Raw genomic sequence first — 65,254 nt, 5'->3', positions numbered from 1 at the left:
CCTACCTCCATCCTTTAAAAAAAAAAAAAAGAAAGAAAGAAAGGAAGAAAGAAAGAAGGGACATATATATATGTAAGTGTGTGTGTATATACATTCATCCAGTCACTTATATATATACACACACACATACACTTAGGCACACATAAAATCTTTTTTTAAAATATTTTTAAAGATTTATTTATTTATTATATGTAAGTACACTGTAGCTGTCTTCAAACAATCCAGAAGAGGGAGTCAGATTTTGTTACGGATGGTTGTGAGCCACCATGTGGTTGCTGGGATTTGAACTCCGATCCTTCGGAAGAGCAGTCGGGTGCTCTTACCCACTGAGCCATCTCACCAGCCCACATAAAAATCTTTTAAAGGTGAAATATTAACTATTTAAAAAATAATTGGTTCTTGATACCCTGTCTTTCTACTGGAGGTGGACTCTACAAGTTCCCTCTCCCCACTGTTGGGCATTTCATCTAAAGTCCCTCACTTTGAGTCCTGAGAGTTTCTCACCTTCCAAGTCTCTGGTACATTCTACAGTATCCCCCCACCTCCCACCTCCCAAGATTGCATATTTCCATTCATTCTGCAGGCCTTCAGGGCTTCACTCCTGTTTTCCGACCCCCTCTCCTCAATACCTGATCACGTTCTCCTTTCCCCCTCTCCTCTTTCCTACCCAGGTCCCTCCCTCCCTCTATCCCCCCATCCCTGTGATTGCTTTCTTCTCTCTCCCAAGTAGGATTGAAGTATCTTCACTTGGGCCTTTCTGCTTGCTAACCTTCTTGAGTTCTATGGATTGTATCCTGGGTATTCTGTAAATTTTTGGCTAATACCCACTTATTAGTGAGTACATACCATGCATGTCCTTTTGGGTCTGAGTTACCTACCTCACTCAGGATAATATTTTCTAGTTCCATCCATTTGCCTGCAAAACTCATTATGTCCTCTTCCCCCCCACCCCAAACAAAGGCAACATTTAATTGGGGCTGGCTTACAGGTTCAGAGGTTCAGTCCATTATCAAGGCAGGAGCCTGGTGCAGGAGGAGCTGAGAGTTCTACATCTCCATCTGAAGGCCTCTAGGAGAAGACTGGCTCCCACATTGTTAGGAGGAAGGTCTTAAAGCTCATACCTACAGTGACACATTTCCTCCAAAGCCATATCTCCAAATAGTGCCACTCCCTGGACCAAACCTACTCAAACTACCACATTCCACTCCCTGCCCCCCCTAGGCTTGTTTAGACACATGAGTCTATGGGGGCCACATCTAGCCATAGCATAATAAAAATATATTTAGTCCAACTTCCAAAGTCCCCATAGTCTATAGCAGTTTCAGCAATGTTGAAAGTCTTAAGTTCTGAGTCTCTTCTGACATTCATCCAGTCACTTAACTATAATCCCCAAAGCAAGACAGGAAACCAGCTGGGAAACTGCATCTCCATGTGTGATGTCAAAGCAGTCTTCAGATCTCCAAGTCCTTTTTATCTTGTTGACTGCAACAAACTTCTTTTCCTGGGCTTATTCTACTCCCTGTCAGCAGCTATCTGTAACATGTATGCCATTGCTCTGGCATCTCGCACATCTTGGGTCTCCAAGGCAACCTCAATGTTACAGCTTCTTGTTGCAGTGTCTGGGATCTACATATGATCTTCTGGAGCCCTCCAAAGTCTTGCATCATTTCTCTAGTTCTGCCCTCTGTAGAACTCTGGGCTCTGCTGGACTCTACCCTACTGTTGCTGCTGTTTATCCTATGGTACTGTCATCTCCAGTACACTGGGGTCTTCTGCTGCAACTAGGCTTCATCAAGAGCTTCTCATAGGCTCTCTTTATGCTGCCAAGCGAAACTTCTTTGCATGATCCCAGTCTTGGGCTGTCAACTGCAACTGAGGCTGCACCTTTACCAATGGCTTTCCCTAGCTTCTCACAGTGCCAAGCCCCAGCTGCTCTCTATGTCTCCTTCATACCTTCAACCACTAGGGTAACTCTTACACATTACTGAGTCCAGCTGGAGTACAAAGTACAACCTTGGCTATCTCTGGAACACAGCTTCTTTGTGCTCTCAGAAAATTTCACCTCAGTGGTACTGTTCTCTTCTTAATCATTGCTAATTTCTTAGATCCAGCTAACCAGTATGAATTGTCCAAATAGTCCCTTTTATTTTTGACTTTTAATGTCAGAGCCACATGGCTGAAGCTGCCGAGTTCTGCTCCTTGCTGGAGCTGGAGTATAGCCTCCTTTTTCTATTACCAGCTTTCTGTTTTCCAACTCCTTCAATGCCTAAGCATGACTGTCCTGGAACTTGCTCTGTAGATTGACCTTAAACTCAGATTTGCATGGCTGTTTCCTGAATTCTGAGATTAAAAGGTGTGCACCACCTCTCCTGGATTTAAGCTTTTCTTCACCTAGAATTTGCTCTGTCCCAGGCTGAACTTGAACTCAGAGATCTGCTTTTCTTTGTCTCCTGGGATTAAAGGTATGTGCCACCATGCCTGGGCCTAAGCTTCTCATGGCCACTGTTCCTCAAGATTCGGATCAACAGCCTAAGTCTTCCAGCCTTAAGCTCTGGATCACAAGTATGCCCTCCATTTCTGGATTGTATTTCATTCCAGATTAAAAGTCCAAACTATTTCTTATTCATCTACAAATATAAACAATAAGCTTCAGTGGGTGGGATCTTACCCTGAGATCACCACTACCTTTATCCCCTTGATCTCCCGTGAACACAGGATTCAGCTCCATTTCATTCCTGGTGCCCCTTTATTACTACTTGAACCATATAGTTCATATTTTTCCTTTCTCAGTTTGCTCCTTTTCATAAGAGTTAACTTTAGTAACCACACAACAGAATTTATACCAGGCTGTTTTGAGACGTTGTCAAAGTAATTACTCTAAATCTCTTCATTTTGTCTCAGGCAGACTCTTTGAACAATGGCAAAAAGCAGCCATGTTCTTTGTCCAGATATCACAAAAACAGTATGCAGATGACACTAACATTCTTTTCCATTGAAACTTTTGGGCCAGCAGGCCTACACAATTCAAATCACCCTCAGCACCACCATCTTCCATATTCCTACTAGGATGACCCATTAAGCCCCAATTAAACTATTCCATGGATTCGCAAACCCAAAGTCCCAAAATCCACATTCTTCTCAACAAAAATATGGTTAGGCCTATCAGCAATATCCCAGTCCCTGGTACCAACTTCTAAGTTAGGGTTTTACTGCTGTAAACAGACCCCATGACCAAGGCAACTCTTTAATTAGGGCCGACTTACAACTTCAGAGGTTCATTCCATTATCATCAAGGCAGGAGCATGGCAGTATCCAGGCAGAGATGATGTAGGAGGAGCTAAGATTTCTACATCTTGTTCCAAAGGCAAACAGGAAAAGACTCGGATGTCCTTGTTCTTAATAGCTGAGTAGTATTCTGTTGTGTAAATGAACCACATTTTCTGTATCCATTCTTCCATTGTAGGACATTTGGGTTGTTTTCAGCTTCTGGCTATCACAAATAAGGCTGCTATGAACTTAGTGGAGCTCATAGCCCTGTGGCATGGTGGGACATCTTTTGGGTATATTCCCAAGAGGGATATAGCTGGGTCTTCAGGTAGATGTATTTACAATTTTCTGAGGAACCCTCAGATTGATTTCCAGAGTGGTTGTACCAGTTTGCAATTCCACATCCCACAGTCAAACACCCTAACCCAGAATTGTTCTTGTCTAAAAGAACTGCAGGGACAAAAATGGAGAAGTGACCGAGGGAAAGAAGGTCCAGTGACTTGGGATCCATCTCAAGGGAACGCTCCAAGGCCTGACACTATTACTGATTCTATGGTGTGCTTACAGACAGGAGCCTAGCATTGCTGTCCTATGAGAGGGCCAACAAGCAGCTGACTGAGACAGATGCAGATACTTACACCCAACCAATGGACTGAAGTTGGGGGCCCCTGTGATTGAATTAGAGAAAGGCTGGAAAAAGTTGAAGAGGAGGGTGACCCCACAGGAAAACCAAAAGTCTCAACTAACCAATATGCCACAAACGAACCCCTTTTTGGGTCTCCTATCTGTGTGCAACAGGTTTCTGGTTGCAGGTGGGTGAAGGAGTTGGCAAAAGTGGGTGACAAATAGACGCGACATGAGAGAGTGTGTTGAATTTGAATGGAATTTATCAAATCGAGCATCAAACTTTTTATACAGAAGAAAATAGGGAAGTTAGGTGACACACCGGCAAGGTACAAATGAGGTTACTGGATGCTTAATGACTCTTACACAAAGCAGAGGAATGTAAACACAAAGATAGGCGGGAACTGGGCAATAAAACAACTGAGTCAAAGTCAGCTCTATCTAAGGTCAGCTATAGTCTTAGAAGCCAGGTCTTAGAGGTGTGAGGTCTTTGCACTCCCAGGGCAAGGGCTTTCACACCCAAGTCATGGTTCTAATTAGGGAGTTCTGCTCTAGCTAACCTTCTCATGAATAATGCAATACCCTAAAACCACAGCCTGATCTACTTCCTAAACCATTGTAAATTCCTGAATATGGGAGTCACTTGGCTTTTATTCTAAATGATTGTGTGGGGGGACTTTCTACCAATAAGTAATGTAGTCTGCCATATATAACTATAATGAAAATTCTAAACTTACGTTGCTAAGCTTACCCTGAGATTTCTAACTCTATGTAGTAGATAGTAAAGCCTGATTTCTTTCACTATCTCTCTTACAATACTAGAGGCAATTCTGAATGTCACTGAATAGACAACATTCTTACTGAATTCCAAGCCCATGGTCTGCTCAAGGACTACCTAGGGCATCGATGAAGGCCAGGAAGCAAAGATCGATTTTGCTTAGGTATTTGACAAGTCATTGCTTGGAGGCACCTAAAACAAAACAATACTGAAAGGAAGCACACAGATGCTATGGGATGCCACAGTCCCAGGAGACTAAGTTTCTGTGAAACTCTTAGCCTCGGGACAACTTCCAGGTTTCTAAACCTGTCAAAGCAAGTCACTACTGGAGTGGATGTAGCACCAATACCCCTGAGATCTCTCAGACACTGACCCACTAACCAGGCAGCATACACTAGCTGGTCTGAAGCTTCCAACACATATACAGCAGAGAACTGCCTGGCCTGGTCTCAGTGAGAGAAGATGCACCTAACCCTTGAGAGACTTGAGGCCCCAAGGAGTGGGGAGGCCTGGTGGGTTGGGGTGGGTGGGTGTGGGGACATCCATTTGGAGACTGGGGTGGGGTGAGGAACTCTGGGAACCAATCAGGAGGGGGGATAACGACTGGACTGTAAAAAATATTAAAGATAATAATTTTTTAAAAAGTCATTGGTTCAATCAAGTTGGATTTTGGTGAATCATCACTTTGGCCTGCCATAGATTTACTTTCTGAGGTGTGCAGATGTATGTGTCTTGTGTGTCCCCAGGAAACTTCTCACACATCACTTAGTGCCTGAGTAGGTACCTGCAGAACCATAGACGAGTTTGGGAGGAATGATTGCTTGGTCCTAGTTGTGGGAAGCAAGGCATACAGTTAAGGCCAAACTACCTGAAGGTGTTTCCTACATGGTGTGTATTTGCTCACTATGTCAGTGGTTATATGACTTTTGCTTTTGAGTAGGGAGATGTGTAACTCAGGCTGAGCCATGAGGGTTTGGAGTATCTATGGGGCAAATCCTTGGATGGTAGTCTTCTGAGTGGTACGTCATAGCACATCTGTCTGAGTGAGGTCCACCTTGCGACTATGAAGATGCCCTTAAAATGGTTGACAGGTTAGAACAAATTTTGAAATCTTTGGAGAGCAGCACATAAGACTGAGAGCACTGGGATATGGCAGCAGGCGTTGTCTGGCTGCTGCTGTGTGTAATAAGATGTACATTTAAGGCAAAGTTAGCTTCTCAGCAGAAAGTTGTTTCTGTAAAGGAGGAATTACAACAAGAAAAGATGTGGTTAGCATCTCCATAATTAGCCTGTGATTTGGAGATGTTCACTTACATTTCTAATGGTTCACTGCGGAAAGGAAAAGAATACAAGTTAGATATGTTCTATAAAGTCCTTGGGAATCAAAGAACTTGGAACCCAGGGGAAGACTTGGAGGGTGAGGAAGAGAGGATCATGGTAAAAATGATGAGGATACCTTTCAGGTCTGACCTTTAATCCAGAAGCAGGGAAAGGCTGAGTCAGCACACTGGCCTTAGCAATGGTCTGGTACAAGAAACTATGATAATGAGAGAATACTCAGCACTGAAACTGCTCAAATTGGTGAAAAATTTATGTGTATGAATGCTTTGCTTGCTCATGTGTGTGTATGTGCGTGTGCATGTGTGTGCACTATTATGATGTGACAGACATTTCTTGGGGAGATGCAACATATACACGCAGCTATTCATCCCAGTAAAGGAGCCAATGACTAAACAAAGTAATGATTGCACCAGTGTCCAATTTGGTAAACTAATGGCTTTTTTATTGGGGGGAGGGGGGTTACTAACAGGAGCAAGGGTTAGGGATTGCCTACAAGGAGCAGGAATAACTCAAAAGTAGCTGTGTCACCAGAAATGCCATCCCAGCATGGGTGACAACTCCTTGGGATTCTTGGCACTGCTTGCAGACAGCCCCGCAGTTTGTTTCTGCAGCTCAGCTGGTTGAGTCTCCACCCCACCACTGTTTGACCCCTCTTCTGCTGTTGGTAGGGGCTTTCAGGGCACTTTTATGCTTCTGTTCTTCCCAGGTACCTGAAATTGTGTTTGTTTCCTGTTTATTACCTGAGGCTCAAGAACATCCCCCTCCTTCCTGGGGCAAATGTTTTAACGTGGAGGGAGTATTACAATTCAGAGGATCATGCCTGCCTATTTCTGACCATAGAGGCCAGAAAAGAGCATCAGACCTCCTAGAACCAGAGTTATGAATAGTTGAGAGCCACCATGTGGATTCTGGGAGTCTGGGTCTGCTGTGAGCGTAGCAAGTCCTCTAAACCACTGAGCCATCTCTCCAGCCTCACTGGTGAAGACTTAAGCAAGGAAAAAGGCTGCCACAGACTAGTTCATGGAGTTCTGAGGCATTGGAGAAGATAGGATGCTTCTGACGGCTGTGAAGGCAGAAATGAGTAGCATAATTACCTTCCCTTGTTAAAATAATTTAAATTCACTTTTCCTTTCCTGGCCTTGGCTCCTGGAATGACAACTCTGAAACTAGTTATTTATTAATAAATTCCTAGACTGTAAGCTTGCCCATTTCCTGACTAGCTCTTAAGTTATGTAAACTATTCTATGTCTACCATTTGGTTAGTTACCTCTACTTCAGTCCTGGCCCGCTTCTTCCTTCACACCTCCTCTGCATCTGAGTTCAGCTACTTGCTGGTTTACATCCAACCTCTCTATACATCTCCTTGAATTGCTCGCTGTGTCTCCTTTTATTCTCACACTATTTCCCAGAACCCCCCTTCCTGCCAATGCTCCACCTCCTATTTCATGCATCAGCTCATTGGCCATCAACATTTTTATTGATAGATGGTGCTTATAAGAGTGACCAAGCCCGTTCAGTCAGTCAACAGGTTTTCCAGTGCGGGAGTGAGGATTTAAAAAGGAAAAAGACAGTTAGACAACACTGTAGCATGACCCCAGTCAAGTCTGAGACTGAAGACAAATTTTTACTTTCCAACCCACTTTTTATACCATTTTAATTACATGCAAGTATTTTGGGCAAGCAGTTCAATAATAATGAACATAGTGGAGCATGTGTACTTCTTAACGGTTGGGACATCTTCTGGATATATGCCCAGGAGAGGTATTGCTGGGTCTTCCGGTAGTACTATGTCCAATTTTCTGAGGAACTGCCAGACTTATTTCCAGAGTGGTTGTACCAGCTTGCAATACCACCAACACTGGAGGAGTGTACCTCTTTCTTCACATCCTAGCTAGTGAGTTTTTGATCTTGGCCATTCTGACTGGTGTGAGGTGGAATCTCAGGGTTGTTTTGATTTGCATTTCCCTGACAACTAAGGATGTTGAACATTTCTTTAGGTGCTTCTTAGCTATTTGGTATTCCTCAGTTGAGAATTCTTTGTTTAGCTCTGTACCCCATTTTTAATAGGGTTATTTGGTTCTCCAGAGTCTTAACTTCTTGAGTTCTTTGTGTATATTGGATATTAGCCCTCTATCCGATGTAGGATTGGTAAATATCTTTTACCAATCAGTTGGTTGCCATTTTGTCCTATTGACAGTGTCAATTGTCCATGTGCTCCAGGCTCTTTCCCACCTTCTTTTCTATTAGTTTCAGTGTATCTGGTTTTATGTGGAGGTCTTTGATCCATGTGGACTTTAGCTTTATACAAGGACATAAGAATGGATCAATTCGCATTCTTCTGCATGCTAACCTCCAGTTGAACCATCACCATTTGTTGAAAATGTTGTCTTTTTCCACTGGATGGTTTTAGCTCCTTTTTCAAAGATCAAATGACCATAGGTGTGTGAGTTCATTTCTGGGTCTTCAATTCTATTCCATTCATCTACCTGTCTGTCACTGTAACAATGCTATGCAGTTTGTTTTTTTTTTAATCACTATTGTTCTATAGTACAGCTTGAGGTCTGGGATAGTGCTTTCCCCAGAAGTTCTTTTATTGTTGAGAATAGTTTTCACCATTCTGGGCCTTTTGTTATTCCAGAGGAATAATAATAATTGCTTCCTTCCTTCCTTCCTTCCTTCCTTCCTTCCTTCCTTCCTTCCTTCCTTCCTTCCTTCCTTCCTTCCTTCCTTCCTTCCTTTCTTTCTATTAGATATTTTCTTCATTTACATTTCAAATGCTTTCCTGAAAGTCCTCTATACCCTTCCCCTGCCCTGCTCCCCAACCCTGGCATTCCCCTGTACCGGGGCATATAATCTTCACAAGAACAAGGGCCTCTCCTCCCAATGATAGCCAACTAGGCCACCTTCTGCTATATATGCAGCTAGAGACAGGAGCTCTGGGGGTACTGGTTAGTTCCTATTGTTGTTCCTCCTATAGGGTTGCAGACCCCTTTAGCTCTTTTGGGTACTTTCTCTAGCTCCTCCATTGGGGACCCTGTGTTCCATCCAATAGCTGACCATGAGCATCCACTTCTGTATTTGCCAGGCACTGGTATAGCCTCATAAGAGACAGCTATGTCAGGATTCTGTCAGCAAAATCTTTCTGGCATATTCAATAGTGTCTGGGTTTGATGACTGTTTATGGGATGGATCCCTGGGTGGAGCAGTCTCTAGATGGCCTTTCCTTCTGTCTCAGCTCCAAACTTTGTCTCTGTATCTTCCTCCATGGGTATTTTGTTCCCCATTCAAAGGAGGAACGAAGTAGCCACACTTTGGTCTTTCTTCTTCTTGAGTATTATGTGTTTTACAAATTGTATCTTGACTATGCTAAGTTTCTGGGCTAATATCCATTTATCAGTGAGTGCATATCATGTGAATTTTTTTTGTAATTGGGTTAACTACTCATTTTGTAGACCAGGCTGGCCTCGAACTCAGAAATCCGCCTGCCTCTGCCTTCTGAGTGCTGGGTTTAAAGGCGTGCGCCATGCCTAAGAATTTAATAAATTTATTGTTTTTAATAGCTGAGTAGTACTCCATTGTGTAAATGCACCACATTTTCTTTATCCATTCCTCTGTTGAGGGACATCTGGGTTCTTTCCAGCTTCTGGCTATTATAAATAAAGCTGCTACGAACATAGTATGAGCATGTGTCCTTATTACAAGTTGGAACATCTTCTGGGTATATGCTCAGGAGAGGTATTGCTGGGTCCTCCGGTAGTACTATGTCCAATTTTCTGAGGAGCTGCCAAATTTATTTCCAGAGTAGTTGTACCAGCTTGCAATCCCACCAACAATGGAGGAGTGTTCCTCTTTCTCCACATCCTCGCCAGCATCTGCTGTCACCTGAAATTTTGATCTTAACCATTCTGACTGGTGTGACGTGGAATCTCAGAGTTGTTTTGATTTGCATTTCCCTGATGATTAAGGATGTTGAACATTTCTTTAGGTGCTTCTCAGCCATTTAGTATTCCTCAGTTGAGAATTCTTTGTTTAGCTCTGTACCCCATTTTTAATGGGGTTATTTGATTTTCTGGAGTCCAGCTTCTTGAATTCTTTGTATATATTGGATATTAGTCTCCTATTGAATTTAGGATTGGTAAAGATCCTTTCCCAATCTGTTGGTGGCCTTTTTGTCTTATTGACAGTGTCTTTTGCCTTATAGAAGCTTTGTAATTTTATGAGGTCCCATTTGTCAATTCTCAATCTTACAGCACAATCCATTGCTGTTCTGTTCAGGAATTTTTCCCATGTGCCCATATCTTCGAGGCTTTCCCAATTTATCCTCTATAAGTTTTAGTGTCTCTGGTTTTATGTGGAGTTCCTTGATCTACTTAGACTTGAGCTTTGTACAAGGATATAAGAATGGATCAATTCACATTCTTCTACATGCTAACTGCCAGTTGAGCCAGCACCATTTGTTGAAAATGCTGTATTTCTTTCCACTGGATGGTTTTAGGTCCTTTATCAAAGATCAAGTGACCATAGGTGTGTGTGTGTGTGTGTGTGTGTGTGTGTGTGTGTGTGTGTGAGAGAGAGAGTTCATTTCTGGGTCTTAATTCTATTCCATTGATCTATTTGTCTGTCACTGGACCAGTATCATTTTTTTTTTTTTTTGTCACAATCGCTCTGTAGTACAGCTTGAAGTCAGCCATGGTGATTCCTCCAGAGGTGCTTTTATTGTTGAGAATAGTTTTTGCTATCCTAGGTTTTTTGTTATTCCAGATGAATTTGTAAATTGCCCTTTTTAACTCTGTGAAGAATTGAGTTGGAATTTTGATGGGGATTGCATTGAATTTGTAGATTGCTTTTGGCAAGATAGCCATTTTTACTATATTAATCTTGCTAATCTATGAGCATTGGAGATCTTTTCATCTTCTGAAATCTTTAATTTCTTTCTTCAGAGACTTGAAGTTTCTTATCATACACATCTTTCACTTCCTTAGAGTCATACCAAGGTATTTTATATTATTTGTGACTATTGTGAAGGGTGTTGTTTCCCTAATTTCTTTCTCAGCCTGTTTATCCTTTGTGTAGAGAATGGCCACTGATTTGTTTGAGTTAGTGTTATATCCAGCTATTGAACTGAAGCTGTTTATCATGTTTAGAGTTCTCTGATGGAATTTTTAGGGATATATATATATATATAATCATGTCATCTGCAAATAGTGATATTTTGACTTCTTCCTTTCCAATTTTTATCCCTTTGATCTTCTTTTGTTGTCTAATTGCTTTGGCTAGGAGTTCGAGTACTGTATTGAATAGGTAGGGAGAAAGTGAGCAGCCTTGTCTAGTCCCTGATTTTAGTGGGATTGCTTCAAGTTTCTCTCCATTTAGTTTGATGTTAGATACTTGTTTGCTTTATATTGCTTTTATTATGTTTAGTTATGGGCCTTGAAATTCTGATATTTCCAAGGCTTTTTATCATGAATGGGTGTTGGATTTTGTCAAATGCTTTCTCAGCATCTAAGGAGATGATCATGTGGTTTTTGTCTTTGAGTTTTTTATATAGTCTATTACGTTGATGGATTTCCATATATTAAACCATCCCTGCATTCCTGGGATGAAGGCAACTTGATCACGATCGATGATTGTTTTGATGTGTTCTTGGATTCAGTTAGTGAGAATTTTATTGAGTATTTTTGCATCAATATTCATAAGGGAAACTAAAAAGCTATTAAAAACAATAAATTGATGAAATTCTTAGGCAAATGGATGGATCTAGAGGCTATTCATCTGGTCCTGGCTTTTTTTTGGTTGGGAGAAGATTAATGACCGATTCTATTTCTGTAGAGGAAATGGGAGTGTTTAGATCGTTAATCTGATCCTGATTTAACTTTGGTACATGGTATCTGTATAGGAAATTGTCCATTTCATCCAGGTTTTCCAGTTTTGTTGAGTATAGTTTTTTGTAGTAGGATCTCATGTTTTGGATTTCCCCAGGTTCTGTTGTTATGTCTCCCTTTTCTTTTCTGATTTTGTTAATTAGGATACTGTCCCTGTGCCCTCTTGTGTCTGGCTAAGGGTTTATCTATCTTGTTGATTTGCTCAAAGAGCCAGCTCCTGGTTTGGTTGATTCTTTGTATAGTTCTTTTTGTTTCCACTTGGTTGATTTCAGCCTTGAGTTTGATTATTTCCTGCCATGTACTCCTCTTGGGAGAATTTGCTTCCTTTTGTTCTAGAGCTTTTAGGTGTGCTGTCAAGCTGCTAGTGTATGCTCCCTCCAGTTTCTTTTTGGTGGCACTCAGAGCTATGAGTTTTCCACTTAGGAATGCTTTCATTGTGTCCCATAAGTTTGGGTATGTTGTGGCTTCATTTTCATTAAACTCTAAACTCTAAAAAGTCTTTACTCTCTCTTTTTTTTTAATTTCTTCCTTGACCAAGTTATCATTGAGTAGAGTGTTGTTCAGCTTCCACATGAATGTTGGCTTTCTATTATTTATGTTTTTATTGAAGATCAGCCTTAGTCCGTGGTGATCTGATAGGATGCATGGGATAATTTCAATATTTTTGTATCTGTTGAGGCCTGTTTTGTGATACATTACATGGTCAATTTTGGAGAAGGTTCTATGAAGTGCTGAGAAGAAGGTATATCCTTTTGTTTTAGGGTAAAATATTTTGTAGATATCTGTTAAATCCATTTGTTCCATAACTTCTGTTAGTTTCCATGTGTCTCTGGTTTCTGTTTCCAGGATCTGTACATTGGTGAGAGTGGGGTGTAGAAATCTCCCACTATGATTGTGTGAGGTGCAATGTGTGCTTTGAGCTTTACTAGAGTTTCCTTAATGAATGTGGCTGCCCTTACATTTGGAGCATAGATATTCAGAATTGAGAGTTCATCTTGGAAGAATTTACCTTTGATGCGTATGAATTGCCCCTCATTGTCTTTTTTGATAACTTGGGTTAGAAGTCGATTTTATTCTACATTAGAATGGCTACTCGAGCTCCGTTCTTCGGCTTGTTTGCTTGGACAGTTGTTTTCCAGCCTTTTACCCTGAGGAAGTGTCTGTCTTTTCCCTGAGGTGGGTATCCTGTATGCAGCAAAATGTTGGGTCCTGTTTAATAGCCAGTCTGTTAGTCTATGTCTTTTTATTAGAGGAATTGAGTCCCCTGATATTTAGAGATATTAAGGCAAAGTAATTGTTACTTCCAGTCATTTTTGTTGTTAGAGTTGGGATTCTGTTCTTGCGGCTATCTTCTTTTATATTTGTTGAAGGATTACTTTCTTCCTTTTTCTAGGGTGTAATTTCCCTCCTTGTGTTGGAGTTTTCCCTTTATTATCCTTTGTAGGGCTGGATTTGTGGAAAGATACTGTGTGTATTTGGTTTTGTCATGGAATACTTTGGTTTCTCCATCTATGGCAATTGAGAGTTTTGTTGGATATATTAGCCTGGGCTGGCATTTGTGTTCTCTTAGGGTTAGTATGACATCTGCCCAGGATCTTCTAGCTTTCACAGTCTCTGGTGAGAGGTCTGGTGTAATTCTAATAGGTCTGCCTTTATATGTTACTTGACCTTTTTCCCTTACTGCTTTTAATATTCTATCTGTATTTAGTGCATTTGGTGTTTTGATTATTATTTTTTGGGAGGAATTTCTTTTCTGGTCCTGTCTATTTGGATTTCTGTAGGCTTCTTGTATGTTTATGGACACCTCTTTCTTTATGTTAGGGAAGTTTTCTTCTATAATTTTGTTGAAGATATTTACTGGTCCTTTAAGTTGAAAATCTTCAGACTCATTGATACCTATTATCCTTAGTTTTGTTCTTCTCATTGTGTCCTGGATTTCCTGGATGCTTTGAGTTAAGATATTTTTGCATTTTGCATTTTCTTTGATTGTTGTGTCCATGTTTTCTATGGAATCTTCTGCACCTGAGATTTTTCTCTTCCATCTTTTTTATTCTGTTACTGATGCTCACATCTATGGTTTCTGATTTCTTTCCTAGGGTTTTTATCTCTAGAGTTGTCTCCCATTGTGTTTTCTTTATTGTTTCTACTTCCATTTTTAGATCTTGGATGGTTTTGTTCAATTCCATCATCTGTTTGGTTGTGCTTTCCTGTAATTCTTTAAGGGATTTTTGTGCTTCTTCTTTAAGGGCTTCTCTACCTGTTTAGCAGTGTTCTCCTATATTTCTTTAAGTGAGTTATTAATGCCCTTCTTAAAATCCTCTACCAGCATCATGAGATATGATTTTACATCTGAATCTTGCTTTTCGGGTGTGTCGGGGTATCCAGTACTCACTGTGGTGGGCGTACTAGGTTCTGATGATCCCGAATGGTCTTGGTTTCTGTTAGTAAGATTCTTATCTTTGCCTTTTGCTATCTGATAGTCTCTGGTGTTAGATGATCCAGCTGTCTCTGGCTGGGGCTTGTTCCTTCTGTGAGTCTGTTAGCCTCTGTCAGCACTCCTGGGATTCCAACTCTCTCCTGAGTCCCAGTGTTCAGAGCACTCTCTGCAGGCAAGCTCTCCTCTCCCAGGGAAGGTGCCCAGAGGTCTGGCGCTCAGATCCACCTCTTGGCTGAAGATGAAGGCCCCAAGGGACCCTGTCCAAGAAGCTCTTTTGCTTCTGTGGCCCACAAGCTCTTCTGGGCTGACTAGTCTCCGAGAGACTCGGGATACAGGATGGCCCTCTCACCTGAATCCCAGGGTCAGAGACCTCCCTGGAGGCTGACTCTCCTCTGGCGGGGAAGGTGACCAGAAATCTGGGTCTCAGCTCTGCCTCCTGGCTGAGGATGAAGGTTCTAAGGGACCCTGTCCAAGAAGCTCTGTTGCTTCTGTGGCCCATCCGCTCTCCTGGGTAGACTGGTCTCTGAAAGATTCAGGATACAAGATGGCGCTCTTACCTGAGTCCCAGTGTCAGAAGCCTCTCTGGAGGCCAAGTCTCCTCAGTGATCCCAAGATCCTGGGTGTGCTAGGGGGCCTGCTGCATGGAGAGTCCTCTGGGGACCGTGGGACCGTCTGCCGAGTTCAGGCCCAAGGTGGGAACAAGCCCCAGCCGCAGGTCGGGCAGGTTTCCTGTGTCCCTGTTCTCCACTGAGTTCACACCCAACGTGAAAATTGCTCATTCAAGCTCTATGAAGAATTGAGTTGGAATTTTGATGGGGATTGCATTGAATCTGTAGATTGCTTTCGACAGGATAGCCATTTTTGACTATATTAGTCCTGCCAATCCATGAGCATGGGAGATCTTTTCATCTTCTGAAATCTTCTTCGATTTCTTTCTTCAGAGACTTGAAGTTCTTGTCATACAGATCTTTCACTTCTTTAGTTAGAGTCACACCAAGGTATTTTATATGTTTTGTGACTATTGTGAAGGGTGTTGTTTCCCTAATTTCTTTCTCATCCTGGTTATCCTTTGTGTAGAGAAAGGCCACTGATTTGTTTGAGTTAATTTTTATATCCAGCTACTTCACCGAAGCTGTTTATCAGGTTTAGGAGTCCTCTGGTGGAATTTTTAGGGTCACTTATGTATACTATCATGTCATCTGCAAATAGTGATATTTTTACTTCTTCCTTTCCAATTTGTAACCCCTTGATCTCCTTTTGTTGTCGAATTGCTCTGGCTAGGACTTCAAGTACTATATTGAATAGGTAGGGAGAAAGTGGGCAGCCTTGTCTAGTCCCTGATTATAGTGGGATTGCTTCTAGCTTCTCTCCAGTTACTTTGATGTTGGCTACTGGTTTGCTGTAGATTGCTTTTTATCATGTTTAGGTATGGGTCTTGAATTCCTGATCTTTCCATGACTTTTATCATGAAGAGGTGTTGGATTTTGTCAAATGCTTTCTCAGCATCTAAGGAGATGATCATGTGGTTTTTGTCTTTGAGTTTGTTTATATACTGGATTACGTTGATGGGTTTCTGTATATTAAACCATCCCTGCATCCCTGGGATGAAACCTACTTGGTCATGATGGATGATCGTTCTGATGTGTTCTTGGATTCGGTTTGCGAGGATTTTATTGAGTATTTTTGCATTGATATTCATAAGGAAATTGGTCTGAAGTTCTCTTCCTTTGTTGGATCCTTGTGTGGTTTAGGTATCAGAGTAATTGTGGCTTCATAGAATGAATTGGGTAGGGTACCTTCTGTTTCTATTTTGTGCAATAGTTTCAGAAGAGTTGGGATTAGGTTTTCTTTAAAGGTCTGATAGAACTCTGCACTAAACCCTTCTGGTCCTGGGCTTTTTTGTTTTTGGTTGGGAGACTATTAATGACTGCTTCTATTTCTTTAGGGGAAATGGGAGTGTTTAGATCGTTAATCTGATCCTGATTTAATTTTGGTACATGGTATCTGTCTAGGAAGTTGTCCATCTCATCCAGGTTTTCCAGTTTTGTTGAGTATAGCCTTTTGTAGTAGGATCTGATGATGTTTTGGATTTCCTCAGGTTCTGTTGTTATGTCTCCTTTTTCATTTCTGATTTTGTTAATTAGGATACTGTCCCTGTGCCCTCTAGTTAGTCTGGCTAAGGGTTTATCTATCTTGTTGATTTGCTCAAAGAGCCAGCTCCTGGTTTGGTTGATTCTTTGTATAGTTCTTTTTTTTCCCACTTGGTTGATTTCAGCCTTGAGTTTGATTATCTCCTGCTGTCTACTCCTCTTGGGAGAATTTGCTTCCTTTTGTTCTAGAGCTTTTAGGTGTGCTGTCAGGCTGCTAGTATATTCTCTTTCTAGTTTCCTTTTGGAGGCACTCAGAGCTATGAGTTTTCCTCTTAGGAATGTTTTCATTATGCCCCATATGTTTGGGTATGTTGTGGCTTCATTTTTATTAAACTCTAAAAAGTCCTTAATTATTTTCTTTATTTCTTCCTTGACCAAGTTATCATTGAGTAGAGTGTTGTTCAGCTTCCACATGAATGTTGGCTTTCTATTATTTATATTTTTATTGAAGATCAGACTTAGTCCGTGGTGATCTGATAGGATGCATGGGATAATTTCAATATTTTTGTATCTGTTGAGACCTGTTTTATGACCAATTATATGGTCAATTTTGGAGAAGGTGCTATGAGGTGCTGAGAGGAAGGTATATTCTTTTGTTTTAGGATAAAATGTTCTGTAGATATCTGTTAAATCCATTTGTTCCATAACTTCTGTTAGTTTCACTGTGTCCCTGTTTAGTTTCTGTTTCCATAATCTGTCTATTGATGAGAGTGGGGTGTTGAAGTCTCCCACTATTATTGTGTGAGGTGCAATGTGTGCTTTGAGCTTTACTATAATTTCCTTAATGAATGGGGATGCCCTTGCAGTAGGAACATAGATATTCAGAATTGAGAATTAATCTTGGAAGACTTTACTTTTGATGAGTATGAAGTGCCCCTCCTTGTCTTTTTTGATAACTTTGGGTTTGAAGTCAATTTTATTTGATATTAGAGTGGCTACTCCAGCTTTTTTCTTCAGACCATTTGCTTGGAAAATTGTTTTTCAGCCTTTTACATTGAGGTAGTGTCTGTTTTTTTCCTTGATGTGGATTTCCTTGCATTGAACCTTTATATACAGAATTACTGTCTGAAGGTGAATTTTTACTATCATGGGAATAACACATAGGGACTGGACAAAATGTTCCAAGGTGTACATGTCTCTTTAACACAAAAAGCGTTTTGTTCTTTAATTGTATTGTATATATTTAAATCACACACTCACACTATGGTGTGCTGATTGGTGTGGTAAATTACGTGGTGAAATGCTTTGATGCTGGCATTTGCTCATTTGTTTTAGGGTTAAAAGCACTGGTAACTCACCATAATTCATTAATGATCATTCTTGTTTGACCTCAGACTTCCTGTCCTACCTGCTTATCTGCACCTCTCCCATTCTGTGTTTGTCTTTACACATGTGTCTCATACTTAAGCAGGTCCAACATTTTCCTTATGTGCTTATTTTCCTTAACAAAATATCTTCCAGGTTCACCCTTTTGTGATAAATTGCAGAGCTCTCCCCTGGATTTTCTAATACAGGCTCTTGCAGTGAGATCTAGGCTGGCCTAGAGTTAGTGCTCTGTCTGCCTCAGGTTCCTGAGTTTTGGGCTTAGAAGGATACTTCCCCTCCATTTCTGTCTCAGTATTGACCTTCTTTGATAGATACTGTAGACTGTATTCTAAAGATTCAAATCCAGCTTGTTTGGGCTTTGAGTTGTTGAAAAGCTTTCCTGTGGCTACAGTTCCTCTGTTGTTTTTCCAAACTCAGTGTTCTCAAATGCTTATCATTGCTGATATTTTGAAGAGTCTCAGAAGGGGCCAGACTTCTGTCTCCTAGGCTCTGCCCCTGATGAATAGTCTTTTTTTAAATTTAAGTTTGTTATTTATTCATTTCACATCCTACTCACTAACCCCCTCCCAGTCACCCTCTTCACACAATCCTTTCCCCAACTCCCCTCCCCTTCTCCTTGGAGTGGGTGGGGCTCCCCTGGGTATTTCCCCCCACCCTGCCACTTCAAGTCTGCAAGGCTAGACACTTCCTCTCCTATTGAGGCCAGACAAGGCAGCCCAGATAAAATAACATATCCCATGTACAGCCAACAGCTTTTGGGATAGCCCCCATTCCAGCTGTTTGGGACCTACATGAAGACCAACCAATAACCAGCCCATCTTTAGACCTATCCCAAGGGCAAGTACCAATCCCTAACACTTTAATGATACTCTATTATGTTGGCAGACAGGAGCATGGTGTCCTCTGAGAGGCTCCACCCAGCATCTGACTCATACAGACAGATACAGGCACCCACAGCCAAACAGTTGATGGAGTTTAGGGACCTTGTTGTTGTTGTTGTTGTTTTACATTCCTAATGTTATCCCCCTTTCTGGACTCCCCTGCAAGAGTTCTTCAGCCCATCCCCTTCCTTTGCCTCTGAGAGGTGCCCCCCACTCTCTACCTCCCTCCCTCCCTCACCCACCCATCCCCACCTCATCCCCCCTTTGGACCCCCCTCCCTGGAGCACCAAATCTCTGCAGAATTAGGCACATCCTCTCTCACTGAGGACAGACAAGGCAGTCCCCTAGTACATACACATACATATATGAAACGAAAATACTCGCATACATAAAATTGTACCAGAGTCCAGGGACCAGCCCATGTACGCTCTTTGGTTGGTGAGTTAGTCCCTGGCAGCACTGATGGGTATAGTTAGTTGATACTATTGTTCTTCCTATGGGGTTGCAATCTCCTTCAGCTCCTTTAGTCCTTCCCCTAACTCTTCCATCAGGGTCTCTGAGCTCAAGCCAATGTTTGCCTGTAAGTATCTGCATCTGTCTCAGTCAGGTGCTGGTTGAGCCCCTCAGAGGATAGCCATGCCAGGCTCCTGTCTGCAAGCACAATATGGCATCAGCAATAGAGTTGGGGTTTGGTGTCAGGCCCTTTTCTATAGGTGACGCATTCTGTCATTATGGTGAACCTCTGGGTTGATATCTCCAAAGGCCCCAAATATTATCATTGCTTCAACATAAATTTGGAAGGACCCATGTTCCAACACCATGCCCCACAAACTAGAGCCGGTTACCATTAGATATGCTTTGCCTGAGAGAAGTCATATTAGGTCCACTGATGGACATCAGGCGGAATCTCAAAGACAAAGTAGAAAGTCCTTCCATAAGGTCTGAGGACATGCCAGTAAATAAAGTTGTCATTGTGAGATGAAGGAGCTCAAGGAGCACAATAAAATATTTCCATGCCAAGACTGATATGGAAGTTTTAATGACTGATAGGCACTTCAGGCAGACACACAGCAGGTGAATCCTGAAAGAGAATATTTTGCCTAAGAGTGAATGGGGTCAATTTTATAGTCATTAGGAAATATCTGTCCTTGTCTCCTGGGAAGTTTGTTTGGCCTCTTATTTGAGTAGTTAGGAGGACAGACAACTATGGTTTCTGACATGGTTGGCTTCCTTTTCTGAAACTGACCATTGGGTAATGTACCCAGAGCTATTTGGAGCGGTTTGGGAAGTGCACGGGGCGGAGATGGCGGCGGAGCAGCAGGAGGCGTTGAGGGAGTTCGTGGCGGTGACGGGCACTGAGGAGGAAAGGGCTCGTTTCTTCCTGGAGTCGGCTGGCTGGGACCTGCAGGTAGCTCCGCAAGGCGGGCCGCTTCGGGCGGGCTGGGGAATGCGGAGTGCGGCGTCCGCTCCGCGATTCCTACGCTGCTGAAGCGCACAGTTATCCGTGCGGGGCTGGGCCCTGCCTGGCCCAGGCCTCATGGTATCTGGGGTCGCTTGCCACGCGTCGCCGGCCTGGCTTGGAAGTTCATGGACGCGGGCGGGCCCGGCCTGCTTTTCAGGGCCTCCGTTTTCCGGCGGGCTCGCACTGTTAGCGAGACTTTGGGCGCTGCGGCAGTCTGCGTGGAGTCGCCGCCTGGGGACGTGGCTGCCGCGGCGAGTGCTTGCGGGTGGCCTGGTGGAGTGCCCTGCTTCCAGATGGAGCCCCACCAAGGTCGCGGTGGCCTTCCGATTCCGCTTCTGCAAGGATGCTGTGCTGGTGGGGGAAACCCTGCAGGGCATCAGCCCACGCCCCACTCTTGCCTAATCGCAGGGAGAAACTACTTGTGGGACTGTGGCGCACGTTTGGGATCTCTGCACATTTCGTAGTTAAGTGTAAAATGAGAATTTCTTAGGACTTACTGTCTTGTTCGCTGGCATGTAGTAAATATTCATTAAGGAATTAATTTAAAAGACAAAGCTCCACCAGGCTTGAAATGTTGCACACTTCTGATCCCTAGAGCAACGCCCATCTCTTAGTGCTCAGAAGCACAGTAATTAATGTTAGAAAGAACTGATTGCATGAATGTCCTTGGCCAGCCTACATCTTAGGTAGATGATGATGACTAATATTTCTAGAGTACCTACAACAAGCCAGGCACTGTTCAGCATTACAAAATGTCTCATTTACATGTCTCACATTGCAGCTGAGACTTTGGAGGATAAATAACTTGCTGAAGAACTTACTAACTACTAATTAAACAGGTAAAGACTAACCCTATCTTATGGATGAGGAATTGGACCCTCAAAGGAACACCGAATGTGCTCACTGTGTGAGCTTTCTGATGTAACCATGTCTACTGACTGTAATATTTAAATAGCTTCCCAAACATTAGGGATCTTTATTCCTGTAACTCTTTCAGCACTCTGGAGGCAGAAGATCTCTGAGTTCGAGACCAGCCTGATCTACATAGTTCCAGGAGTAAATAGTCCCTCTTTCAAAAACATAACAAACAAAAAGAGGTCAGATGCTCTTAAAGGCGCTGTGAAGCCTCTGTGCTGAGCGGAAATACATGAGAGAAAAGCTTCTATCCCAGCAGATCTTCTGAACTGAGGCTCTTACCTGTGTGGTAACTTGACTAACAGCGCCAGGACTTGAATGCAGGTTCTCTAAATGTCAGTTTAGTACACCTCCTACGATGGCATATGACTTCCCAGAAGCTGGTTATACTACATGAAGAATACCTTCAGACTGATTGTCCCATGACAGCTCATTTCCTCCTATACAGTTGGTTACCTTTTAGACAGGAGGTGCCTCCTCCATCTCTGTGGAACTTCATTGTTCTGTCTTCTCTCTTTGTGTGGAGAACGTGTGATAAATCAATGCCTTCTCGTTGAGTTGGCGACAGTCACAAATGACCAAAGGACTCATATGAAGGGCTTCCACATGTGTAAAGCTAAGGTGACTGCGTTAACTTTAGTGATTATCTCCTTCAGTTTTATAGGTTTGGTGGAACAGCATCCCCATTTCAAACAGGAACCGGGCTTCACAAAGAAAGGAAATGTAGCATCTGTCCCTATGCTCTTCTTCCTCTTAGAACATAAGCATGAGGGCCTGAGCATGCTGCCTGGGGTTGAACCTGACCCCACTTCTTACCTCCAGAAGCTGTCTTCATTTTGCAGTCCGTTTGTGCCTGCTATAAAGTGAGACAATAATAATACTAATTATGAAATTCTGAGTAGATTAAAGGAATTAACATATAGTGTACAGACAAATAATAGTTGGTGGTCTTCCTTTATGTTTTTCATATTAATTTTATTTAGTATCTTTGTTCCCCTTAGTGGGTGGATTTCCCCCTGAAGTAATATATCCCCATCTCCACTTCCAGGCTAACATGTCTATTGACTTTCCATCTCATCTTCTTTAATTGTGGTTTCCTGTTATTTTTGTTGTGAGAGTTAAGATTCTGTTCATGTGATTTTCTTCTTTTAGGTGTTTTGAAAGATTTCTTTCTTGCTTTTTCTAGGGTGTAGTTCCCTCCTTGTGTTGGAGTTCTCACTTTATCATCCTTTGAAGGGCTGGTTTTTGTGGAAAAATATTGTGTGAATTTGGTTTTGTCATGTTTTTCTGAGATTTCCTTTAGTGGGCACCCGAGATACGAAGCCCTTCATTTCACAGACATGAAGATGGGGTTGAGGACATGAAGCAGCAAGGTAGTCGTAGATATCAGGTGCCCGGTACAGCATCATTTGTATAACTTCATTCATCAACAAACATTACCTGCTTCAGAGGTTAGTTTTCACATCTAAGACAGTGAGTGACTACTAAAGCGTTTTACAGGGACTTTAATAACCTCTCAGAATAGCTGATCAAAGTGACTTAAATGGAACTAGTGCATTAAGACACTTGGGACTAAAGCGTAACTTGAAATAATTTTAAGAGCTATGGACAATGGGGTCCCCTTAGAACCTTAAAAATACTATATTCTGGGATTACTTTATCTCTGTTTGATTTAGGGTGTGGTAAGGAATTTTGTAAGTTTCCCACGTGATTCAGGTGTTCAGCCAGGGTAAGAGTAGATAGTCTAGGTATTCAATTTCATGAAGGTAAAATCAATTTGTTCTCATGGTCCTTTGTACACAATAGCAAGGACTATAATGAAGAGTTACCATCTAAAATTTTGGAGAATTAAATGTATCCTACATTATCTTCTGTTGAAATATCCTATTTGAATTTGTTAATCAACAATGTGATCCAAAGGAAAGGAAATTGGCATTTCTAACTGAGGAAAATGAAAGGGGAAACCTTTCTTTATTATGGCACTAATAAATTAAAAACAAGGTACATGATTTTTAATTTGTTTTGCCAGAAATGTGTGTGGAACAATAGATTATTCTTCTACATAAGTAAAAATCACATCAGTAATTCTCAGCAGGATTAACCTAGGATTATAGAAACTAATTAAATGAGTCCTCTCTCTGTGACCCAAAAAGGACACTTGACATTACCTTGGAAAGTTCCATCTGTCTAGGGTGGTAGGCTCATGCTTTAGTAATTACTAGGAGGCATGGGTGAGTTTGCTGTATCCAATTGCTTTTCTTTCATCATTACTTCAAAAATATCCCATTCTTTCTGATAAATGGCATTAATTTACTGAAGGAAAAAAAAGAGTGTTTTAATGGATGGATTTATTGAAACAACAGTGAGATAATTATGAAGCTTTCTAAAAATAAATGGGTAAGACATCCTTTGTAATATACACAGGCATATAAAAGAGGCATTTAAATATGTCCCATGGTTTATTTAGACTGCCCTGAGCCATATGGGGTGGTCCAGACAGAAGATTAAGAAAGAGACCTCTGAAATAGCCCACCCACACTCTGGAGAGAACCAGGCTTCTGGTAATTGGAAGCAGTTTGACTCTGCATTCCTCATTCCTCTGGTTGAGCTAAAGTGATGCTTGTGGATCTGGGAGGCTAACACCATGGATTATAATTCTCTGACAGAAGATCTGGTACTGGGTTCTGGTGACTTCAGGCACTCCCTTCCCTGGTTGTAGTGATCAGTTTGCAAGACTTCATCAAGCCTTTTTTTAGGGATGAAGCCCAACTTCAGACAAGACTTTCTCTCACTATCTATCAGAAAACAGACTGACAGTAGCTCTGTGAGAAACCTCAAGTACTAGGGAGAATATACAGAGCAGTATCTCTTATTTCTTCCACCTCTGACTCTTTAAAGAGCACTCTTAGATTGCTTAAGATATATTTCCCTTCATGAAATCTGAGGATTTTGTTTCCATAGATATGACGTGAATGGAAAACTATATTTAATGCAGGAGACAACAATCCTATGAAAATTATCTTCCACTTCCTGATATTTTCTTTCTCTCTCCAGAGAGTAGGGGGGTTTGAGGCTCACTTGATCTAGTTTTAAATGTTAGCCATCAGCTCCTATATTTGTTTCCCCTTTTCTAAAGAAATGAAAAAAAAAACCAAAAAACAAAACAAAACAAATCAAGACAAAAAAAACCCTTAATAGTTGAGCATCTTTACCTTGTCATCTAATTCTGGATTTCTGAAAATTTACAGTGTAACAAAATCTCCCAACCTGAAGCAGACATGGTTTCATTTCATCATGGTTTCATTCATTCATTCTACTAGGGGAAGAATTTTGGGACTTTCAGTGATTTCACACATTCAAAGTTTTTAAAACATAGATCTTGTTCCCAATCCAGCCCTTCTACTGAGGCTAAGAACATGAGCATCTTTCCCTCCATCTACCTTCCCAGTGTCTCCTTTAGGATCTGCTGATTTCAAAGGCCATCTGAATGTTTTCCCAAATAAATAGTTGTCTAACTAACTAACGACAGCAGTCTTAATTCACTAGTTCTTCACTCAGAGGATTGTTATCACCAGAAAGAAAGAAAGAGAGAGAGAGAGAGAGAGAGAGAGAGAGAGAGAGAGAGAGAGAGAGAGAGAGAGAGAGAGAGCAATTATGTAGATACTGAGGCAGAGGCATCTCTCTGTGTTTGGTCTTTCACCTTCTCTTAGAGATGCAGAATTAGCTAGAACTGGAGAGGGTAGAATCCAGGTCTGGGATCTGTTATCCCACAGGGTTCAATCCCATCTTTTTCCCTGGCATTCTCGAAAACTTTGGAAAAGTTACTTACCTCTGTGTGCTTTATTCCACTTGCATATGTAATGGACATGACAATACCATTTATGTTTGTGTGGTTTTTGTAACTTAAGTCATGGAAAGTCCACTTGAGGAGGTTTGGAGGATAATACTAAAAATACTAGCTATTCTTTTTTTTTAAATCACAGGTCTGTTATTGCTATCTAGCCAACTCCAGACAATGAACTAATATTCTTCAGTTTGATAGGTCTTAGGTAATATTTTTCATTTATTTATGTACTTTAAAAACAGACAAAGGGGGGCTGAAGAGATGGCTCAGCAGTTAAGGGCACTAACTGTTCTTCCAGAGGTCCCAAGTTCAATTCCCAGCATCCACATGGTGGCTTTTGACCATCTGTAATAAATAGGATCTGATTCCTTCTTTGGGTATGTGTGAAGACAGAACACTCATGTAAAATAAATAAATAAGTAAATATTTTAAAAATTAAACATTAAAAAAAAAGAAAAGGGAAAAGAAGGTTTTTGGTTTTGTTTTGTGATTTTCAAAATAGACAGCAGAGTTAGATAGTCTAGGCTCAAATCAATTTGGCTATCAACAGAACTTTATAGTGGCACAAATTGTATTTAATTTGTCTTGATCTCAATATTAATATCCTTTTAACAGAATATTCACAGTTCCCATTAATAGGGTTGGCATATTAATCAATAAATTACTTAATAATTATGAAGCTTTTAGAATGATGGCTAATAAACCCTAATTTTATCACGTTTATTTTACTCTAAAGAGAATAATTGACTTAAAATTCAAATTCTATAAAACAAGGGTTAATTATCAAGGTAGCTAATATATTGAATTATATTCAGTCATATAAGCATTTAAAAATCACAAGACCAATTAGTTAATTTTATGCATTTAGTTTTGCTATTGTTTTCAACAGAAATTTTATAATGTTATCTTTTTTATAAAACGAGTAAAGTTCATTGTTTATTGGTCACATTGGAACTCTTACTAATTAGTATGAAACTAGAGGGTTTTTTTTAATATGTTTATATAAAGTAGAAAAGTTGTCATGTAGTTTCAGCACTTTAGTGTCAGAAATAATTGTGCTTTACAGCAACATGGCAACAACAAAAAAAAGAGGCTTTAATTAAACCCTTTCTTTCAAATACACTTCACAGTTTATATGCAGGAATAATTTATCACCTTGTGAATGAACACTTAATACTTGGCATGATATAAAATGGGCAGGAACCCTACACCATATGGTCTCTCCTTTCTCTTCTAGAATTTCCAAAAGAGACAGAATTAAGTCTGAAGTTCAAGGGTGTGCTTGATCTCATACACTGAGTTGTTATGGATGGCCCCTTTGAACTCAGGTCCTAATCCATGTGTAGTAAATACAACTAATTAAGAAACTACCAGTCACAGCCCTAGCATCTGAAACAGAAAAGACACTCCCCACAATCATTCATCAAAACCCCAATCACATATAAGAAGATGGAAGCCACTGGTAGAAATTTTATTCAGGACTTTCCCCAATTAGGAGGCAGAGGGGGACTTCAGAGCTTCAGGTACAAATCAGCATTGGGGCCTGGTTTCCTCAGTTAAGCCAGACTTCTCTCTGTTGCTTCCTGTGGCCTCACTTTAAGATCTTCTCCTGCTGCAGACTTCACTGTGCTTTTTCCACATAGTGCTCTGGATTTGCCACAAGCAGCACTTTGTGCATCATTAAACTGATGCTTGTCTGGGCAGTAGAGATTACTCGGTGGTCAAGAACATTTGCTGATCTTGCAGAGGACCTGAGCTGGGTTCCCTTCACTCATATCCAGCCGCTCATAACCATATAGAGCTCCATCTTCAGTGGATCTGATGGCTTCTGGCCTTGTGAACATCTGAACTCATGTACACAACAACAGCAACAATGATAAGAACAACAACCTCCCCTCATGAGTCACACACAGACACACACACACCCTTACATACACAGACACATGCATACACCATTACACACTTACACAGAGAGAGAGAGACAGAGAGAGAGAGAGAGAGAGAGAGAGACGTCAGTGTGAATCTATAAATATATTTCATGTGAGGAATGAGGTTGGTGTGTGACAGCAAGGCATCTTTTGCCTTTATTCCTTCATACTGCATTTTACACATTCCAATGCATCTGTAAACAACAAATACTAAGGTCTTCAACTCCCTATTTCTTGAGAAGAGACAGGAGTAATCCTATGGAGAAGTTGTATTTGGATGATAGCAGACACCTTTGTATCTGCAGCATGTCCAAATATTATCTTGGTGTAAGACCAAAGACTTGAAAAAGCTAAGTCAGACTACCAAGAGAAAAGGGATTTGCTATGTGAATAAGAAGTCTACCAGAGCCGGGCGGTGGTGGCACACACCTTTAATCCTACAACTCAGGAGGCAGAGGCAGGCAGATTTCTGAGTTCGAGGACAGCCAGGGCTACACAGAGAAACCCTGTCTTGAAAAAAAAAAGTCTACCATCCCTCTTGTGCCCAAGACTACTAAAGCCAAATGGCTAAGTAACTCTACTTCCTTTTTCTCTGAGTGCTTCCCTGCCCGTTTTTTGTTTTGTTTTGGTTGGTTTGGTTTGGTTTTTGTCATCTCCAGTTGCAAGGCACGTGTGCACAATGTGGTTAGCAACAGTGACAGGCTTGCATTTTGCCTCCCTGGGAAAATGAGAGGACTCTAGGTTCTCACTCTGTGTTTATCCATGGGTAATGTGTTAATAGAGAATGCATGTGTTTTTGAGAACACCTGGACTCTGGATACCACCAAGAAGAAGCAGATATTTCTAAACAAGGAAAGATGAATTTTAAGTGGGAGGAGTAATCAAAGAATGTTATATAGGGGGAAATTCAAGAAGTCTGGGAGCTAGAGGGACTCTAGGTCAGAGAAATACAAGGAATCTGGGAAGGTAAACTATGCCAATGGCTCCATCTTACTGCTAATGAGTAGGAGTGTGCTGGTTGGGTTTGAAGAAGCAATAATATGCTGCCTGCAACAGGTTAACTGTTCAATTTTTCTTCTTGTGATTGGGGTGAGACTGGAAAGCATCCTATGAAAAGCTGTCCAGTAAGATAGGATGCTGAGCTGGTGAAGGAGACGTCAGACCATAAAAGAACAAATTGATGCTGTAGCTGTAATTAACTTCAGTAGCATTAATAGATCCTCCAGTGAGTCAATGGGAATTTGACCTATTAGTTGACACTGTAGTGTTAATTGATCAGCATAATTTAATTAATTGATTCACAAAGCTCAATGAAGACTTGCCTTTTTAAATTTTTTCTCTATAAATACAGTACCTTGCTAGGTTGGGCTGTGCTGGAATTCACTGTGAAAGTCAGATTAGATCAAACTAGCGTCTGACTTCTTAAAATTTCTGTGATCCTTCTGTGCCTGTCTACAGAGCTCTGGATTCCATACCTGTACCCCTCCCACACACACACCTTAGTCATTCATTTCTTCATTGATTATTTTCATTACCATCATCATTTCCTGAGGTCTGCCTTGTCTTTCCTTCCATCTCACAGACTATGACATAAGATTCCTCTTATTTTCCATTTGTGCTTAAGTCTTGGTTTATGCTGTGGTTGGCCAACTGTAATGGTTATGGAATTCTGGTGTTTTTTTTTTTTCCATGGTATCCTATCTTCTCCATTCTTAAAATAGAAGCTTTTGCTTTAGTATCAATTCAGGCACCATATCCTTTAAGCATCCTCTCTTTACTGTGCTGGCCTCTGGCATCCTTGCTGTGGATGCACACATATGATCAATGAATAATAGAGAGTTTCTGGGTTCTAGACATTGTATTAGTGGGTTTATATTCCCATTTCTCTTGATCATTGCAGCAACCTTTCAACGAATATTATTCTTATCTACGTTTCTGAAATGAGCAAGCTGGGTTCAGAGAAAGCTGTCAGCTTTCCCAAAGCTGACAAGTGGTAAACTGATACTCAAACCACATGTTTGCTAAATGAAAACGAAACAATAGGTGGATGGAGGCTGCAGCTAATCTCATCTCTTTCTCTGCTTGCAGAAGCTGACTGCAGAGGTGAACAACCCTGGTGTGATGTCCTCAGTGAGTGAAGATATTCCATTCCAGAGGAGGTCTACTTGACACATCTGGGAGGCCGCCATCCAAAAGAAAGCCTCTCTGTTGGTGTAGGAAGTGACAGCTGCATTCTCCTGTGCCTACTGCATAACCAAAAATGAAGGAGAACTACTATTTACAAGCTGCCCTGGTATGCCTGAGCATGCTTTACCACAGCCAGGCGTTTGCCCTGGAGCAACGAAGCCACCTGCATCCCTCTTTCCATGGACACCATGAGAAGGGCAAGGAGGGGCAGATGCTGCAACTCTCCAAGAGAGGTTGGGTCTGGAACCAGTTCTTTGTGATGGACGAGTACACTGGGCCCGACCCTGTGCTGGTGGGCAGGGTAAGGCTGCTTATATTTGATGTTGATGTGTCTATATGTGCTCATTATCAGTGCAGAAGGACATGACCAGGTCAAACCAAAACAAACAAACAAATGAACAAACAAACAAAAAAACAAGACAGAACAACAGTAGGTAAACTAATGAGTAGGCGAAAGCAAGATAAGTAAAACTAAAACAATGAAACAGAAAAAGAGAACAAGAATGATCTACTGTCATTAAAAAGAGAATCATATTATGTATATACGCATCCAGTCTTTTCCTCCTCATTCATAGACCAGACCACACTGAGAATGCTTCTAATGTTCACTTATTATAGATAAGGACTCCATTTTGACTTTGGATTGCTTTAGAGTCTATTAAAAGAAATACTGCCTTAATTTATTGAACCATTCTTCAACTGGAGGAATTTCTCAGACTATATTCTAACCCCAACTTGCCTGTTCCCACTTTTATATTCCCATGTCTCACCAATCCCTTTCATCCTACTTTGCTGTTTTACATGTCTGCCTCTGTCACTTCATTTCGTTTTACTTTGTATGAGGAATTAGATTAGCCTTGAATCCTTAGGTCTTGGCACTAATACCAACTCCAATGAAATGAGTGAATATGTGTCTTTAGGATAGGAATGGTATTATCCATTTTGTCTTTAGGTATGTTTTTGCTATATTTCCTCTTCTAAGGTTATGCACTGCTTATTCAACTCCATTGGAAATATAAATGTAGAGAGGGCAAAACACATTTGGCAAACTGACTTCTTACTACTTATTATGATAAAACAAGAGACAGTCTTTTAGGTAATATTGACACTAGTTCACAGGAGATAGTTATTTTAATATGTACAAATTGAAGCTCTATTATGTGGAAGTGGTAGACAGACAGTAAATCAGGTTGAAGCAATACCTGACTCCAAACAAGCAAGAAAAAGAGGCAGCCACTTATTCATTTAAGGAAGAAGATAAAATATAATGAGGAGGGTAATGAAATTCAGTTTATGTCCTTAACCCTTATGAAAAATAGAGGCAAGTATCTAATAACCCCTGACATTCAAGTTAAACAGAACTGATTCAATATAGAGAAATGCAAGGACAGATGATAGAGATTCCTAGTTTTGAACCCCAAGGATGCCAACAAGTTATCTCTGTCGTTGTTTTTATATGAAACAACAGTCCATTTTTAATATCGTTTATTTTTTATGCTCAAAAATGTTCATGATAATCTCAACATAACTTAGAATTGGAAATAAGTGTTTTTAGAAATAATGTTCTAAATAATTTCATTCATGTGAAAAAGATGTAGACGTAGTCTTGATAACATGGAAGTAGGGGAAAATAATTGACCAGCAAATCCTGTAACCAAAGAGCTGTGCTGTGTCCATAGAAAGGAAGAGGAAAAAGACAGCCACAGTAAAGCGGGGCAACTTAGCTCAAGCAATGTGTAGAGCTGGGTATCAAATTGCTCTGAGAAAATGACCCTCTGCTTTGTCACTGTCTCAGTGGGGGACAGAGTGTGTTTAGGCTTGGTGGTGGCAGGGGTAGAGGTCTTAGTGAGTCAGATGACTTTGTGTCTCTCTGGATATAACAGATGTCATATGATGCACTCGGGAGAAGACGAGGAATAAAGAGAGGAAGGGAAAATCTGGCATCATCCCATGTATGACCTTGAAAAGTAAGGTTTGTGAAAGGACTCTTAGTTGGATGGTGTGTGTGTGTGTGTGTGTGTGTGTGTGTGTGTGTGTGTGTGTGTGTGTCCATATGTACCTGCTCAGATCTGGCAAAATCTTCCTTTTGAAATGGAGCTAAGTAGGAGGAATAGTTGGCTTGTTCACTAACAGTCTGAATGGTGACATTCAAGGGTGAATGCTTGAAAATTCCCTGAAAAGGTAGAATTTGGCAAAGTACAGAAGACTTAGAGTTTGCATGTAGGACGTTCAGCCTGTGTCATGTTGTGCTGTGCAAAGCGAGAAGCAATCAGTCTTTGGAGTCAGGAACTGGCTCCTTGATAGCACTTGCTGTGTTCCCAAACTGCTTTCCTGTAGAACCTAATAAATAGTATTGTCAGTACAGTAGATCATCTTTGTGACAGAGGAAAACTAGGGAAGACATATCCAACTTTTAAATCTTGGAGGGAGGAGAAACAAAGTGGAAATGGGATAAGCCAGATGCTTGGTAAAAATTTCAGCTCCATGGCTAGTTATGAAATGCCTCTTTTTTGTTTTATTTGTTTTGTTTTTTGTTTGTTTGTTTGTTTGTTTGTTTTTTTGAGACAGGGTTTCTCTGTATAGCCCTGCCTGTCCTGGGTGAGTACTCTGTAGACCAGGCTTGCCAGGAACTCAGAAATCTGCCTGCCTCTATGAAATGCCTCTTTATGTTTTCATGTATAATGCATGAAGTTCCTTAGAAACTTTCAGTACCTTGACATTCATATTTATATCATTTCTTTTTTTATGAAAAATTAGCATTTATTTCTATTAAATATTTTCTCCATTTACATTTCAAATGCTGTCCCGAATGTCCCCTATACCCTCCCCATGCCCTGCTCCCCAACCCACCCACTCCTGCTTCCTGGCCGTGGCATCTTGTGAGGCTATGCCAGTGCCTGGCAAATACAGAAGTGGGTGCTCGCAGTCATCTATTGGATGGAACACAGGGCCCCAATGAAGGAGCTAGAGAAAGTACCCAAAGGAGCTAAAAGGGTCTGCAACCCTATAGGAGCAACAACAATATGAACTAACCAGTAACCCCCAGATCTTGTGTCTCTATTTGCATATGTAGCAGAGGATGTCCTAGTAGGCCATCAATGGGAGGAGAGGGAGGAGAGGCCCTTGGTCTTGCAAAGATTATGTGCCCCAGTACATTTCTTTTTTTTAATGATACATTTATTTATTATATGTAAGTACACTGTAGCTGTCTACAGACACACCAGAAGAGGGCGTCAAATCTCATTAGAGGTAGCAGTAAACCACCATGTGGTTGCTGGGAATTGAACTCAGGACGTTCAGAAGAGCAGTCAGTGCTCTTACCCGCTAAGCCATCTCGCCAGTCCCCGGGACTTAACCTCTAACATTTGATACCCATGAAGCACAGAGAAAGAACAAACACCACAATCCTAGGCTGGATAGGAGAGGGGAACACAGGCCACTAAGGAAACTGTGAACATTGTGGATATTCTATTAGTTCACTGAAAACCATCAAGTAACTTCACATTTCCCTCCACGAATGGCCAAACTCTTAAGAATTACATCAGTCATATTGCATTAAAACGGTGGATTATATTTTGTTACCTTTCAGAAGCAAATGTTTTCCTACTGTCCCTGCCCGAGAAGCCCTAGGATACACAACCAAAATGGTTGTAGATTATGCCTGTGTATCCATGTCGGAGCTGAACTTTTTGGTGTTTCACCAAAACTCTACAAATAATTAAACATATTTAGGAAATTTAAATGATGGAACCATTTTAAAAAGTAGTATATTCAGTTTTTCTTTGTGAACCTCGAGCAAACTGTGTAGGCCTTGGTTTTATAATAATGATAGAAACTTTACTGACAGTAATAAAATGATAATTATAAATTATTAGTCATTAATATTAAATAAAAATTAGTTACAATCTTTATTGTAGTAAATGCTTGAATATAACTTTTTGTTTACTTATTTATTTTATTTTTCTGAATTTCTATACACAACAGGTTTAATCGATTAGTGTTTTTAAATCTAGCTAATTTTCAATACTAGAAGGCAATGAAAATAACTCATATAATAGCATTCACATATTAAAATATGTAAATTAGTTCAAACCATGTAACAATTTCATATAACAATTAAAGTAACATTAATATAAAGGAGGTGAAGGACCTCCGAAATCATGAGGACAGAAAGTGAGTGCATAGGCTTTATTGCTGCAGGAAAATCAGTGAAGTCTTTGATGGGCGTGGGCTCTGAAACACAGAGCAGAATTCGGGCAGAGCTGCTGGTCGAATTGGCAGCTAAAAGACCATAGTAGATTCTTGACTCCATCAATACAGATTTAGGCAAAAATCATCTTGTCTAAAGGCTTTCTGGAAAACATGAAAATCCCAAGGATATTGGAAGTTCTTTCAAGGATCTGGGGACAACATGTCTATCACTTTGCCCCACTGTCCACTATGATCATAGGGTCATAGGAGATTCTTCTCCCAAGAAGATAATAGCTCCAGACATTACACTCTGGACACTAGACAGTGGATCTAGAAAAATCTGATTAGTTGAAGGATTTGTAATAACAAATGCCTGGACTTGTATTTGTAGTAACAAATATAAGTGTCCTTTGAAGAGGATATCACATGGTGAATAAGGAAGCCCTTTGTATCTAGATGTTGATGGAGCTGCAGAAGTCACAGTTACAGGAATCTACAATTTATAATATACAATTTATAGCCCGGATTATGTAAAATTAGCACAGAGCTTTTAAGAATCTGTGGAAATAAATTTGTATATGTATAGGCTTGAATTATTATCTCATAAAGGAGTCATAAGAAACTGGCAAAAAGGTGATTCATAGCTGAAGCAGTGATGAAATGGGAATAAACACTGAGAGAAATATGCTGCATAAAGTCATTCTTAAATCTTTTTGAAATATATATGTGCATTTCTTCCCGAATAACTACTGAAGCATATGTGCATGCATATATTTTGTATGTATGCATATATACAGTCAAAGAGAGAATAAGAGGGGGAGAACATGAACCTGAGAATTAACCATTTGCAAATCCATCAGCCTCATCATTACCTAGGGTCATAGCAGTTATCTAAGACTCCATTTCTCTATTCAGAAAATGGTGATGGAAATCACTTCGTCTCATGATATGTGTGTGACTGTATGTATGTGAACACATGTGTACATAGTGTAACTATCAGCCTATGTGTTTTTATTGTGTTCCTCATGAAATTACAAATCCTACATTCTTTCTTTCTTTTCTTTTTTGTTTTCTAGCTTCATTCTGACATTGACTCCGGTGATGGGAACATTAAATACATTCTCTCAGGAGAAGGAGCGGGAACCATTTTTGTGATTGATGACAAATCAGGGAACATTCATGCCACCAAGACACTGGACAGAGAGGAGAGAGCTCAGTACACACTGATGGCTCAGGCGGTGGACAGGGGCACCAACAAACCACTGGAGCCACCTTCAGAATTCATTGATAAGGTCCAGGACATTAATGACAACCCTCCAGAGTTTCTGCATGAAATCTATCATACCAGTGTGCCTGAGAGGTTCAATGTGGGTAGGTAAGTAATGGTCACCTATTCTCTTTCTATCTGGTATGTCTGCAGGTCGACAGGCTGGTGCCTGCCCTTCAACCCAGGAAGCAGAGCTTGTGTTGAATCATTATTGCACATTAATAAGGAAAAAAATGCTTTGTTAGATTCTTAAAAATTAAAATAGTTTTTTTTCCTCGCACAAAATGTCATGATTATGGCTTCTGCTCTTTCCACCCCTCCCAGTTACTCCACACATCCCCTGCCATCCAGATGCACCCTTTCTTTTCTGTCTCCATAGTAAACAATCAGACTCCTAAAAGATAGTGAGAAAAGAATATATAAGATTAAAAAAAAGAAAACCCTAACACATGGAACAAAAGAAACAAACAGAAAGGAAGGGCCTCCAAGGAAAAGTGCATAACAGATATAGAGACTCAGGTTTTCAAATGTTTATATTAGACTTGAGGTTGTAAAGTCGACTATTAACTTCGTATTAACTAGGAAGTCTGGAAGGGGGAAGAATGAGATTCAGTTTAGCAAATCCTGACTTATGTTCAGCTGTGTGAAGTGACACCATTTAATATTTGCTCTTCCTCTGCAGAAGAGCAATAACAATTTCTAGTCTTCAAAGAGTAATGATTATATTCATCCAATCACTAGGGCATTGATGTCGAATAAGTAACAGCAATGATAATGTTTGCTGCTTTGGGCTTCACATTAATTGATGGCGAACACACCCCAGTGTGTTTAACCTCCCCATGATTAAACTTTGCAAAGCAGTCATTCCAGTTGGTCTTGGATAAATGAGAAACCGAAGCAGAAACAGATGAACGAAATTTGTGTTACTAAATTCACCCACAATGCATATAAGGCTGCCATCAGCTGATTTCAAATATGCTTAAAGACATACTGCTTTGCTTGAAGATGGAACTCTAACACATGCCTCTTGGTATCATTTCTGCTTGAATTTCTAGAGTGTGGTCTTTTGAGTAAATCTGGTTCATTGGCCCCAAGTGAATCTAAAAGCCATCAGGGATAGATTGTTCATTTTACCAGTTAGAGAAAAACCAAGCACCGATTATAAAGATTAGCTGACTCAAGACTGTCAGCTGTGACTTTAGGGCTCTGAGAGACTCCAGTCTGTGTGTGGAGCCTCCTGTGACAGAGCTGCCGTTGCCTAAGATGTCTACTAAGATGATCTGTTTTTTTAGATTTATTTTTTATTAGATGTTTTCTTCTAGTTTCCTCTCCAAAAATCCTCTATACCCTCCTCCTTCTCTATCTCTATCTATTTATCTATATGCATATATGTATATATGCATACCCCCATATATATATATATGTATATACACATATATGTGTATATATGTGTATATGTATAATGTATATATATATATATATGCATATGTGGCTACAACTCTTCCTGCTCCCCAACTCTCCTACTCCCACTTCCTGGCCCTGGCATTCCCCTATACTGGGGCCTAGAATCTTTGCAAGATCAAGGACCTCTCCTACCTCTCCGATTAGGCCATCCTCTGCTACGTATGCCACTAGAGACACGAGCTCTGGGGGGTACTGGTTAGTTCATATTGTTGTTTCTCCTATAGGGCTGCAGACTCCTTCAGCTTCTTGGGTACTTTCTCTAGCTCCTTCATTGGGGACCCTGTGTTCCATCCAATAGATGACTGTGAGCATCCACTTCTGTATTTACCAGGCACTGACATAGCCTCACAGGAGACTGCTATATCAGGGTCCTGTCAGCAAAATCTTGTTGCAATAGTTTAGAATACCCAATATACAATTTTGCAGAAATCATGAAACTCAAGAAGAAGAAGTGTGGATACTTCGTTCCTTCTTAGAAGGGGGAACAAAATATCCATGGAAGGAGTTACAGAGACAGAGTTCAGAACTGAGACTGAAGGAAGGACCATTCAGAGACTGCCCCACCTGGGGATCCATCCCATAAGATCTTCTTTTACTGAGAAAAAGCCAGGCTGAGTCATTGTCTCCTTCCTTCCTTTTACTTATTCTTGTCTGGTCCCTTGACTACACTATCCTCAGATGTGAATTCTAATGAGAAGAAAGGATGGAAGAAGCAGAGGTAGCTAGTCATCCAAACTGATAACCCAGGTGGACTTTTGCTCCTTACAGGACACTTTGGAGACTATGGCAGTTCTCAGACTTTCTACTCTACATATGAAATTATTGTCTTTGTCATCAGAAAGCTGTGTGAACCAGTGCTCCTTTGTATCCCTTCCTAATTTATCATTTCGTCAACTATGAAATCAAGATAATAGTTACTAATGAGTTCTGGTTATATAGGTCAAATAGAAATATTTTATAACTCCTTCAATATTAGAATTTTTGTTTTAGAATTTTAAAAAATTCTTAAAAAATAAAATTCCATTAAATTATAAAGATTTATAACTTTCTTAGCATTCCATGAAGTCTTTCTCTGGCATAACACCCATTTTCTAGAATAATTCCTACTTTGTAGGAAGACATTCACAAAAGACAGTGGGTATAGAAAATTGATTTTGAAAAAGAGTGAACATTGTCTTGCGTTTCTCATAGAAGTCACAGAAACCCCTCGGAAGGAAAGGATAGCTACCTGTAAGTTGTGTAAACAGGTTCTGTACCCTGCAAGGAGGACCTCCCTCCCACATTCTGCTGAAATGTCAAAGGGGAAACTTGGGCTTTATTCTTGCTAGATGTCCCTGCAAGACAGATTCCCAACTGTGACAACAAACAACATGAAAAAGGGATTTTAAGATGTTATATTTCTCATCCCAAATCTTCCCAAAGTAAAACAGATGCCAAAATGTCCAGCAGAGAATGGAGGCACTTTACCTGGAATTTACCTCAGACAGTGCCTGACAGAGGCATCCTGGATAATTGCCTCTTCCCTCCTTCCCTCTCTGTTGAAGCTCAACATGGCATGTCTCAGATGCTTATTGTGACAGTAGAGCTTATAAAGGAAAAAAAGTCCTCCCATTCCTTTATCCCCTGATTTTCATGTCTTCTGACATAGGAATGTCTTAGATCGTATTGATCCCTCACTGATTGTTTCTGTGACGTGGATACAGACCCTACCTATAGAGAGGGAAACATGTAATTTTCATGACATTGGGGAACAGCATTCTATAGAATATTTATAGCCACAAATTAATTAAAATTTAGTATCAGAAGTAATTTTCTTGCGTGCAAAGCAACAGTGAAATGATTTGTTCATTGTCACAGATGGGAAAGTGCCCTCTCTCCTTTCATGAAAAGCCATTCTTCATTAATTACCATTTATTGCACTCTCAGGAGAGATTTTTATTTGATTATGTGATATACTAAACAGTGAATTCACATGGTTCTAGGAGTATTTGACAAGAATGTTCATATTATTTTAAATAGCAAACCAACCAGGAAGAACTGTGAAAGTAGAAAGTTTCGTTTTAAACCTTAGTTTGACCTTGCTGATAAAAAAGAAATAGAAGAAGGAAACTAGAGAGGGAAGAATGGCAGGGAGAGGAGTGGTCTGCACTTGAACTATAGGACAATAAGATCATGTAGAGTCATTGTGAGCTTCCTTACAGGTCTTCATTTTAAATGAAATTCTGTAAACAGCAATGAAATTTGCAAAGTTTATTGGATGTTGCTAATTGCTCCCCCTGACACCCCCCCCTTTATTCAGGACCATCAGTTATCCAAGTGACAGCCTCTGATGCAGATAATCCCACCTACGGAAAAAGTGCCAAGTTAGTGTATAGCATCCTTGAAGGACAACCCTACTTCTCGGTGGAGGCCCAAACAGGTATGGTCGATTACATCGTCTTTGTAAGTCACGACTTATTTTAAACAAGGAGTCTATGCCTCGTCATTTAACTGCTTTGGCTTTAAAATTCCTTAAATTAAAACAGAACTAAAGGGCCACTTGGCAGTTAGTACGAGATGGCCTATGTATGTTCTGTGCATATGGATGAATGGAATAATACACATTTATTAGTGTCTAAGATGATAATTACAAATATTTAAAATTAAATGTATGAATTGGAAATGCCTTGACTTGTGGATCCATATTAAAAGGGTCGAAGGTTGTTACAAAGTAGTGTTAGCCTTTAAAACATCCTTGGAAGACCACTGGGTAAACTAAGAAGTGTCAGGAGTAACTGTAAATGTTCACCCTACTAGAAGATCCAGCACATTCCCAATCTCCTGCTGTGAGCATAGGTTCCCAAAGGATGCTGTAAGATAAAGAGCAGACCAGTAAAGTGAGTCAGTATACGACAGAAACTAAAACAATGTTTCGCTTCATTTACACTAATTTGATTGTCAACAAGAGTGAACACTACAGTCCTATAACATTGTTCTTCTGCAGCAGTATTACACTTTTCCTTCCCACGTAATATGTTCTGTACTCTTGAAAGGTTTTCATACAATTTGCAACTTTTACATGAATTCCTAATTTATTATTTTTTATTTGCTTTCTTAACTCTTACCTACTTATATATTAATTCATTTTTCATTTCCTTACTTCAAACAACAGCTTGTGGAGTTATTGTCTATGGTTTCATGGAGATCTTTGCTTTTAGTCTTTGGGTAAACTAAGGATTAATGTGGGATTTCATCTAGACTACTTAAAATAGTAAAAACTCTAGTCTTCTTTCTCTCAGGGAACCAAGGCTAGTGACTAACAGTTGGAACCCATGAAACTAACCAATAAGGAACATGATGTCTCATAAGTCCTAGGATGTTGCAAAGAAACATCACAACACTGGGCTCAGTGATGCTGCGTAACATAGCCCAGCACTTCTTCCTTGCTCTTTGTATTTACACTATAAATACTGCCCTATTCACTGAGTGTAAAAGCTTCCATAAGATCCCTAGAGATGTAAGTAAGCATATTTTTATGAACATCATGTTTAAATATACAGAGGTCATGAATATTTCAATCCTGAATTTATCCTGTTTTTTCAGTAATTCAGGACGTGTGATTGTCCACTGAATCTTTGCACAAGTTTTGTTCATCTTTCTAACTCCTCTGTTCACTCACTCAAAAAATTAATAGTACCTATTTAATGTGTTCAAAAAAGTTTATGCCTCCTCTGTAAACCTAATATGAGCTGAAGAGATGTTTCTTTTCTTTTTTTTAAAAAAAAGATTTATTTAGTTTTTATTTTTATGAGTACATTGCAGCTGTCTTCAGACACACACTAGAAGAGTGCATCGGATCCCACTAGAGATGATTGTGAGCCACCATGTGGTTGCTGGGAATTGAACTCAGGACCTCTGGCAGAACAGTCAGTGCTCTTAACTGCTGAGCCATCTCTCCAACCCCATAGTGATGTTTCTACTAGTTTATGTAGGACTTGATTTCTGAATCATTTTGCTAGAAGTCCTGAAGTATAGATTCAGATATGACTTATCATACAATAGGCTCTTGTCATTCCAGTCTTCAGGATTCTTGTGTCTGAGAGGAAAGACATTGTTACTTGCATGCAGAGTGAAAAAAAACTAATATGTTGTAAGTAATTTTTATTATTTGCTTGATAATACACAGGTGTTATCTTCAACACTTTCTGTTATGTTTGCCATGTTAAAATGACTTGTCTTTGAGCAGGCTATATTTTATGTATCTTTAGCTTCCCAGGATGTAACATATTTTTTTTAATCTTGTCATAAATGAATATTTGTGATTTTTAAATTTTCGTTTGATAGGAATCATCAGGACAGCCCTTCCCAATATGTCCAGAGAAGCCAAGGAGGAGTACCATGTGGTGATCCAGGCTAAGGACATGGGTGGACACATGGGTGTACTCTCAGGGACAACCAGTGTGACGATCACTCTGACTGATGTCAACGACAACTCAGCAAAGTTTCCACAGAGTAAGGAGTCAGAGCTGGTCTTTGCTAATGACCACTGCTCAGCGAGAGCCTCATCTTTTCATTCACTCCTAATTTACCCAGCTTTCAAAAGGAAGAGTCTAGAAATCCAAGAATCATTTTCGTGATTCTTGCAAAAAACTAGAACAAGATAGCAAAGACTTAAAAACACACCGAGGAAAGTTAAACAGTATAGAGATCATGAGAAGTAAGGAAGTCATTAAAACTGTGTAACTCTAGACACCAGAATATCTGAGTCTTGAGATATTTTACTTATTAGGTATTAATCATAAAAGGCAGTCATCAATTAACGTTCTCCTGTCTCAGTGTTCTTCACTGATGCTAACAGAACCGTGATCTGATGCTTATCATTCCATAAAAAACTCCCCCACATCTTGATGATTGCAAGTAACAATCACTTATTTGTTTCTTGACTTTAATTTGTACAGAGCATAGGAGAAATAGCTACTCTGTTGTCACTCCAGCATCAGCAGGGCAGTTCTCCTGTGGCAGAAAAACCCACTTCTAAGATTCCTTATAAGCCTGGCAAATTGAGATTAGCTTGTGCTTCCTCTCCACATGGGCCTTTCTGTGGCTGAGTTCTGATCATGAGAACTCTGTGACCATTTTTTGAGCTGATACCAGAAGCCATGGGACTTCTTTCCCTGTAGCCTTAAGGCTGCCAGCATAGTAGTAAAGCTCAGCCAGACCTCACAGTTCTATGAGAGGACCATAAAGTAACATTGGAGGGGCCTGTGGGATACGAGCTATACTAGTATCCTTGTAGAAAATGATACCCTAGCATTTAACGTAAATACAATCTTTGTTCAGATTAATCCAGCTAGTGCTAATTTTTATATCAATTGAAAAAACGGCAATAATTGTTCAGCCATTGTTATTTTGAATACTGTACAATATTTATGAAGTTACTGAGGGAAAATATTATTTGGCAGTTGAGGGTATATAATTCTTTTGCAGAAATCCATGGTTAGGTTCTTAGCAACAATATTATTGGCTCTGAACAGCTGAAATTCGGGCCAGGAGGACCTGTAGCCTTCTTTTGGTCTCCGTTGTATCTGCATTCCTAGTCACAGAGCCACATAGACACAGGCATATGCATACCTAAAAGTAAGATACATCATTAAAATGTTTAGGTTTACTATTTTAATTATGTGTTTATGAGTGTGTCTATATGTGGATGTTTCCTATCTGTAGGGACCCACAGAGGCCAGGACTGTCAGATTTCCCTGCAGCTGTAATTATGTGTGACTGTGAGCTGACTTGGGTGGGAATAACCAAACTCTGGTCAGCAGGAAGAGAAACATACGGTCTTGGTTCTGAGCCATCACTCTAGCACCAAACAAAACAACTCTTTGGAGACAATGGTATTAAAATATTGAAATTAATGATAGCTGCTAATTTTAATATCTGGTCACTAATGTTATAAATATCTAAACAGAGCCTATGTTTTATAGATATAATTGGCTCCTAGGGAAAGGACATTGAGGGGACTAAAGAATTTCTGGAATCATATTTTAGTGTGTATGTGCAAAGGGGAGTCCAGAGTTATAACACAAAAATAATGACTCTGAGCTTTCCAGTAATGACAAAAACACCCATGGCTCCAGTTACAGAGAATCTGACATACTTTCTGGTCTCTGCAGACACCCACATACACATAGTGTACACTCAAAGACAGACAGACAGACAGACAGACACATAGCATACACTCAAAGACAGACAGACAGACACACACACACACAATATAAAAAATAATAAACCCAAAGGAAGTCAGTTAAGTATACCAATTAAGGAGGCACTATGGTTATTCAAAGTTACCCAAGATAACAATCTACCAAATGAAGATATCATGGTAGATGATCATGAGACACATACTAGCTCTTGAGGACTCCAAAAGAGATGGGTCAACCATGCTATTCCTTGTCAGATGGAAAGGTATGCATCTTTGATAATATTGAGGCACATACAACATAGTCAAAGCTGTCTATTCCATTTGCACAATGTACAATTGTTCCATATGCCAGAAAAGTAGGCAGACAGACTTATTCATGGATGTCCACTAATGCCCTTTTTTATATAGAGTGGTATAGAAATTTTATATTTCAGTTTTAGTATTTCACAGTCATGGGCTTGAATGAGATTTGGAGAAAATTACATTGCAACAGATCTTCTGAACATTGTTATACATTGTTCATTTCTACAGAAAGTCACACTCACTGTGCCTTGACTGTGAATACAATACAAGATTAGGTAGAAAATGGGTACAGTATAATCACGAAAAGAATGCAGCACTGCAGCATATAATAGCTGCAGTAGAGGAAAGGAAGAGTCTAGGGGAGTCCCCTAATGCCAGTGGGCTGAGCACTGCAGGAGAGGGTTCCTCCGCCCACGCATAGTGTGTCTTAGACAGGTTGCTTTTCAAATGTGTCAAATGATGGTGCTACAGCTCATTCCTTTACTGAAAACTGTCCAGTGCTTTCCCTAAATGGAACTCAACCTCTTGACTATTTTCAGCAATGCCGTTTACATGCCTCCTTCCTACTGTTATTCTCCCGTAACAGAAGTCCCACTGTACATTTTCAGAATCTTCAGAATTTGCAGCCTCACCTGAGGCTTTCTGACATTTGTTGTTCCTTGTTCTGTGACACTTATTGCCCACATATTCATACACTTGTCTTGCTCATTTCCTTCACTGGAGTTCAGATTTCTTCCAACGAAAGATTTCTGTCTCTACCTTGTCCAAAATAAATCCCGATTTCCTTCTCATCTACACATACTTAACCATGATAGGTGTCCACTCACATACATTGTCATAGAAAAGCATATCATACCCCATCTTCACACTGACTCGTATAGAGCATAATCACATGCATAACTACACACTCATTTGTGTAGCTTAAACGCTTACACACACACACCCTACTTCCCTTTACCCCTTACCATACAATACTACTTAGCCTATAACATCATAGTTTATCTAGATATGTTTTGTTTTCTCTTTTTTTTTAAATGTCATGTTGAGAATTATAACTCTTCCTTTACTTAGCTTCAGAGCTAAAAGAGTAATATATCATCATTTGCATTCATGAGAAATAAATACTGTAAACATAAATATAAATATGTACGTGTGGCACCATTCTTTATTTCTGAAAAATATAAACATAAAGGGAGTTGACTGTCTAAAAGCTTCCAGAGCATTCCATGCTATACCTAGTGCAAAGGATGAAGAGTAAGATGAGAGAAATATCTCTTTGCTCAAGAAAGATTCTTGAAAGATTTGTATTTGTCTCTAAAATAAATATGAAGTGATGAAACCTTTTTAAGCAGAGGGTAAATTTACTCTTCTGTGGCTGCTTTTCTTTGAGCCATTAGTTCAAGGAATCTTTGGCATTAGTTTGTGGGACACCCTGAAAAGGAAGCCTCAGGTGTTCCAGCATGTGGACTCTTTTTTTTCCCATTTTTTATTAGGTATTTAGCTCATTTACATTTCCAATGCTATACCAAAAGTCCCCCATACCCACCCACCCCCACTCCCCCTTTTTGGCCCTGGCGTTCCCCTGTACTGGGGCATACAAAGTTTGCATGTCCAATGGGCCTCTCTTTCTAGTGATGGCCGACTAGGCCATCTTTTGATACATATGCAGCTAGAGTCAAGAGCTCCGGGGTACTGGTTAGTTCATAATGTTGTTCCACCTATAGGGTTGCAGATCCCTTTAGCTCCTTGGCTACTTTCTCTAGCTCCTCCATTGGGAGCCCTGTGATCCATCCATTAGCTGACTGTGAGCATCCACTTCTGTGTTTGCTAGGCCCCGGCATAGTCTCACAAGAGACAGCTACATCTGGGTCCTTTCAATAAAATCTTGCTAGTATATGCAATGGTGTCAGTGTTTGGATGCTGATTATGGGGTGGATCCCTGGATATGGCAGTCTCTACATGGTCCATCCTTTCATCTGAGCTCCAAACTTTGTCTTTGTAACTCCTTCCATGGGTGTTTTGTTCCCAATTCTAAGGAGGGGCATAGTGTCCACACTTCAGTCTTCATTCTTCTTGAGTTTCATGTGTTTAGCAAATTGTATCTTATATCTTGGGTATCCTAGGTTTGGGGCTAATATCCACTTATCAGTGAGTACATATTGTGTGAGTTCCTTTGTGAATGTGTTACCTCACTCAGGATGATGCCCTCCAGGTCCATCCATTTGCCTAGGAATTTCATAAATTCATTCTTGTTAATAGCTGAGTAGTACTCCATTGTGTAGATGTACCACATTTTCTGTATCCATTCCTCTGTTGAGGGGCATCTGGGTTCTTTCCAGCTTCTGGCTATTATAAATAAGGCTGCTATGAACATAGTGGAGCATGTGTCCTTCTTACCAGTTGGGGCATCTTCTGAATATATGCCCAGGAGAGGTATTGCTGGATCCTCTGGTAGTACTATGTCCAATTTTCTGAGGAACCGCCAGACTGATTTCCAGAGTGGTTGTACAAGCCTGCAATTCCACCAACAATGGAGGAGTGTTCCTCTTTCTCCACATCCACGCCAGCATCTGCTGTCACCTGAATTTTTGATCTTAGCCATTCTGACTGGTGTAAGGTGGAATCTCAGGGTTGTTTTGATTTGCATTTCCCTGATGATTAAGGATGTTGAACATTTTTTTCAGGTGCTTCTCTGTCATTCGGTATTCCTCAGGTGAGAATTCTTTGTTCAGTTCTGAGCCCCATTTTTTAATGGGGTTATTTGATTTTCTGAAGTCCACCTTCTTGAGTTCTTTATATATGTTGGATATTAGTCCCCTATCTGATTTAGGATAGGTAAAGATCCTTTCCCAATCTGTTGGTGGTCTTTTTGTCTTATTGATAGTATCTTTTGCCTTGCAGAAACTTTGGAGTTTCATTAGGTCCCATTTGTCAATTCTCGATCTTATAGCACAAGCCATTGCTGTTCTGTTCAGGAATTTTTCCCCTGTGCCCATATCTTCAAGGCTTTTCCCCACTTTCTCTTCTATAAGTTTCAGTGTCTCTGGTTTTATGTGAAGTTCCTTGATCCACTTAGATTTGACCTTAGTACAAGGAGATAAGTATGGATCAATTCGCATTCTTCTACACGATAACAACCAGTTGTGCCAGCACCAATTGTTGAAAATGCTGTCTTTCTTCCACTGGATGGTTTTAGCTCCCTTGTCGAAGATCAAGTGACCATAGGTGTGTGGGTTCATTTCTGGGTCTTCAATTCTATTCCATTGGTCTACCTGTCTGTCTCTATACCAGTACCATGCAGTTTTTATCACAATTGCTCTGTAGTAAAGCTTTAGGTCTGGCATGGTGATTCCACCAGAAGTTCTTTTATCCTTGAGAAGACTTTTTGCTATCCTAGGTTTTTTGTTATTCCAGACGAATTTGCAAATTGCTCCTTCCAATTCGTTGAAGAATTGAGTTGGAATTTTGATGGGGATTGCATTGAATCTGTAGATTGCTTTTGGCAAGATAGCCATTTTTACAATGTTGATCCTGCCAATCCATGAGCATGGGAGATCTTTCCATCTTCTGAGATCTTCTTTAATTTCTTTCTTCAGAGACTTGAAGTTTTTATCATACAGATCTTTCACTTCCTTAGTTAGAGTCACGCCAAGATATTTTATATTATTTGTGACTATTGAGAAGGGTGTTGTTTCCCTAATTTCTTTCTCAGCCTGTTTATTCTTTGTATAGAGAAAGGCCATTGTCTTGTTTGAGTTTATTTTATATCCAGCTACTTCACTGAAGCTGTTTATCAGGTTTAGGAGTTCTCTGGTAGAATTTTTAGGGTCACTTATATATACTATCATATCATCTGCAAAAAGTGATATTTTGACTTCCTCTTTTCCAATTTGTATCCCCTTGATCTCCTTTTGTTGTCGAATTGCTCTGGCTAATACTTCAAGTACTATGTTGAAAAGGTAGGGAGAAAGTGGGCAGCCTTGTCTAGTCCCTGATTTTAGTGGGATTGCTTCCAGCTTCTCTCCATTTACTTTGATGTTGGCTACTGGTTTGCTGTAGATTGCTTTTATCATGTTTAGGTATGGGCCTTGAATTCCTGATCTTTCCAAAACTTTTATCATGAATGGGTGTTGGATCTTGTCAAATGCTTTTTCTGCATCTAACGAGATGATCATGTGGTTTTTGTCTTTGAGTTTGTTTATATAATGGATTACATTGATGGATTTTCGTATATTAAACCATCCCTGCATCCCTGGAATAAAACCTACTTGGTCAGGATGGATGATTGCTTTAATGTGTTCTTGGATTCGGTTAGCGAGAATTTTATTGAGGATTTTTGCATTGATATTCATAAGAGAAATTGGTCTGAAGTTCTCTATCTTTGTTGGGTCTTTCTGTCGTTTAGGTATCAGAGTAATAGTGGCTTCATAAAATGAGTTGGGTAGAGTACCTTCTACTTCTATTTTGTGAAATAGTTTGTGCAGAACTGGAATTAGATCTTCTTTGAAGGTCTGATAGAACTCTGCACTAAACCCATCTGGTCCTGGGCTTTTTTTGGCTGGGAGACTATTAATGACTGCTATTTCTTTAGGGGATATGGGAGTGTTTAGATCATTAACTTGATCCTGATTTAACTTTGGAACCTGGTATCTGTCGACAAATTTGTCCATTTCGTCCAGGTTTTCCAGTTTTGTTGAGTATAGCCTTTTGTAGAAGGATCTGATGGTGTTTTGGATTTCTTCAGGATCTGTTGTTATGTCTCCCTTTTCATTTCTGATTTTGTTAATTAGGATTTTGTCCCTGTGCCCTTTAGTGAGTCTAGCTAAGGGTTTATCTATCTTGTTGATTTTCTCAAAGAACCACCTCCTCGTTTGGTTAATTCTTTGAATAGTTCTTCTTGTTTCCACTTGGTTGATTTCACCCCTGAGTTTGATTATTTCCTGCCGTCTACTCCTCTTGGGTGAATTTGCTTCCTTTTTTTCTAGGGCTTTTAGATGTGTTGTCAAGCTGCTAGTATGTGCGTTCTCCCGTTTCTTCTTGGAGGCACTCAGAGCTATGAGTTTCCCTCTTAGAAATGCTTTCATTGTGTCCCATAGGTTTGGGTACGTTGTGTCTTCATTTTCATTAAACTCTAAAAAGTCTTTAATTTCTTTCTTTATTCCTTCCTTGACCAAGGTATCATTGAGAAGAGTGTTATTCAGTTTCCACGTGAATGTTGGCTTTCCATTATTTATGTTGTTATTGAAGATCAGTCTTAGGCCATGGTGGTCTGATAGGATACATGGGACAATTTCAATATTTTTGTATCTGTTGAGGCCTGTTTTGTGACCAATTATATGGTCAATTTTGGAGAAGGTCCCGTGAGGTGCTGAGAAGAAGGTATATCCTTTTGTTTTAGGATAAAATGTTCTGTAGATATTTGTCAGGTCCATTTGTTTCATAACTTCTGTTAGTTTCACTGTGTCCCTGTTTAGTTTCTGTTTCCACGATCTGTCCATTGATGAAAGTGGTGTGTTGAAGTCTCTCACTATTATTGTGTGAGGTGCAATGTGTGCTTTGAGCTTTACTAAAGTGTCTTTAATGAATGTGGCTGCCCTTGCATTTGGTGCGTAGATATTCAGAATTGAGAGTTCCTCTTGGAGGATTTTACCTTTGATGAGTATGAAGTGTCCCTCCTTTTCTTTTTTGATAACTTTGGGTTGGAAGTCGATTTTATCCGATATTAAAATGGCTACTCCAGCTTGTTTCTTCAGTCCATTTGCTTGGAAAATTGTTTTCCAGCCTTTCACTTTGAGGTAGTGTCTGTCTTTTTCTCTGAGATGGGTTTCCTGTAAGCAGCAGAATGTTGGGTCCTGTTTGTGTAGCTAGTCTGTTAGTCTATGTCTTTTTATTGGGGAATTGAGCCCATTGATATTAAGAGATATTAAGGAAAAGTAATTGTTGCTTCCTTTTATTTATGTTGTTAGAGTTGGCATTCTGTTCTTGTGGCTGTCTTCTTTTTAGTTTGTTGAGTGATTACTTTCTTGCTTGTTCTAGGGCATGATTTCCGTCCTTGTATTGCTTCTTTTCTGTTATTATCCTTTGAAGGGCTGGATTCGTGGAAAGATATTGTGTGAATTTGGTTTTGTCGTGGAATACTTTGGTTTCTCCATCTATGGTAATTGAGAGTTTGGCCGGGTATAGTAGCCTGGGCTGGCATTTGTGTTCTCTTAGTGTCTGTATAACATCTGTCCAGGCTCTTCTGGCTTTCATAGTCTTTGGTGAAAAGTCTGGTGTAATTCTGATAGGCCTTCCTTTATATGTTACTTGACCTTTCTCCCTTACTGCTTTTAATATTCTATCTTTATTTAGTGCATTTGTTGTTCTGATTATTATGTGTCGGGAGGAATTTCTTTCCTGGTGCAGTCTATTTGGAGTTCTGTAGGCTTCTTGTATGATCATGGGCATCTCTTTCTTTATGTTTGGGAAGTTTTCTTCTATTATTTTGTTGAAGATATTAGCTGGCCCTTTAAGTTGAAAATCTTCATTCTCATTAATTCCTATTATCCGTAGGTTTGGTCTTCTCATTGTGTCCTGGATTACCTGGATGCTTTGAGTTAGGATCCTTTTGCATTTTGTATTTTCTTTGACTGTTGTGTCGATGTTCTCTATGGAATCTTCTGCACCTGAGATTCTTTCTTCCATTTCTTGTATTCTGTTGCTGATGCTCGCATCTATGGTTCCAGATCTCTTTCCTAGGGTTTCTATCTCCAGCGTTGCCTCACTTTGGGTTTTCTTTATTGTGTCTACTTCCCTTTTTAGTTCTAGTATGGTTTTGTTCATTTCCATTACCTGTTTGGATGTGTTTTCCTGTTTTTCTTTAATGATTTCTACCTGTTTGGCTGTGTTTTCCTGCTTTTCTTTAAGGGCCTGTAACTCTTTAGCAGTGCTCTCCTGTAATTCGTTAAGTGACTTATGAAAGTCCTTCTTGATGTCCTCTATCATCAATCATCATGAGAAATGTTTTTAAATCTGTGTCTAGATTTTCGGTTGTGTTGGGGTGCCCAGGACTAGGTGGGGTGGGAGTGCTGCGTTCTGATGATGGTGAGTGGTCTTGATTTCTGTTAGTAGGATTCTTACGTTTGCCTTTCGCCATCTGGTAATCTCTGAAGCTAGCTGTTTTAGTTGTCACTGTTAAGAGCTTGTTCTTCAGGTGACTCTGTTAGCCTCTATATGCAGACCAGGAGGGTAGCACTCTCCTTAGTTTCAGTGGGCAGAGTATTCTCTGCAGGCAAGCTCTCTTCTTGCAGGGAAGGTACCCAGATATCTGGTGTTCAAACCAGACTCCTGGCAGAAGTTGTGTTCCACTCACCAGAGGTCTTAGGATCCCATGGGGAGTCCTGTGTGGGCCCTTGCGGGTGTTGGGCAAGACTCTGCTGGCAAGGTAGCCCGGGGCTCGAGTCGCATGTGGACTCTTGCATAGGACCTTGTCACTGTTTTCCTTTCTCTCGTGTGGCAGGTGACCTCATCATCTTACCAGGACCCCAATGTTGTTTTGTCATCCTGGAAGGAACATTGCTCCTGCATGCTGGCCATCTGGGATCCTCTTCCCATCCATCCACTTCACTTCTGCATCTACCAATAAAAAGTTCGATTTTAAACCCTTTGAGAAATTTACTGGGATTCAATGAAATCTGAAGTCTTACAGCTGCCAAATAAAAAGTGAAATAAAAGTAGATGTCTTTTTCTTTCAGGCATGTACCAGATGTCTGTTTCAGAAGCAGCTGTCCCTGGGGGAGGAAGTAGGAAGGGTGAAGGCTGAAGACCCAGACATTGGAGAAAATGGCTTAGTCACATACAATATCGTTGATGGAGCTGGCATAGAACTGTTTGAAATCACAACAGACTATGAAACACTATGTTGCTGCTGCTGCTGCTGCCGCCGCTGCTGAAACAGGCCTTCCTCACTCTCAGGGAAGCTTCTTACCTGCCAGGCTTTCCTGCCCTTCGGCCGTGTGTCAGTGGAACTCTTCCGGGTCACAGTAATTCTCTGTTAATAAAAGTTTCTCACCATGTGGGCATTCAACATTAGGGCAGGAAGGGGATGCCTTTGGTTTCATCAGTGGTGGTGTGAAAGACCCACAATGTGAGGATTCCCCCACGTTCTGACTCAGGAGAGGCGACACCCCAAAATCACCCACAATAAACGGTCTTGCTGCAAATTGCAAGAGGATTTTTATTCAAGAGCGCTCTCGGGCCCATGGTCATACACCACGCAGGGGTAGAGGACCGTGGCGCCCCAAGTAGCTGGATTAGGGGGTATTTAAAGGAAGAAACCACGACTTAAGGAGGTGGGAAGGGCGTTGTTGGAAAATACCAAAAATACTAGTTAAGAGTCACAAGGAAGTACAAAGTCACAGGTGTCACAAGGAATACCTGGTAATTGTTAACTCTCAAGACAGTTTCTAAGAGCCCCTAAGGATAGCACATTTGCATTGCAGGTTCCAGCAATGGTCAGGGTGGGTCAGGGTGACTTTCTTTGAATGAACACTCCTTGAACCCAGGAAGCGGGTGGGTGGAGGAATGTCGCTATCTGTTTTATGATTAGCATACCTTGGAGCACTGAGTTTACTACTCTTTCAGGTGCTGGGCATAAAGGCATGGGAGCTCCACCTTCTGGGGTCTGCCCGCGCTTTTCCAGTTCCTGCATTCAGATCTTAATCTTGTTTGCAGAGCTCCCTTGATCTTCTCTCTGACCCCGCCTCCTCTGTACCAGCTTTAGGATTCACTAGCTCACCCCCTGGCTCCTCTTTCTTCTCCTAGCCAGGTGTGTCTCACTGATGTGCTTGGCCTGGTTTGGAGCACAGGTGGAGTTCTCCCTCAGTGAGGTCTTGGAGTTGTGCAAGCGTGGGAATCAGGGGTGGAACACTGAGGGAGGATCTTCAGGGTCCCCAGGGACTGTATGCCCCACAGAGTCTCCAGGAATGAGTCCCACGCCCCACTCTGCCTACGTGCACTCAGGAGTGGGGCTCCCAGCATTCCTCCCAGCCCCTTCCAGCCCCTCCTAGCCCACTGCTGCCTTGCCTGGGAGCCAAGTGATCAGCTGTATCTTGTATGACCATCCTTACTACTAGCTTGTCTTCCCGCCTTGATCTCGTCTCCCTTCCCTTCCCCTCCCCTCCCCTCCCCTCCTCCCCTCCCCTCTTTCCATCCCTTCCTTCCATCTTCCTCCTCCTCCTCCTCCTCCTCCTCCTCCTCCTCCTCCTCCTCCTCCTCCTCCTCCTCCTCCTCCTCCTCCTCCTCCACTTTCTCCTCCTCCTTTCCCCCCAAATAGCCCAGCAGGCTGGGCACAAACTCATGATCTTACTGCCTCAGTCTCTCAGATACTGACTTCACAGGGTTTACACTAGTCATGCCTGGTTCTTGATGCCCTTTTGTTTTGTCTTGTTTTTGCCAGTGTGGGCTGACTACTTGGTACTCCTGCCTGAGCTTAGTGTCGCTGAAGAACAGGGAGCAGATCTCCTTCGGAGAAGTTGCCTGGTGGCAGCAAACCTCCCCATAGTCTCTCTGCAGTCAGATTTGGCTGCTCCAAAATTTTCCTTTTCTTCATATGATGCTTCTGATAACAGAAGCTATTCTGAAGCTCCTAGTACAAGTCCTACTGTGTGACTCTGTGTCCTAGGCTTTATAACTTCTCTCAGATAGGATGGCCTTGAGAGTGTGGTTTAGATCTAATCTATTACAGCACCAAGTATTGCTTCATGTACTTAAGCCTAGCTCCAACTAAGCTCCTTCCTGTATATGTCTGCCTGGCCTTGCTGAACACAGTAGATCAGCCCAGGATAGCCATACATGCTTCCTGCCTTTGAGCCTTTGCCCAAGCTGTCCTTTGCTTCTGGGATGATTTTCTTTCCTCACTGTGCCAGCCAAGGCCTCCCAACCCTTTAATGCTCAGCCCAAATGCAACACCTTTCACCTAGTCTATCTGATTCCCATTCCCATTGGAAAGTCCTCCCCTAGCCCCTTGCCCCCCCCCCCAACTCTAGTCCTCATCTGTCCAGTGGCAAAGCCTGCCCCCAGAGCTCTGTGATGGTTCCTCTTCACTGGCAACTTGACTAGATTTGGAGTCACCTAGAAGACAAACCTCTGGATGTGACTGTGAGAGGGTTTCCAGAGAGCTCTCACTAAGGAGAAAGGCTCATCTTATGTACGGGCAGCACCAGCTTATGGGCTGGCATCCCAGACTGAATAAAAACAAAAACAAAACCAAAACAAAACAAACAAGGAAGGAGAGAGCCTTTATTGGAGTTTCTGGAGTTCTCAGAGAGCTGTCACTCATCGAGTTGCCTGTGAGATCTGGAGTCAGTCACTCCAAAAGTAGATGGAGTAAGCCTGGGCCACTAGGGGGAATATCCTGCAGTTAAGGAAGCCCTGGGCCTGCTGCTCTCATCCACTGAGCTCTTCTGCCCTGGAGAAGCCCACTTGTTGGAGGTTGACATTGGGTGTCATATTTCTTTCCCCTTTTTGTTTCTTTTTGGCACGGGGTCTTGCACTAAGCCTGGAGCTCACTGATTGGGCTTGCTTATCTGAGCAGTGTGAGCCTCAAGGATCCATCTATGTCCACCTCCGAGTTGGGATTATGTGGGTGCTGGGATCTGAGCTTACATAGGTCCTTAGGCTTGCATAGCAAGCACCTTATTGATGGAGCCATCTCCCTGTCCCAGACTCCTTTACATTCAGCCTAATATGTTACCTTGTTAAAAACATAACAGCTTTGGGCTGAAGAGATGGCTCAGTGGTTAAGAGCAGTGACTGCTCTTGCAGAGGTCCTGAGTTCAATACCCAGCAAACCACATGGTGGCCACAACCATCTGCAATAAAATCTGATTGATGCCCTCTTCTGGTGTCTCTGAAGAGAGTGACAGACAGTATACTCTTATACATAAAATAAAGAAATAAATAAATGTTTAATATATATATATTAACAGCTTTATTGAACTGGAAGTCATATATGAAGCTCATCCTTTTATTATAGTATAGGATTGTGTGTGTGTGTGTGTGTGTGTGTGTGTGTGTACTCACTGATCCTCAGTACTTAAAGAGTACTGGCATCACCTCCTGAAGAATCCCAACCCCTCCCCCAGCCCCTGGTGGTAATCTTTCTTCTGTCACGTGGGTTTTCACACAAATGGACTCATGTTTATGACGTGGCCTTTTGTGACTGGTTTCTTTCACACTGCACAATGTTTTCAAGGGCTATGGTGATGTAGCATGCATCATAACCCTACAGAGCATGGTCACTGTATGGGTCTACCCTAGTTGGTTGGTCCATCCATCAGCTGATGGATATCTGGGTCCTGTCCTCCCTTTCACCATCATGAGTAAGGCTGCTCTGAACATGGCTGTGCAGTGTTTTTTGTGTGAACATTTTAAATTCTTCCAGCACTGCAGATCTAACAGTGGATTTACGGAATCACCGAAGTCTGTCATTAAATTCATTAAATATGTAATTATAAATGTTTTCAACTAAACCCCAAGCCTTTTAATTGTATTGGTAGTATCTCTTGAAATACAAATGCTTTTAGTTTTAAGGAAGTCCAAATTATTTATTTTTGCTGTATTTTGATATTAAGGGGGAAAAGAAGTATTTTTCTTCCCATTTTAGGTCCTATAACAGCCTATATAGGCTGAGATCCTATAACAGCGACAGGAAGATAAAGATGAATGCTCATTTGCCGTAAGTTTCACATTGTGACAAACACGAAGAACCAACGGCAGAGGGAAACCTCAGTATTTTAGGGTGACATTTGCCAGAGTGTGGATAGTTGTAGGAGCTGTGGTGGACAATGGAGATGTAAGCCAAGGGTCATTAACTGAGGGAGTCTTGCCAGGCCTGTGCGTTCAGATTCCTTTCTGAGTCTCTCCTGAAATAATGGCCCTCCTTTGCTCTTCATATAAGGAGAATACTTCTTTTTGCTTATTTTAAGATAGAATGTCCCTATGTAGCCCAAGTTGGCCTTAGCTCTTGATCCTTTTGCCTCTACCTCCCTAGTGTTGGGATTATAGCCTTGCACCAGCAGACTGCACTCAGGAGGGGAGGCCTTGCTGATGGTCTTATGACCTACTTCAGGGAGAGGCCTGGAGAGACCCTCTGCTTATCTCTCAATCGCCAAAGGTCCATGTTTTGAACTACAGCATCCGTTGGAAGGAGCCACAGTCTCAGGAAATGAAGGAAAGCTGTGATTGTGGTCTGTTCTCAGTGTGAATCGCCCAGGCTGCCATGAACCACTGGTTCAGAGCTGGAGCTGACCTTGTGGGACTGAACCTGTAACTTGCCCTAGATCCCTGGTTACCATCAGAACTTGCTTGAATTGTTGGGTGTGAAGTTGGTGCTGCAGTCTGAAAAAAGGTAGAAATAAAACCAGTCAGCCTCCTTCGGGGCAGCCCAGCACCTTGAATTCCAGAAATTTCTCCCTCTCTAAGGTGACTCTGAAAGCCTGGGTTGACTAGCAACATTGGCAAATCCTGAAGGCCTACCAGGCTTGGGCGCCAGGGTCCCAGGAAGTGAGTGACTCTTGCCTTGGGCTGCAGTAGAATTGTTGGGGGTGGGGTGAGGTTGGCTCTTTCCCCCAGCACTAGGAAGGGGGTGCATATCTAGAAATTCCGATCTACTTAGCATGGGATGGCTGGTCCTCACTGGTTTTAAAGGTCCCTGCTTGTGTGCTTGAGTGAGTGCGTCCTAGTGTGCACCCTGAACTAGATCCCTGCTGGGGAGAACTGGCCTCCAAGGTCAGTCCCCTGGTGGAGAAACATCTCTGAATGAAGGATGGCACCGAGGAGGAAGGAGGGGGCAATAGTCCTAAATGCTTACATTCCTTCCCCCATCTTACTATTCCTTTATTGAATACAAAACCCCGTGAGATTCCACAGGAGTTCATTTGGGAGAAGGAAAAGAATTTTGACGTCGCCATCTAGCGGCCAGTGGTGAGACAGACGTTTCTGAGAACTGAGTCTAATTTACAAAAGGCTTCCTTTGTGAAGGAGTTTAAAGACTGGTGATTGGGATGATAATCCCAGTTTGTAGGATGCTTGTTTAGCATGCAGAAAGCTGTAGGTTTGATCCCCAGCACTTCTTAAAACCTGGCCATGGTGGCGCTCGCTGGAAACTCCATCACTGGGGAGATAAGAGGCAGGGGATCTGATGTTCACGGCTGTCTTTGGTCACATAGTTCAACGTGTGAGCCACCCTGCCTCAGAACAACTAAACGGAACTGGAGATAAGGGTCCCAGGCTGCACAGAAAATGATGGACACTCACCAGGAAGGACAGCTCTTCCTACCCTCAGGGCTAACTGACATTCCTTTGACTAACAGCTGGAGGAAAGGGCTGGCTTTCAGATGTCTGCGGAGGTGTATGGATTATTCCAAGTGTTTAGTGCCTCAAGGAGCAGGCAAATGGGTTGTGACCAGAAAAGGTTTCCAGGGAGTTGCCTGGAGCAGGGTGGGGCGGGGCGGGGAAGCAGGAGGAGCAGTGGCCTGGCCATGGAAGGAAGCAGCTCCTAGACTTTGTGTTCAGGGTCTTGACATGGGCTCACAGTGATTATGGCTGATAGCTCCTGCTGGGGCCAGACAAGAGTTCAGAAAGGATTTCAGGACTGGGCTGCTCCAGGGTTGTGGGGAGCCGCCCTCACTTTCGCCGTTACAAGATGGCGCTGACATCCTGTGTTCTAAGTAGTAAACAAATAATCTGCACATGTGCCAGGGTAGTTCTTCACTCCATGTGGTCTGCCTTCCCCTTGAGGACAACTCGGCCAATGGGCTGCTGTCAATCAGGGAGTGACACGTCCTAGGTGGAGGATAATTCTCCTTAAAAGGGATGGGGTTTTGCCATTTTCTCTCTTGCTCCTGGAGAAGTAAGCAATAAAGCTTTTGCCACAGAAGATTCCGGTTGTCCTGAGCGTATTCTTTCCGGTGGGAACAAAAGCTCGGGCAATACAGGGTCTCACTCCATCAGGACATGGAAAAACCAAAACCCTTTCAGGAGGAGAAAGTGGGTGTTGTGAGCCTGGGTGTGTACAAAGGAAGAGGTGATTTTTTTTTCAATAAAAATAGTTCAGTGTGGACAGAACTGATTTAAGAACTTGTATGGCTGGAGGGAAGGCCTGGTATGGAAGTCTCCATGAGATATTTGCCCTTGTTTGCTAACATTATTATTATTTTTATTTTGTCTAGGATCTTCTAGCTTTAAACACACCCACCACTTGGAGGGAAGCAAAAATTCCAAAGAACACAGTTTGGGAAACACTGACCAGTAAGAAAGTCTCCAGTTTTGTGCCAGGAGCCTGTGAAGAGTCCCTCATCCTAGCTACCTGGAAGCCGGTATTCTGCTAGCATCCTTCAGATGAAGATGTAGAACACTCAGCTCCTCCTGCATCATGCCTGCCTGGATGCTGCCATGTTCCCGCCTTGATGATACTGGATTGAACCTCTGAACCTGTAAGTCAGCCCCAATTAAATGAGTGTTGCGTTGGTCATGGTGTCTGTTCACAGCAGTAAGACCCTAACTAAGACAGTATTCTTTATCCTGTCAGGCCCATTCAGTTCATGGCTTTCCACACAGTTCCAAAATGGACCCTCCAATTATGGACCAGCTCTGGTTTCTGGCATGTTCTCAGGTTTAGCTGCTTGGAACAGTTCTATCATTCAATGTCTTCCCCTTTCCACCCTTCAGACATCAGCTATTATTTATAAGAAACCTTCCTCTTAAGTATCTCATGACCGCAGTCCTCTCTCTAATCCCCACCTCCACCTTTCTCCTGGGGCTTTTTCACAACCCAGGCCAGTCTTGAGGTCAAACTTAGCTGTCCTCTCACTCTCAAGACTCCAGTCTGGTTGCCATAGTGATCTGTCCCTTATGCAAACCTGGGCACATCACTTGCAGATCTAATACCCCTCTACCTGTGGAAATATTTTCCCAGGACCCTCAGAACCAAGGGACCTCCCACCTCCATGGGAGCTCAGGAGGGATGGGGGGGATGTGTGTCAGACCTCGAGGGTCTTTTACTGCAGGTTCTACTTGTATGGTCTTACAGGGACAGAGGAGAGGTTTAAAATGACCAAGGGTGCACCCTGTCCTACCTGCCCCTTGCTCCTGCACCCCTGAAGCAGGGCTCTCTGGTGGCCTTGAGTCATGGATGGGGTATGGGATAAACATGAGACAGCTCCCTTCTTGTAGGAGCGAGGTTTGTTTGTCTTGGAACACTTCCTGCAAGATTGGAAACAGGGAAGGACACAACAACTGCGCCCTCTTCAGGCCAAGAACAGTAGGTTCACTTGCACAGTGAGGCCTCCTGCCCTTGGTTCAGTTAGCACTTGGCTCAGATAGTGAGCAGGCTCCCTCTCTTTTAAAACACATCGCTGGCCTGGAGGTGGTGGCGCACGCCTTTAATCCCAGCACTTGGGAGGCAGAGGCAGGCGAATTTCTGAGTTCGAGGCCAGCCTGGTCTACACAGTGAGTTCTAGGACAGCCAGAGCTACACAGAGAAATACTGCCTCGAAAAACGGAAAAACAACAACAACAACAAAAAGAATACAGTTGATAATGCAAAACAAACAAAACCAAAAAACACATCGCTGAAGAGTGACATGCACTCTGTGAGTTTATAGAACTTAAATATATGGTTCAGTGGGGGCGGGGGGAATACATTCCTAATCACCCGGAAGTTGCCTGATGTCCCTGCCAAGTCCACATCCACACTTTCCCAGCCAGAGGTGCCCATGAGACGGACCATGCCGATTCTTCTTGAGAGTTATGGAGCTGTGTATAAACAGGGTCTCCAGGCCCAGATCCGCTGTGTACAGGTTCTTTCTCAGCATCGTGCCTGTGCAACTTCTTTGTAGTGACTGTGTGGATTTTTAACTTGCTGGGAAATACTCCATTATGTGTTATATACAATGCAACCTGGTACCTTTTGTTTACCCAGCTTTCCGTTTGTACTTGGGCTTTTTTCTTCTTCTTCTCCTGTGTGGGGGCAATTACAGATAGGGCATTTCCTCCACTCAGGGCTTCTGTTCCATGCCTGGCATTGTCCTATTGTGTTCCGATCCTGGCCGTCTGTCCTGCTTTCCTCCCTCTCTGGGCACCTATTTGGCTGCTGGGACTTAGGGTGTTTGACCTGGACCTGTGATGGTCCTATGGGGTCTCACACTACCTTGGAAGGCCAAGCTGTGGCTCTTAATCCCTTAGAGCTGTGGCTCTAAGCTGTGACAGTCTTAGTCTGGGGAGACTAAGACCTGCTTCATGCGCTTGCTTCTCTATTCTTGCTGATGCTAACATCTGTGGGCCACCTTTTAGCACTGGTTGCTCTTGCCTAACTCTTGTCTGCATCCCTTGGCTGTCAGCCATTGGGAGGCTGCTTGTATGCCTCCAATGAGCCTTCAAGGATGCTTCTGGAACTGGGATATTTATCAGAGACAGATCAGGAAAGCCAGCACCATTAGACATGCAGCTCTGTGCTGCCTTGGGGACACATTCTTGGCTGTCTTCCCAAAACGTTCGTGGTGTGGTACTGTCTGTCGGTATTAACAAGCATGGGTGTCCCTAAATGTTTTTATCTTTGTGTGTGTGTGTGTGTGTGTGCTTGGGTGCACACATCTAGTAGTATATGCATTCCTGCATATAAGTATGCATTTATTTGACTTGTATGTTATCATAAAATATTTTCTCTTAGCTAGGCATGATGGTGTGTGTGTATAATCTCGGAGTCCAGGAGGCTGGGGCAGGTAGGTAAAAGGCCAGCCTGGGCTACAGAACAAGACCGAGTCTCAAGAAAACAGCACAAAACAATAAATATGAGATTTCTCCTAAACAGTGTGGTTTTGTTTTAAAGGTATCTTCTCCACTTCCTTCCTTGTCCCCTCAAAGATCTTGACTAACATCAAGGCAACACCTTCTTTGTAGATGGAAGAGGTAAGATCCATGTTTATTCTGCCCCTTCCCATGGCATAGCCACAGGCAACAGATACCTTAGCTCCTGCCATAGGCAGGGAACATGGGCTTGAGCTATGTTTGGAAGGGGCAGGATCTGGGGGACCCCCACTTAATGCTGTAGGTGATAAAGTGCTTGGAAGAGATGGTGAATGTCTGTTGACCATGCACGCAAATCTGAGTTGTAACATGTTACTTTTAGCTGTGTTGATCTTGAGAAAACTACTCTCTGTGCTTCCGTGTCTCAAAGAAGTCATCTCTGGTTGCAAGGGCCAATATGGCAGATGCCATTTACCTGTGGCCAGAGCGCTCAGAACATGAGACCAGATTTTAGTTTAATTTTAATTAACATTTAAATTCAAATTGCTGTGACTAATGGCTGTGATATAGAATCCACCACTAGAGGACAGCACTGGGTGGCTTCAACCCACATACATACACAACCTTCCCCCCCCCCAGTGTAATACAATTTAGTGAAAATAAATAAATGAATAAATAATTAAATAAACAAATAAAACAAGCTCTGCCTGGTCTTTCTTTGTTTCCCACATGTATTTTCTCTTTCCTTTTGAACTACTGATACCAAAGGCTAGGAGAGGCTGACCTTCTTAATGGGGACACTGGAGGGCAGCAATGGGTACTTTCAAAATGCTCAATCACAAGAGGTTTCCCGAGTCCCCTGGCAGTGCTTTGCTTGTGGCTGATGGCCAGCAGCCTCAGGGGAATGCCAGAAAGCTGTGTTTGCTGAGCTCTGTCCTCTCTTTCCTGTGCTGGGCAGCGGGGTGGGGAGGTCGTGGAAGTGGCGGGTTGGATGTTTTACAAACAAGTTCAAGTTCTCTTGTCTGTTGGTCCCCATAGCAGTTGGGCTGTCAGCTGCTCAAACCGTTTTGTTCTGTAACCGCGTTTGAAAACGATGTGAGGAAGAATAAACAACCGTGAATGTGGAGTCAAGGAGACCTGAGGGTGAAGCCCAGCTTGGCTGCCTGCCTGCTGTGGACCTTGGACAAATTGCATGGCAATTCTGGGTCCCTGGTCTCCTCTTCTGACACACCATGACCTGGTGTAATGTGGGACGCCCGACTTGCCTGCAAGTAAGACTCCACAACAGGATCCTTCTGCAACACGTTTATTGGGAGAGCATGGACTGCGTAGGCGAAAGACCCCGAGCCCCAGAAATGGCACTGCTTATATAGGCCTACGAGTGACGTGTCCATACCTGATTGCTTATGCTACCAGTACCTCATTAATATGCATCGGGCCACGCAGTGACTCGGCAAAAAACTCTTTTTTTTTTCTTTTTTTTTCCCATTTTTTATTAGGTATTTAGCTCATTTACATTTCCAATGCTATACCAAAAGTCCCCCATACCCACCCACCCCCACTCCCCTACCCACCCATTCCCCCTTTTTGGCCCTGGCGTTCCCCTGTACTGGGGCATGTAAAGTTTGCAAGTCCAATGGACCTCTCTTTCCAGTGATGGCCGACTAGGTCATCTTTTGATACATATGCAGCTAGAGTCAAGAGCTCCGGGGTACTGGTTAGTTCATAATGTTGTTCCACCTATAGGGTTGCAGATCCCTTTAGCTCCTTGGCAAAAAACTCTTATGCACATGCGTACATTGGTTGTTTATCCATAATCATGGGTGGTGGCCAGTGGTAGCCAGCGCCATCTTGTAATGGTATTTGCGGCTTCCCACAGTGTAAGGAGTTGCATCTGTATGAAATCATCTACATTTGATTATTCACTGGGGAGTCAGGGTCAGGTGGATCCCTGGGGCTTGCTGACTGGCCAGCCTAGCTCACTGATTAGGTACACCACTGGGGGATCCGCTCTTAAAATGAAGTGGGCGGTGCTTGAGGAGTGAAATCTGAGCTGTCCTCCAGCCTCCACACACATGTGAACCACACACAAGCACTGGTCATTTGGCCAGTGAGATACTTCACTCCCAAGATTTGGATACTAGCATATATTTCTAAAGTTGAACAAATATCCAGTAAATGGGACTTCTGATTGAGAATACTGGAGCCACACTGTCCAATTTATGATTACCAATACTGGATAATCCATTAGAATCTAGACTTTCCAACTCAGGACTATCAAATACAGGATAGTCTACCCATATTGGTCAATACGTGGTCTATTTTATCCCATTCACTTGGTGTGGAGTGATGGATGCCCGAAGTCACGCACTAATATTCCAAGAACAAAAAGCACACACTCACAGATGAACTTTGTGTAGCTTATGAAGTGTTGAAAATATTCAAATTGTTTTTGACATTTCAAGACCAAGAAGTTTAATACAGAAACTTGGGTTTCCAGTTTACTGGACAACATTGTCCTCATGGGGACCCAATTCCCATTTTGATGCTACTGTTTGGGGCTGAGTCTCAAGTGTCCTCTCCAGAAGTGAGTATATGTTTTCTCACTGTGATGGTCACCTGGTGCCTTTGAGCATCTGAGTGTATGACCCCACCCCTGGTCTGTGCTAACCTATGAAAATCTAGGAACTAGCTAGCTTAAGCTTGTCTGGGAGAGAGCACTCAAGGAAGCCATGACAATGTGTGTCATCATACACTGACTGAGAACCATCTATTCAGATAGGTTGCTCCTCCTGGCTCCTATATGGCAGAGTTAGCCCTTTAAAGCAGTGGTTCTCAACCTGTTCTCGACCCCGTTGGGGGTCACATATCAGATATCCTGCATACATACCAGATATTTACATTGTGATTCATAACAGCAGCAAATGTACTGTATGGAGTAGTAATAAAATAATGTTATGGCTGGGGGTCACCACAACATGAGGAACTGTATTAAAAGGCTACAGCATTAGGAAGGTTGAGGACCACTGCTCTAGAGACTGTTGGGCTTCTAGCTGGGTTTTGTGGCTGCTCGTAGGTTCCGGGTCGCATGATCTAACAGTCAACTCCTCACTTTGGATGTCCTTTCTGATCCAGAAGACATCAGAGGCCATACTTAGTGAATTGAACTAGGTATCATGTAAGAAGTGGCGGAGAAAGCCTAGAGTCTCAGTGAATGTGTATTGTTGACATCAGATAAGGACATGTTGTCACAGACCTCAGAATCTCAGACCTATGGAGAAAATGGCAATGTCTCCTCTAAGGGGAGAGGCTCAGAGGAAAATGGCAAAGCCTTCCTCTGGACCAAATGTAGATATTGAGAGTGTGCACAGGAAATGTCCACTGTAGCTTTCTCTCCCTGGATATTTATAGTCTGAAGACTGTTCCCCTATAAAGACCATTCCTACTAAGATTAGGTAAACCTGTCTACTTGATCCAGCTGTATACCATACACCCTGTCTCCTTTGTTTATCTGCATCTACTAACCCCACTTCCTTGTTCAGCCATATGCACTCACCCTGCCTCTCTGTTTATATAATAAAAACATGTTTCCATTATGTGCTGAAGTTTCTTCAACTGAGAGCTCAGACCACCCAACCTTGGCTTTTCTGCTTCTGGATTTGTTTGTTTTTTTCATTCTCTTGCCACCCCAGTCAGGGCCGTGTCCCCAGAGCCATGCTAGATGTAGCAGTGTTCTCTCCAGCGTGGGTCTATCCTTGAATCCAGCACTGGCTATAGAGTCCAAATGCTTTGAGAATTCCTGGGTCAGGAGGCTGACCAGTGGTTCCAATGGTTGTAGGTGCTTTAGTTTGCTCCTCTGTTCCTGTGATAAAACACTCATCAAAAAAACAACTTAGGAGAGGGAAGGATTAATTTGGGTTGTGGGTCACAGTCTACCATCAAAGGAAGCTTGTGCAAGAACTCAAGGCTGGAACGCAGAGGCAGGAATGGAAACAAAGACCATGGGGGAATGTTTACTGGCTTGTTCTATGTGGCTCACTCGGACAGCTTTCTTATACAGCCCAGGAGAATGTGCCCAAGGTTGGCACTGCCTACAGTGGTCTGAGCCCTCTCGCACCAATTTGAAATTAAGAAATGTTTCCACAGACATGAAAACTGGCTGATCTGATAGGGGCAGTTCTTTAGTTAAGGTTCCCCCTTTCAGGGGACTCCAAGCTTGTGCCAAGTTGACAACTGAAGCTAGCTATGATAGGGTTCTTTGTCCAGTTCCCTTCTCCGGGCGTGTATCCATTTCTCTGTAGCTGAGACAGTCATTTGGTGGGCATTGCTGTCAGCTAGTGGACACTTGAAAATCCTAGATTCTTAACCTGTGGGTAGTGATCCTCTTGGGGTCTGCTATCCTGCATATCAGATATTACATTATGATTTATAGCAGTAGCAGATTTACAGTTATGAAGCAGCAACAAGATAGTTCTTCTAATACTATGAATGACACTTTATCAGTCATTTTCTTTACAACTGAAACTCTGGGAATTCCAAATTAACATCCTTGCCTGTGAGCAAGGATGGGGGGGGCACTTCCCAGCATCTCTTCCAGAATGGGGTGCTTCTGCTTATTTTTCATACAGCTTTTCCAGGTTGGCTTGGGCAGAATCCTCCTCTGAGCAATGAACACTACTTGCTTCCCACTGAATTTTTTCTCCAATTCACGAACTAGCCTGACATGAATTTTCTGGAAAGACTTAAAGCTGAGGAACTGGTACAAAAATTATGGTAGCTTTCCGACCACCACCAACTTCAATTTCCTTGGTTGTGGTGATGTTGACTTCCTGCAGCAGAACCTTGACATCTGCGTTCATCTCCAGCTCGAGCAGCACCTGAGAGATGCCAGACTTGGAACTCATCCGGCTTCTCCCCATTTGGCTTCACAGTCTTGGCACTCGAGCTGAACATGGCTTCATCCTTACGGAGTGCCAACTTATAAAGAGGGACAGCTGTCGAGAGAACTGCAACAAGATAATTTTATGGTTGAGAGTCCTCACAACAGGAGGAGCTGTGTTAAAACTCCAACCACTGTCTTAGATGAGAACCTGTAGTGAGTAAGGCTGACACAGGTGGTACTAAGGACCCCCTCCTCACAGTTTGGAGCCTCCCCAGCTCCTGTAGAACTGGCTGAGACCTCAGTGGCTACTACATTGAGGCTCAGCTCCTCTGTCCACCCAACTCTGTCTTCCTCCCTTTCTCACGAATATTTTGCTGGGGGGGGAGTGGGGGGGGCACTTCCCAGCATCTCTTCCAGAATGGTTCCTAAGGAGCACACTTCAAGACTTGGCAGGTCTTTGTAAAAATCTGGCATCCCCCCAAAATCATCTTAGAACATCTGGATTCTTTTACAGCTGAGAATTCCATATCAAGAAGGGCTTTCCAGCTGTGGCTCATGGCTGAAAGTCTGCTGTTTGCAGAGCAAGTACCTGGGTAATTTGGATACTGTTGTGGCCACCTCAGATGTTGATATAAAACAAGAAGAGACAAAGAGAGACACATTCTGTTTAAATAATCAAACCAAATCCAAGTGCTTGTACGCCACAGCTGCTTGGGGGGAAACAGTTCCAGCTTCTTGCCTTCTTCCAACTGCGGGCCTTCTGGCTTCCCCAAACCTGTGTGTGTCTTCTGGCTTTCACTTAGAAGAGAAGACACTGGTCTTTGCCTTCTGGCTGATCAGCCCAATCAAAGCAAGGCACCTTGTCCAAAGGTGAGGTTGTGACTTCATCATCCAAATGATACATTGTGTTTCAGAGTGCCTGCAAATGTACTGTCATCTTCAGAGAAAAAATTTAAACTCTTTGGTCTGGGACTCAGGGACAGAATCCATAATTTCATGACTTCCTCTCAAGACTGTTCTCATGTTGTACAAGTTCCTGCCCAAACAAATCACCTACATTTTTTTCTGGAATCTCCTGCTCATTTGTGTCTGTCAATGCAGCAGTGGGTCTACTTCTCTACCCTTTGTTGCTGTTGTTGTTACATTTATTCTCTCCTAC

At 41.9% G+C, this 65,254-nt stretch overlaps 2 pseudogenes; one reads left to right on the top strand and one right to left on the bottom strand.

The window, feature by feature from the left end:
• Positions 28,915-50,346, top strand: Gm3365 (predicted gene 3365; annotated as a pseudogene).
• Positions 63,709-64,220, bottom strand: Rps7-ps1 (ribosomal protein S7, pseudogene 1; annotated as a pseudogene).

This window comes from Mus musculus, chromosome 8, assembly GCF_000001635.26.
Source record: "Mus musculus strain C57BL/6J chromosome 8, GRCm38.p6 C57BL/6J".
NCBI lineage: Eukaryota > Metazoa > Chordata > Mammalia > Rodentia > Muridae > Mus > Mus musculus.
The sequence above is the reverse complement of the archived record's forward strand: the minus strand, read 5'-3'. Positions and strand labels throughout refer to the sequence as shown.